This window comes from Aquarana catesbeiana, linkage group LG04, assembly GCF_042186555.1.
Source record: "Aquarana catesbeiana isolate 2022-GZ linkage group LG04, ASM4218655v1, whole genome shotgun sequence".
Lineage (NCBI taxonomy): Eukaryota > Metazoa > Chordata > Amphibia > Anura > Ranidae > Aquarana > Aquarana catesbeiana.
Genome location: NC_133327.1, coordinates 42,839,960 through 42,906,552, shown reverse-complemented (window position 1 = coordinate 42,906,552; position 66,593 = coordinate 42,839,960). Strand labels below are relative to the sequence as shown.

The 66,593-nt window shown below is 41.5% G+C and overlaps 1 protein-coding gene across 1 annotated transcript; it reads left to right on the top strand.

Annotated features, from left to right (window-relative positions):
- Positions 1 to 6,167: 6,167 nt before the first annotated feature.
- On the top strand, positions 6,168 to 43,823 carry LOC141139204 (serotriflin-like). Its single transcript, XM_073625121.1, has 10 exons — positions 6,168 to 6,276; positions 7,616 to 7,679; positions 9,659 to 9,736; positions 15,506 to 15,637; positions 22,569 to 22,688; positions 24,535 to 24,622; positions 30,295 to 30,437; positions 35,564 to 35,658; positions 40,115 to 40,200; positions 43,490 to 43,823. Exons 2-10 carry the CDS (start codon positions 7,623 to 7,625, stop codon positions 43,621 to 43,623), a joined length of 933 nt encoding a protein of 310 aa, XP_073481222.1. The 5' UTR covers positions 6,168 to 6,276; positions 7,616 to 7,622; the 3' UTR covers positions 43,624 to 43,823.
- The last annotated feature ends 22,770 nt before the right edge of the window (positions 43,824 to 66,593 follow it).

Below are 66,593 nucleotides of genomic sequence, written 5' to 3'. Positions count from 1 at the left end.
ACATCTGTAATACATCTTTAATCAAAGCTAAGTAAATCTCTTTTATTACATTCTTTGTTTTGTGTGTTTTAATCATTGCATTTGCTGACCACATATCTAAAAGGGTAAATATATAAATGAATCTATGAATAAATGTAACACAGAATTTAAACCCTTGTTACAATTCTGTGATGAGATGTTGTGATACATTGTGATGATCGATCTTCAGTGACTGTTCTCCAGAGCATCATTACACAGTTCTACCTTTATACTTGTTTGACTCTTTGCCACTGGCAATATAGTCCACACATTCCTGTAAGAGTATTTACTCTCCCCACTGGGTGGCGGATGCACAGTCCCGGGTGACTCCATTAGTGGACAGTGGTCAACTTTTATTCACACTGAGTGGATCTCCACTTCCAGCTTTCCTACCTCGAACTTTTTGCTGTTTACAGTGCTTGTAATGGTTTATGGTTTATGCCTAGTGCTGCACTTTTTAGAATTTATCATACTGATGTAATGCCTTCCATATTTTTGAACTGATGAAGGAGTGATGTATACTCTGAAACACGCTGAAATTGTACCTGGATTTATTACATTTTGTTTAAATTTTGAGTTTTATTAAAGTGGTTGTAAACCTATAGGGTGTACTTGCCTCTATCCAAAGCACCTAGAGTAATTTCTGTCTGCTCTCTTATTCCTCTACTATCTACATGAGTCACTTGTGACAGTCTATGCTAACATCACAGAATCCTAGAAGACAGCCTCAACCCCCCCCTCCAGCACACAGACGTGATTAACAGCCTCAGTGGTGCATGTGTCCACGTGAGACTGTGTAGAGGAGGGTGTGTAAATTCCCTCCACTCAGGTCTCAGATTACACTCTCCACTCAGGTCTCAGCTCTCCTCTCTATACTGTGCAGTGTGACCCTGCCCCCAGACTCTGGAAGCTCAGAAATGCTAAACTGTGCACATTGAATGGCTGTAGATGAGAGATGGCCAATAATAAACAGGTACAACGTATGTATTATTATTTTACAGGATTGATATAGCACCAACAGTTTAGACATTGCTCTACAACATGTGGGCAGACAGTTACAATACAATTCAATAGGTTGGACTTGATGGACTTGTGTCTTTTTTCAACCTCACCTACTATGTAACTATGTAAAACAGGAGGAATCAGAGGGCTCTGCTCATTAGAGCTTACAATCTAAGAGGGAGGTTTAAGTGATACAAAAGGTAATGACTGTGAGGGATGAGCTGATGGAGAAAGTGGAAATACAGTTGTTTGGTGGGATAGGCTTTTCTGAAGAGAAGAGTTTTTGGGGATCACCTAAACATGGACAGAGTAGCAGATAGCCAGACAGATTGGAGTAGGGAGTTTTAAAGTATGGGAGAGGCTCGAGAGAAGTCCTGGAGGCAAGCAAGAGAGGAGGTGACAAGGGAGGAGGATTGGTTTCATCTCTGTGTATTACCTGAGTCTAATCACTTCACTGGGTAAATGTAAGGATTTATAACCTTTAATCAATTTTACCGAGATTGACCTCGTTTGTTCCATGCCCTGAGGATATACTATCAAACATCACTTGTGTCAAGTTTATTTATACCCAGAATTAGGATTGACATAAAAAAATTCTTGTGAATATATTGTGAAGCCTTGACACCCAAGTTTGTTTGCCGGGATATATACTATTTTATTTTCTCTCCCACCTGCAAAAAGGTGAGCATGGTACATTTAATAACTTCTTCATCTGAATCCAGTGATACTTGTAGTAGCACCCCTTTTTTTTCAATATATAATCTCTTGTAAGGATTAAGGGTCAGCTGATTGTGGGTAGGTGCAGCATGGTGCTGAGGTGGAAAACGGTCAGAGTCCAGGTGCAAAGAAACAGGAATTTATTGTAATTGAAGTTCAGAAATACACCACACACCCGGTGGGAAGGCAACCCTACTGGGAGCACTCACAGGGTAATAGTGATGTGTCAGTAGTAGGAGGTCTCAGGTGTGCTGACAGCGCCTGTCTTGAGAAGCGAAATGCAGCCTGGCCGGTCTGTACTCAAGTGGGGAGGCTTCCAGGAAGGATGGTTTGTTCCTGCACTTTCCCTACTCCTCTGGAATTTCTCCAAGACACTTAGCACTGTCCCTGACAGATGAATGACCTGTCCCTACTCTACCCTAGCCACACGCCAACCCGGGAGCCAAGTTGTTAAATAGACTCTGTCTGACCCTAGATGACTGCCAGAGTCACGTGTGCTGTCAGCATCCAATCGGATAGCTGCCCCCTGAAACCTAGGAAACCAAAGAGAATCTAGGTTGCGCTTGACTTCCTCTCCCTCTGTAGTGTCACTGTGGTTAAGCGTCACCTGCAGTGGAGAAATCAGACTGCACCTGTCGACATGCTTGAACAGGAATGAATACATTGAGGACATTTGGTGTTGGATCTCCAGGCTCTCAGTTTGTAAGGGTTATTGGACTTTGGATTCCCTATTTTTGAGTCGCTGACTCGGAACAAGCATGCAAATAAGGAGTCCTGATGACTGGATGCTTACAAGTTCTATTTTTGTGTATTGAACTGTTTGTCTGAAGTTCAGCTTCAAGGATCATCCCAAAATACTAAGCAGAACCACCTACATCTGTAAAATCGATATCAGATCTGAGCTTGAGCAAACTGACTTCTGCAGTTACCAATCAGGCTGGTTTCCTGAAGGCTGGTCTTGGTCTAGGTTCCTGTATCTATTACAGTATGATTAACTTAGATGAACTCTGCCACATTGATTACAGAGTTCATTTACATTTTCACCTTGTCTAACAAGGGAATTAGATGTCATAATCAGCTTTTGTTGCTCTCACTTGGATGGTTTCACCTTTACTTATATCTTCATAGTTATAATAATATCTTCTCACAGAACAAAAAGCACACTTCTTTCCTCTGACACCTGAGACGTAATACATATTGCAGCACTATGATAAGAATGTGAGGAGCAATAGTAATATTTTATTACTCGGTTGACTCATAGTTTACATACAGCACGTTTTGCTTTCAATCATACCATGATGTCACTGAAATTCTAAGAATGATAGATAAAAATGTAAAGGTGGTGCACTACTGTTGGTATCGCCACACGTGTCTGTCAGCTTATGGCCTGTGTTGGGATGGTCATAAATTTTGGTTTAATAATAAGAAACTACAAACTGCTGCACATGCTTAGTTAATATTATGGACACTGATGGAGAGTAGATCTGCAAAAAGAAGCACAGCGACAATACAGATTGCAAGGAAGTTAAGAGGAACAGGATTCCTTTGTGGCTTCCTGAGTCCTTGGGGCAGCAATCCAATTGGATGATGGCTGCCCATGTGACTCTGGTGGCAATCTTAGGTGTAGCAGAGTCTACATAAGGCCCTTCCCCCTGAGTTTGGTGTGCTTTATAACTATAAACTGCTAAGTACCTTTTCTCATCAGCAGTATATAGCAGTCATGTGACTTCTATCAGGGTCTGGTTAAAGCTTGTAGGAGGAGTTTTAATTCTCCCCGATTGTCCTATGAGGCTGCAGGAGCCTCTGACCCTCTGTCTGGACTGTGCTGATTGGCCCTGTGCTGATCACATGCACCCTCCCAAGAAAAAAACACTCTTTAGCAATACACATCAAATTGAGTGTGTGCAGCTTGTCCCCTAGTCTCTGTTCTATCAGGAGATATCAGTAAAGGAATATGGAGACATAACTGGAAATGTGTGGCACCAGATCCAAATAGATACAAGAGAAAAGGGAATAAAATTGGTATAGGACTTTAAAGGTTGCCACTATAATCCCAGGTGGAAAAGAAAGTGCTCATATATGTATAAAATGTAAAGTTTATTGTAACAAATATAAAAAAAATCATAAAAGACATTTTGAAAATTGTGCATTCTACAAAAATATTCCACTCTCCCATGTGTCAAGAATAAGATTGTACAGAGAAACCTATTCAAAGTGGCCCATAAATTGATAACTTATTGGATAAAAAAATGAGTATACAATAGTCTTCCATATGCAGGGCCACAGACGGAATCACTGTACTAACACCAATGGATCATTACGCGTTTCGGCAACAGCTTCTTCAGGGGTCCCATTGATACAGGGTCAGAATAGGAGGCATGGAGTGCTCAATCCACAGCGTGGGAAGGGAGGATAGGAACGTGCAGCCAGCTCTTAAAGGGGTGTATTACAATGCAGCTAAAAAACAAGGGCTCACTCAGGGTCTAACCCAGGGTTAGGCAACCTTGGCACTCCAGCTGTGGTGAAACTACAACTCCCATCATACCTCTGCCTCTAGTAGTCATGCCTGTGATTGTCAGGGTCTTGCAATATCTCATGGGACTTGTAGTTTCAAAACAGCTGGAAGGCCGAGATTGCCTACCCCTGGTCTAACCTATACTTGTAAATATGAATGCCAAATGGGCTTCAAACTTTTTAGTTGGAAAACAGCCAAAGTGTGCCACAAGAATAGGTAATTCCTTGTTTTAATAAAAAAGTAAAAAATTTTCGCTCCCTTGTGAAAAAATAATAGGTAAAAAATTATGTGAAAAGAAAAAAATATGTGTGAACAACAGCAGCACTGACAATATTGTACACAGCAACAAACCAAAATTTAAATAAAAATGTGTTGCGCTGTTATATCTTTATGCATGAATCACTATCAATGACTTATTAAGTGACAACATCAGTAAAAAAAACACAAATGCATAAAACAAATTATTGTCCATAGAGTCCATAGAAAGTGATTCACAATCAACTGCAGATGTCTTCCAGTTCTTAATTGGTGCAATACCCAGTGCTCCCCATAGGAAATAAGGGCAAATATATCCTCTTACCAGATTCTAAGACCTCTCCGGGTCTGTACTCGCATCAGTGAGTTTAAAACGGAAGTAAACCCATCCATAAAACAGTTTAATTTACGGCACGTGCCAGAAATATAACACTCCCATTGGTTGTGCTCTAAACCAAACTGTCAAACTGTCCAATGGCTGGTGTCATTAATGATCACATGTGCAGCATCATGGCAGTTGTAGATTAAACAGAGGCAAAAATGGCAGCTTCCTAGGTTGAAAACGATAGGGGGGTTTACTTGCACTTTCACCTCTCACTTCAGGTTTCTCAGCCGCCTTGTAGATATCGCTGATGGAATTCACCATAGCTATAAATCCTTAGAAAACCTCAGACCAGGAATGCGATATATCAATGAGAAAAGAAAAAAAACTCATTGCGCGGCATCCAAATAATTAAAAAAGGGCGGTTTATTTAAAACTACTTACAAGAGCAATGTTAAAATAGGCATTAGGAAATCGCAAAATCCATCTTACACCCTCCACGGGTGCCACAACGTCACCTCTGCTTCCTTGCCTAGCCTTGTTTCACTTGTCCTCTAAAATGTGGGACCTCTATGATTGAATTCACGCCAATCCTGGCTGCAAAGGACCTCTTCACAAAAAGAAAAAAGATGTCAGCACGGTCTATCAAGAGACATATTGGGGACAGTGGAAGAAGGGGAGGATCAGAGGAGACAGGATCAAACAGCCTTTTTTACACAATGCAGGGGATTAACCCCTTAGGTTCCACAGTGAGTATAAAAAGTATGCTGTACTGCATTTACAGACTGATTTTACTGTTGTGGGTTTAGTAACACTTGAATTCTGCTATAACTATTTAAAATGGGTACTAAACAAAATACAATATATATGCTGGACACAGTGACATTTCTTACAGCCATGTGATCTGTAAACTGTCAGTGGGTCATGGATCCAGGCCATTTTGTACAAGGTGAGTTTTCCAGCCTCACCAAATCGCACAGGAATAAGCTCTCTGCCTTTTTGTATCTATTACATCGTTCTTGGAGAAAAAAAAAAAAAAAAACGTGTACACGTGTGTTCCATGTAGGTGAAAAGTCACAAAGCCTTACCTTGTCACATACTATACCTATTTTACACCCGAAAAGCTGTAATTAGTATTACTTAATCACAACAAGAAAATGTACACAATAAACATTCCACCGAAATTATGTCTACAGGGAGTCATGCATTTTTTGTAACACGACGAGGAAACATACTGTGTTCCAGGTGTTTTATCAGTTTACGTTGTTACATTGTGTCTCGAAGACTAAAAAAAAAAAAAACTAAAAAGCAAACAGGAAGTTGGGAAGGAAGTGTTCCTTGACCTGCCTTATATATACAGGTATACTGGTACAGATAGCCAACATTACTTGGAGGGCTCACTCCTATACAAACCATTGCGGAAACCAGCAACCACCTCTGAAACAAGGTAATATAACAGAAAATAACAAGCTCATTAGTAGGATATGCTCGGTAATCATGTACTGGCAAATGAATATCAATTGCATTTTTGAATGAGAATTAACTTCCTCGGGTGGTTCACTAAATGACAGACAGAAGAGTTAGCATCTTTTCTAAACTGTACTGGAAAAGAAAAAATTGGATAAGCTCCCTTAATCATTTGTCATTTTCTTTTAAAAGCCTACTACTACGAGGGGAGGCCAATAAGTTCTTACCCTCACCATGATCTAGATGTGCTAGGGATCTGAAATTTTGCAGGTTTATAGGTGGATATCTTAGTAATATGCATGCCAAGCTTTGTTTTTGTAGGTTATGGTGAATTATATTTAGAGCCAAGAGAAATGGAGTAGGTGTCATGCCGGACAAAGTTGAATATCGAGCCATGATTAATGGATGAATGTTGCATGGCGGGGGTGGGTGATGAAGCATGTTTCCATGTTTTTCTCATTTCTTTAGTCTCAGGATCATATAGATATACCCAGCTTTCATCCCTGGTCCATACACAGCTGACGTATCTTCATGGATTATTTGGGCCGATTTCCCTTAAGGAACCTAATCACGGCTCGGTATTCAACTTTCTCTGGCATGACCCCTACTCCATTTCTCTTGGCTCGAACCATAATTCACCACGACCTGTAAAGGTTTATAGAGGAATATCTTAGTAATATGCATGTCAATGTTAGTTTTTTTAGGTCGTAGTGAATTATAGTTCGAGCCAAGAGAAATGGAGTAGGTGTCATGCCGGAAAAAGTTGAATACCGAGCTGTGATTAGGTTCCTTAAGGGAAATGTGCCCAAATAATCCATGAAGATATGTCAGCTGTGTATGGACCAGGGATGAAAGCTGGATATATCTATATGATCCTGAGACTAAAGAAATAAGTAAAACATGGAAACATGCTTCATCACCCACCCCCAAAAAGGCTACGGTGCTACATTCATCCTTTAATCATGGCTCGGTATTCAACTTTGTCTGGCATGACACCTACTCCATTTCTCTTGGCTCTAATTATAATTTACAATGACCTACAAAAACAAAAAATAGCATGCATATTACTAAGATATCCACCTATAAACCTGCAAAATTTCAGATCCCTAGCACATCTAGATCATGGTGGCGGTAAGAACTTATTGGCCTCCCCTCGTAGAGCATAGATAATACATTTGCAGGTAGATGAGGTAGGCAGCAAAACTAGATCATTTAGCTGTACTACTGTTTATAACAGCATGTATATGTAATATAATAATAACAGTAATATTGATGATGATGATAACAATTTAACTAACTGATGTCACTTTCTTTTACAGAAAGAAAATGTTGCTGCTTATTTTTATGTGTTTCTTGGAGCTTCTGAATTGCCCAGTAGTACACGTATGTATAAAAAATAAAAATGATGTTCCACTTTAAGACCAGGCCTTTTTTGGAACTTGTTGTTTACAAGTTATTAGTTAGTAATTAGTATTTTTTTGCTAGGAAAATAACTTAGAAACCCCAAACATTATATATTTTTTTAACAGAGACCCTAGAGGATAAAATGGCGATTGTTGCAATATTTTATGTCACACCGCATTTGCGCAGCGTTCTTACAAACAAATTTTTTGGGGGAAAAATTCCCTTTTTTTGAATAATAAAAAAAAAACAATAAAATTAGCCCAATTTTTTTGTATAATGTGAAAGATGATGTTATGCCCAGTAAATAGATACCTAACATGTTATACTTTAAAATTGTGCACACTCGTGGAATGGCCACAAACTATGGTGCTTAAAAATCTCCATAGGCGACGCTTGAAATTTTTTTACAGGTTACGTGTTTAGAGTTACAAAGGGGGTCTAGCGCTAGAATTATTGCACTTGCTGTAATGATCGTGGCGATACCTCACATGTGTGGTTTGAACACCGTTTACATATGTGGGTGCAACTTACGTATGCGTTCACTTCTGAACGCGAGCTTGGAGGGACAGGGCGCCTTAAATTTTTTTTTCCTTATTAATTTTACTTTTTATTTTGTATTTTTACACTGTTCTTTTTAAAAAATGTGATCACTTTTATGAGGTAAAAAAGGACCACTTTTATTAGACCCAGAATCGCCCACAGTACAAGGTATGTGTGTGTGTATATATTTATATTTTTATATATATATATATATATATATATATATATATATATATATATATACTATATTACTAAAAGTATTGGGAGGCCTGCCTTTACACGCACATGAACGTTAATGGCATCCCAGTCTTAGGCTGTAGGGTTGAATATTGAGGTGACCCACCCTTAGCATCTATAAAAGCTTCAACTTTTCTGGGAAGGCTGTCCACAAAGTTTAGGAGTGTGTCTATGAGAATTTTTGACCATTCTTCCAGAGCCCATTTGTGAGATCAGTCACTGATGTGAACGAGAAGGCCTGCCTCCCTTCATATACCAAGCTCTTGAAATGTGTGCAGTCTATTTGCCTTTAGCAAAACAACCCCATTATTTTAGTGCTTAGAATGTAGAAGAGTTAGAACCCATTTTAGGCTACTGGCCTGTCTTTTTTCCTTCTGGGGAAAGCCATCTTCTTTATTTGTCCTGGTGACCACTGTCAGCAAGACTGATAGTACTGGGAAAGCATTATTTTAATAAGATTACAGCTCACTTCCTATAGTGTCTCCAGGACAGGAAGTGAAATGAACATAATAGGAGACAGCAGAAAAAAAAAATAAAACCAGAAAGTGGTTCTTGCAATTGCCTACTCTACCCAAAACTTAAAATAAAAGATTGTGGCTAGAGATACACTTTAGCTTATATTGAGAATATTGAAAAACCACCAAACAACTCAACCTCCACCAAAAGTCCAGAGTTCCTGGTACTAACAAAACTCGTAAATTATTAATCAATCTACCTCTGAAGATGCTGTCAGTAACCAAACAGCCTGTCCATTAGCCTGGGGGTTTGAAATCCCCACTCTTCGCCCGCTTTTCTGTGTGAAAACAAAGAGAAGAAGCATATGTCCTACATACAGGCTTGGTGGAAACTGAAGTCAGGACATCTGCAAAGGAAGACACAATTGAAACCAATCAGCCCCCAGAGATTAGGGTGACTGCTCATTTATGACTGCTAAAGAGCAAAAAAGAACCACTGAGCAAAAAGGTCATCCAAAGTAAAACTGGTCCTAAGATATAATTTGAATATGGAATAAATGTTTCGCTTCAGAGGACGTTCTGCTGTGTTATGGCTATTTTCACTCTGTATTGGACTAGATTGTGAAGGAGTCTTTGCTGTGCTTTGGGGTTCCTGTTCTTGATAGGACAGAGGGGTTAACATGATCATGTTTTGTTGCCCGATTTATTACTATTTTTTATTTCTAGGGTAACCCAAATACAGAGAATCATGGTCAAAATACCAACAAGGTTGTAGGGTCATATTCTGAAAATGCCCCATTTGAGGTAAGTAATTTGTCTTAAAGTGATTGTAAACCCTCACCTTGTAAAACTGAAATTAAAGACAAAACATTTGTGTATAGATATAAAAAAAACATCCCCAGAAAAAAACTGAATATCAAAAGATATTAATTAATAGACATGTGTGATTTGTTTTGTTACAAATCAAAATTCAGACAGAATTTGCATGATTTGGCATTTCGCATGCATCCGAAACTCCGAATCACAATAGTAAAAAATTTCAACGAATACAAAATAAATTATAAAAAAAAACAAATAATTAATTTCATTCGGATGACATGATGCGATAGTTTGGGACTTTTGTTAATGCTTAAAGCATCTGAAATAACATAACAAATTATCTGAATCGATTTGGATCCATTTGCTTTTATTCTAGTGAGTGTAGCATGAAACTTCTAGTAAGATTCTTTTTTTGTTGGGGTTGAACTTGAACTCATTTAATTTAATTTCTATGTGCGTAGCCCAACAAGCAAAGGCAGTTGGAAATAAGGAAATTAATTCAACGTAATAACATAACAAACAAATGCGCATTAATTCAAATTCATTTGTTTTATTCAGATGAGAGCGGCGTGGTAGGCTTTGACTCTTGGATAATCTTTTTGCATTGACATTTTTCATTATTATACATATGAAATAGAAACAAATTGTAATAAATACAGTAAGATACAAAAGTACAAAAGTAAAATAAGATGATTCCTATGTATTGTGTTTGGGTTGGTGGTGGAGCCATCGGAATCTCTGAATCATAACATAATGAATCCAGAATTTATTATGCAACTCCAGTCGATATCATCCAATGAGCTCATTCCATTTCTCTTTGTGGGTGGAAATAATTAAATAACATATTAAAATGAATATAGCTAATCTTCCAAAATACAAATCGATTCGGAACAATGAATATACAGTATACTCTCCTGAAATAACATATCGTTCCAAAAAAGAACCATTCTAACGTAACAATTATGATAAAAACAAAAAGATTTACTTAACGCATGAAATGAAACATATTTTTCTGTTGTGCACATCTCTAATAATTAATATTAAATAAAGTATGTGCAGCGCTAATAAGTGGTATATTTAGTGCCTAAACAAATAAATATGTCCAAACAGTGGAACTGAGCCACCAAATTGTGATCAAAGGTACAACATAAATAGTTATTAGTAAAAAAAAGTCTAAACGGTGAACATAAACAAATAGTCAGTCAGATAACAGCTGGGTTATCCAGTAAATCCAAAGAACTCCTCCAGGGGTAAGTATGGAGTATGAGAACATTAACCAGACATCAACCAAAAAGTATCAGCATTTAAACAGGGGGCAATACACCCAAAGTGTTTTCAGATGCTTCTCCACAGTGATATCCCTCTACCAAAACTATGCACTCACCAGAAGATGAACCAAGATGAGCCTTGTACTGCTGTTAAGTGGTATGGTGAATATGAAGTCCACTGTGTTGGTTCTGCGATCACTTCCAGTGGGTTATAAAGAAGCTCACCAATGGGAGACAGTTCTATGGCCATTTTTATGCATGTGTACATGTACCTTTCTTTTATTCAATAAATACTACACCATATGAGCACTACTTTGGCTCCTGTTGGTGAGCTTCTTTACACAGTGTATATCCCACTAGAAGTGATCGCGGAACCAACACAGCAGACTTCATATTCACCATACGACTTAACAGCAGTACAAGTCTCACCTTGGTTCATCTGCTAGTGAGTGCATAGTTTTGGTAGAGGGATATCGCTGTGGAGAAGCATCTGACAACACTTTGGGTATATTAATAATGCGCTATAAATCAACCTTCTAATAGTGCACGGTGCCTCAAAAAAATATATCCATGTGCAAATAATGATAAACCAACTATTCAACTGATGAAAAATATAAGGATTGATTTATAAAGAATGTGTTTTTTTTTTTTCCCATTCTTTCCTTGAGTACTGCGGGAACAAATACCAGGCTCACGTCCAGTCCAGCACTAATGAACAAGTAGCTGAACTTCTGATTTGACCATCTATCATTATGATCATCTATTGAAGTCTATTGAAGTCTGTTTAATTGTTTGTTTAGCAAAGACTTTGAGCTCATTAATCGGTTTTGTACTGTTTTTTATTGTGGCACATTCTTTATATATCAATCCTTATATTTTTCATCAGTTGAATAGTTGGTTTATCATTATTTGCACATGGATATATTTTTTTGAGGCACTGTGCACTATTAGAAGGTCGATTTATAGCGCATTATTTATATATATAGATATATATATATATTATATATATATATCTATATATATACGGTATATATATATATTTTTTTTTCTTTATCATTATCACTTGTGTTGTCAGCACACGTTTTATTTATTGCAGCTGTATCATTTGGTTATCTTCTAATAATTTATCACATAATTTAAATTTATATATTCACTTCAGCGCTTTAGTATTATATATATACTTAGGGTGTATTGCTCTCTGTTTTCAATGCTGATACTTGGTTGATGTTTGGTGAGTGTTCTGACACTCCATACTTACCCCTGGAGGAGTTCTTTGGATATACTGAATAACCCAGCTGTTATCTGACTGATGATTATTTGTTTATGTTCACCATTTTGGACATTTTTTTACTAATAGCTATTCATGTTGTACCTTTGATCACAATTTGGTGGTATTTGAAGGTTGAATAGTCACCTTTTTCCGTGCCAGCTGCCATACACATTTTTTCATCTAGTGCTTACTGTATTTTGGATTCTTTCTAATAATTAATATGCCAAAGCCCATTCCCCCTAAACCCTGGCCTTCTTCCAATTCCTTTACTGTGGCTGGCACAGAAGGCTGCACCACCACTAAAAATGTATGTAAACCCCAATAATAAGCTTCTCTTATTTGCTCCATTTTGGTTTGGAAATTTTACCATTAAAAACATTTTGTTATATCTGTTTGATATGGGCAAAATATACTTGAAGATCGTGTCAGAAATTCAGAGCTGTCCGGTGTTTTGTGCACATTTCCTGTGTTTTCTCAAGGAGAGCAATTTGCCCTAGGAGCATAATTAAAACTAGGAGAGCAATTAGAACTACGTTTTTTTTTCATATTGGGACAACAGAATAATTAGTGTCTGTATGTCGAAGATAGGAGACCAGGGGCATCATTTTTCATACACTAGGATCCCTTAAGCCCTGATTCACACTGGTGCGACTTTGAAATCGTGCTTCTTCAGTGCGATTTCAAAGTCACACATCAGTGCGATTTGCATTGCCGATTTCATTGCAGCTTGCAACTTCATTTAACAGAAGTCAGAAGTCAGAAGCAATGAAATCGGTAAAAAGAAGTGCAGGTAAAATCGGTAAAAAGAAGTGCAGGATGAAGTGCAGATGAAATCGGTAAAAAGAAGGGCAGGAACCTATTTATTAGGGATGCACTGATATCATTTTAATTACGAGTACGAGTACCGATACCTTTTTATTAGTACTCGCCGATACCAATTGCTGATACCTGCTGCAAGTTTTTTGTTTACGCTGTCAGCGTAAACAGCATTATTTACAAATTAAATAAATGTATTTTTTTTTTCATTTTGTGCTTTTTTCACTGTGAAATGTGTAAATATATGTTAAAGGTGTAAAAATATTAACAAACAAAGCAAACAAAAAAAAAGTTTTAATTATTAATAGTTTATAAAATAGAAGTGAACAAAACAAAATCAGCAGAAAAATAATAATTAAATGGAGAAGGAGAATAAGGAGTTAATAAGGCTGATTAGAGTAAATTAAGGGTTAATAAGGGGTTAAACAGAGGAACAATTTCATAATTTTTTCTTTTTTTTTTACTTGACAGGTTGCTTTAAACTGACTTCATCTGCAGATCAAAGTCAGCCCTTTGATCTGTAAATAAATAAACAGAAGAGTAGATAAAAAGAAACAATGTTTCTTCCTATCTTTCTGTTTCAGCAGCTGAGCAATGTTGTTGATAAACATTGCCAGTTTTTTTTTTTTTTTTCTTGACAGCTCCAATTGCCAGGACTTCATTTACACTTCAGCTACCAGCAGGGGAACCCCACTGACAGCTAAATGAGTCATCCATTGTTAAGAACGCAATGGCCCTATTCCTTAACAACTGATAATTGACAGCTTTTTTTTTTTTTTTTTTTACGTTTTAGCTGTTCGTTGGGGAACAGCTGAAAGAACCCAGCCTGAAAGTATTGGTTGCAGGTATCGAGCAATTGCACAAGTACCGATGCTCATGCAAATACCTATTCCGATACCAGTATCGCTATTGGCACAATCCTACTTTTTATTATTATTATTATTATGATTATTATACAGGATTTATATAGCGGCAATAGTTTACGCAGTGCTTTACAATATAAAGGGAGACAGTACAATTACAATACAGTTCAATGCAGAAGGAGTAGGAGGACCCTGCTCATGAAGCTTACAATCCAAAGGAGGTGGTACGAAAGGTAATAACTGCGGGGGATGATCTGATGGAGGTGACTCGGGTATAGTTCTTAGGTGGAGTTGGGGTAGTCTTCCTTGAATAAGTGAGTTTTCAAGGATCGCCTAAAGGCAGACAGGGTAGGAGCTTACCGGACATACTGGGGCAGGGAGTTCCAGATGATGGGAGAGGTTCTGGAGAAGTCTTGGAGGTGAGCATGGGAAGAGGTAACAAGGGTGCTAGAGAGCAGAAGGTCCTGGGAGGAGAGGAGAGGATGATTTAGGTGATATCTGTAGATGAGGTTGGTGATGTAGCTGGGGGCGATATTGTGGATGGTCTTATATGTTGTGGTTAGTATTTTTCATTTTATTACGGTGCGGTAGGGGAAGCCAGTGACGAGATTGACGGACGTGACATAAGTCATGGCGATGTGAACGGTTCCATTGCCAGAAATGGGTGTGTGAATTGTTATGCAATTTGGAACTGTCAAACCGCATGACAACCAGTGTGAACAGGGGCTTGAAGTGTATCTTATGTCGTGTACACACAACCGGACTTTTCAACAGCAAGTCCGGTCGTACGTCATCACGTTCGAATCAGTCGGACTTTGGTGTGATCGTGTGTAGACAAGTCCGTTGCGTCAGAACTCCTTCGGAACTCCATCGAAAGTCCGTCGAAAGTCCGCTCGTGTGTACACGGCATAACACTATTTTTTCAGTTTTGGATAAAATAGGGAAGCACTGGAGCCTTTTATTGGGTTATAGGTCCCAGATAGGACGATTCACCCTCTCAAATTTATTGGTGACCATTCGAGACTGGAAGTGGGACAAATCCAAAATGCTGGATTGTCACCAGAACAGTAATAAAGGGCACATTCTCCAATTAGGACACTTGTTTGGGTGACAACAGACCAACAGAGGTTTTTCTTTACTTCAGAGATATTTTCCCCACTTCCTATTGTGTCTCTGAGATGGTAAGTAAGGGATATTCTCCCCAGGGGGTCACAGACAGCAATAAAAAAAATAACAAGGGTTTTAACTGTTGTAATAAAAACACTAACACAACAACAAATATTCTATACATATAATTTAACATGATTCAGTACCTAAGCAATATTTTTGCATACACTTTTTACCAGCAAATAATTTTTCAATTGTAATTTACACTTATTATTGACTTTTTAGTCAATAATGGGTGTTAATTACCAGCGAAAATTCATTTTCACAGATACTAAACAGCTTGATATTGTATCAAGGTTTAACAAATCAGGCTTACTGTACGTAATCTCCATGTCATCCATGCATTTATTGTAACCTTGGTTGTTCACAGTTTTCAGACAGCTCTGCGGCATTTTTGCCACCTAGTGAGGAAGAATATAACAATGCAAAACACAATAAAACTGTAAAGAAAAGGTCAGCTGGAAGACAAGTGAATCTGCCTGCAGACATTGTGAAGAAATTGGTAAGTCAATTGTTTAAATGTAAAGGCAAATGTTTCCTATGGGGAGTCTAAAATGAATAGAATGACCTGTGGACATTATTATAGGGACCTAGAGTCATCTGGACACATCTTTAGTTATTGGTTATTATTTGGAGTCAGAAAAGAAAATGTTTTAGTATATGGAGAGTATGGATGAGCCAAAATGCCCTGGGTTCAGTTCAGGGAACTTCAGATACTGAACCCAACCCTATTGAAATCAATGGGAACTTAAATTAATACTAAAGGTATGTTTTTTTTTTTTTAAATAACATTTTTTTTAATAACAAACATGTTACTCTTACCTGCTGGTTTTGCACAGAGCAGCCCCAATCCTCCTCTTCTCAGGTTCCCCGCTGGCATTCCTGGCTCCTCCCCCCCACCAACATTCCTGGCTCCCCCCCCCACTAACATTCCTGGCTCCTCCCCCCTGCTGAGTGCCCCATAGCAATGCAAAATGTGGACAAGGTATGGTGAGAAATACTCCTGCGCTAGTGAGGCCGTTTGTTGTAAGAGAAGGGTAGTTTTTGTAAAAAGTGGGAGGACCGGAGGAGAGGACAGAGCGTGTCCCGCTGCCTAAACTGACCAGGGGTGGTCTGGAAAAGACTGTTTAGTAGGAGGTGGATGGAGGGCGCGTGATCAGACGCTCAGATCAAGGCAGGTTAGGTTTAATCATGTGTATGGAATACAAACATATAAAAATTAAATCATACAATTACTACGTTGCATAAAAACGGGTAACAAAATAAGCACTAAAAAGTTAAAATTGGGGTATGCCCATGTTGAGGCAGGTAATTAAAAAAGGCTGACGCGTTTCGAGGGTAACCTCAGAGCCAGGAGAACAGGATCACAGTCTGTATGGGCCGGTAGGCCGACATGTGTACATGGGAAGGGGTGGCTAGTTGGAGGGTATGTCCTGTAACGGATATTTAGTTATTCTAAGTTCCATGCCAGTCCCCGTCCAGACGTTCTATGAATGTATTAGATATGTATATTTTCCTTTTCGGTGGTGCTTGGCTGTTGGATATGCCTGTCTCCAGTAGGTATGGAGGAGCAGCTGCAGTCTGTATACGTCCTTAGGGGTGGGAAGCCGTTTGATCCTGGAAGTTGGAAGGGGGAGGAGGTGTCCTTTAACCGCTAGCCCACCGCCCACCGTCAAATGACGTCCTGGGCTTTGGGCGGGTATATCTGAATGATGCCTGTAGTTACAGACTTCATTCAGATATTGCCGGTTTCAGCCGGCGAATCTCTACACCATAGGAACGATCATAGCGGCCGTTCCGCCGCTTGATCGTTCCTATGGGAGGCGAGAGGGGACGTCCCCCCCCTCCCGCCGCCCTCCGGTGCTTCTACCGACTCAACTCAGCGATCGGTGAGTCGGATAGCGGATCCGCCGGCGCCGGATGTAGATCATAGAGATTTCCGGCGGACCAGATGGTCCCCGGAGTCTCTATGATCGTCGGAGGCCGGGCGCGATGTTATGACGTCACGCCCGGCCTCTCCATTCAAAAAAACGGCGCCGCTTCGGCCTGGAAGCGGCGATCGTTTTATTTATTTTTTTTATTTCAGGCTTCCCAGCCTAGTGGTGAGATATGGGGTCTTATTGACCCCATATCTCACTATTAAGAGCACCTGACATGTCATATTGCTATTACAAGGGATGTTTACATTCCTTGTAATAGGAATAAAAGTGATCAGTTTTTTTTTTTTTGCAAAAAAGTGTCAAAATAAAAAAAAATAAAATATAATTAACAATAAAAAAAAAAAAAAAAATTTTTAAAGCGCCGCTGTCCCCGTGTGCTCGCACGTAGAAGCGAACGCATACGTAAGTCCCGCCCACATATGAAAACGGTGTTCAAACCATACATGTGAGGTATCGCCACGAACGTTGGAGCGAGAGCAATAATTTTGGCCCTAGACCTCCTCTGTAACTCAAAACATGTAACCAGTAAAAAAATTTAAAGCGTCGCCTATGGGGATTTTTAAGTACCGAACATTGGCGCCATTCCACGAGCGTGTGCAATTTTGAAGCGTGACATGTTAGGTATCTATTTACTCGGCGTAACTTCATCTTTCACAAAATGCAAAAACATTGGGCTAACTTTACTGTTTTGTTTTTTTTTTAAACACAAAACAGTTTTTTTCCCAAAAAAAACGCGTTCGAAAAATTCCTGCGCAAATACTGTGTGAGATAAAAAGTTGCAACAACCGCCATTGTATTCTCTAGGGTCTTTGCTAAAAAAACATATATAATGTTTGGGGGTTCTATGTAATTTTCTAGCAAAAAAATGATGATTTTTACATGTAGGAGCAAAGTGTCAGAATTGGCCTGGTATTGAGGTGGTTAAGGTAGCTGGAGCCGTGGATGCCTGAAAGTGGTGTATCTTTCTGCCTGGGATAGGCAAGTATTTTTATGCAACATAGTAATTGTATGATTTAATTTTTATATGTTTGTATTCCATATACATGATTAAACCTAACCTGTCTTGATGTGAGCGTCTGATCACGCGCCCTCCATCCACCTCCTACTAAACAGTGCCCCATAGCAAGCCACTTGCTATAGGGAACTCATGTGTGCTCACTCCTGAGCCTCATTCTGTTTGTTCATAAAACACAAAGGGGTTGATTTACTAAAACTGGAGCACACAGAATCTGGGACAGCTCTGTATAGAAACCAATCAGCTTCCAGGGTTTATTGTCAAAGTTTAATTGAACAAGCTGAAGTTAGAAGCTGATTGGCTCCCATGCACAGCTGCACAAGATACTGTGTGCCCTACTTTTAGTTAATGTCCCCCAAAGAGCGGGGCTCGGCCCCAACTCCGCTCCTTCCTCACTGGCTGTGAGTGACAGCAGTGGGACCCATTGGTCAAAGACACTTCTGCTGTCTTTGAGCCAATGAGGATGTAGAGCTGAATCGAGAGCGGGCTCAGGTAAGTACAGTGGAACCTCGGATTACGAGCATGATCCGTTCCAGGAAAATGCTCGGAATCCAAAGTACTCGCATATCAAAGCGAGTTTCCCCACTGAAGTCAATGGAAACTAAAATAATTTGTTCTGCATTGACTTCAATGGCATGCAATACTGCATGCGGCCAGAGGTGGGGGGGCGCCGGAGAGCCTCGGAAACGGCCGGAAAGGCACACCTCGGCTGACCTTGGCAAACCTCGGAAAGACTCCTTTCCCGAGGTTTGTTGAGGTCAGCCGAGCTGTCCTCGGGCCTTTCTGTGCGTTTCCGAACGGCGCTTGGTACCTGCGCCCCCCACCTCAGGCCAAACGCGGTACTGCACACGCTTTGGCCTGAATCGTGCTTGTTTTATAAGACAACACTCGCAAAAGGAGTTACGATTTTTAAAAATACAGTGCTCATATTGCGAAACGCTCGTATTGCGAAACGCTCGTTAACCACGTTACTCGCAATCCGAGGTTCCACTGTATTAGAAGGGGAGCTACACCCTGAAAGGTTTTTTTATAACTTAATGCATAGAATGAAGGTAAAAAATATTCAGTCTTTAGAATCACCTTAATCTGTCAAATAAAAGATACCCATTTTCTGGGCTAATAGGCAGGGGGTTGTCAAAAAAATAGCACAGATGGGGGAGTGGGCACTTCCCTGGGCAACAATGGGCACCAATGCAAAAAATAATTATAAAAAAAAATTAAAATAATTATTCCAAAAGCTGGTGCAGCCAAGGAGCTCCCCTGCACCTTCCCCTGCCTTCTCCCATCCCCGCCAGACAGCCGGGCCCTTCTGCCTCACTCAAGTATAAGCCGAGGGGGGCTTTTTCAGCATAACAAAAAAACTCGGCTTATACACAAGTATATACACAAATATATACGGTATCTATAATCAACTGCCTGTGACCTGCTTTCTGTGTACTTTTACAGAGTGGTAGCATGCTAACTTATAAAACAACCCATTAGTTTTAAATAGAAATGAAAGGCAAAACATTTTTGTATAGATATAAAAAAAAACATTGTACATACCTTTTCCCCCCCTTTTTTTATAAATAATTACATTCCCTCGGTTCTCAGCTGCATAAGAGCTAGGGAGGAGAAACAGCAGCACACTGATCTTCCCAGTGAATGAGGGCATATCAGAACAAGCTAGAGAACTGACCATGGTGTTTTCTCCTGCTTAGTGTGGTCAGTTTTTAATAGGAAAGAAGAGGAGCTGGCAGGAACACCTGGGATTTCACATAAAGGAAGTAATACAAAGAGAACAGGATACTTTCTCATACAAGTACATGATACAGCATGCACATATCAGGAATTAAGTGTTGGGGTAACAAATGCTTTAAGTTTCACAGGTGTGAGTAACCTTCAAACTTTAACCAGGTGGGGACCAAGCAGTTTGAGGAGTCATGGCAGAGAACAGAGGACCCATCAATACCAAGCGGCTCCTTCGGGGGTAGTGCTACATAACGTTTCAATTTTAAAGCATCATTAAACCCAGACTATAAAAAACGCTCATTACATGCTATACAGAGTGTTCATACTCACAGAGCCACTAAGGCATTTGTTTTGTGTAAAGGAAAATATACCTGATTGATCCTGCCTTCAGCTGTCCCTCGCATCTTCTCTGTGTCCCCAGATTGAGATTGTGTAGACCAGCTGGTGTCTTCTACAGAGCATGCTCCAGTTTCAGTTCCCTTCTAAGCTGTTCATTTTCTCCTTTTTCCTATCTGTGCAGCCCATGTGACTATATATTAGTCACACAAGTGGATGTATACACAGTGGTATATGAAACTCTCCTCCCTCCTCCACCTATTGCTAAACAATCTGAGAGGGGATATAGTATGCTGATTGATTGCATGCATTAAGAAACTCACAAAAACACTATGCTTTAAAAATATTTAATGTAATTGCTAATACCTGTAAAGTAAAAAAAAATTAACTTTGGATGCAGATACCGTCTGAAGAAAATGAAAGCTAGTGTCAGTCAACTCTCAGACACTGCCTTCACCATATTAACCACTTGCCGACTGAGCTCTTGAACACCCCTCCTGCCCAGGCCAATTTTCAGCTTTCTGTGCTGTCGCACTTTGAATGACAATTGCGCTGTAATGTAACACTGTACCTAAATTAAATTTTTATCATTTTTTTCACAAAAATAGAGCTGTCTTTCGGTGATATTTATTCACTGCTGGGTTTTTTATTTTTTGCTAGAAAAACGAAAAAGGACTGAAAATTTTGAAGAAAAAAAAAAAAAAAGTTTCATAGTTTGTTATAAAATTTTGAAAACAGGTAATTTTTCTCCTTCATTAATGTGCGCTGATGAGGCAGCACTGATGGGCACTGATAGGCAGCACTGATAAGGCGGCACTGATGAGTACTGATAGGTAGCACTGAAGGGCACTGACAGGCGGCACTGATGGGTGGCACTGATGGGCACTGTTAGGTGACACTGATAGGCAGCACTGATCGGTGGCACTGATGATGAGGCACTGATGGGCATTGATTTGCAGCACTGGTGGGCATTGATAGGTGGCACTGGTGGGCAAAGGTAGGTGTCACTTTGGGCACTGGTAGGTGGCACTGGTGGGTACTGATAGGTGGCACTGGTGGAAACTGGCAGGTGGCACTGGTGGGCACAGACAAGGCAGCTGCAACTCTCTGTGTGAGGGACCGATGTCCCTCTGACAGAACCCGGTGATCGGCTTTTTTCCCCCTCACACTGTCAGCTTGATCGGGGAAAAAAAATTATTATCGATCTTCTGTTTACATCACGTGATCAGCTATCATTGGCTGACAGCTGATCACATGGTAAGGGGCCGGGATCGCGGCGTGTTCTGTGATCAACCGAGTCGCATTGACTTGGTGATCACAGAGCGTGCTGCACGCACCCCGCAGGGATGTGCTGACAGCGCATGCTCAGGAGGACGTCTATTGATAGCCTCCCGGCAATTAAGGCCCATGCTGTAGCCGCCATTCGGCTATAGTGCGGCCGGGAGGTGGTTAATGCCCAAAAAATACACATTTGATGTTCAATTAAGATTTTATTGGTTGAACTAGATGGACTAGTGTCTTTTTTTCAGCCATACTAACCATGTAAAGATTTATTGGGAGCTAAAACAGTTATTTGATATTTAAAATCGAATTTGATATCCTCTTCTGAAACAGTTTTTTTTGTTTTTTTTAGTCACGTGACTGGCACAGCACTAATCAGAGCTGGCTAGACACAGACTCATACCATAGAGAGCATACACCAGCAGACGTATGCCCTGTACACACGGTCGGACATTGATCGAACATTCCGACAACAAAATCCTAGGATTTTTTCTGACGGATGTTGGCTCAAACTTGTCTTGCATACACACGGTCACACAAAGTTGTCGGAAAATCCGATCATTCTGAACGAGGTGACGTAAAACACGTACGTCGGGACTATAAACGGGGCAGTAGCCAATAGCTTTCACCTCTTTATTTATTCTGAGCATGCGTGGCACTTTGTGCGTCGGATTTGTGTACGCACGATCGGAATTTCCGACAACAGATTTTGTTGTCGGAAAATTTTATAGCCTGCTCTCAAACTTTGTGTGTCGGAAAATCCGATGGAAAATGTGTGATGGAGCCTACACACTGTCGGAATTTCCGACAACAAGGTCCTATCACACATTTTCCGTCGGAAAATCCGACCGTGTGTACGGGGCATAATAGAAGCCCCTCCCAAAGATCTTTCCCTGCAGATTCCATAGAACAGGAAAAGATCATGTGACCAGACAACAGCGATGCAGGAATAGTATACTTAGAGGGTATAAAAAAACAATAAAATACAAAATCCATTGCCATGATATATATGTATTATGTGAATGAATTATGGCAATTAACACTTCTCTGTTTAGTATCATTTGAACTCGGCATTCTGTTCTACTGAATCGGACATACTTGTTTGATTAGTTTTACCCTTATCTCTACAGATAGATAAGCCAATATCGGACTTTTATTGCTCCATTGAGGCCAATCGAAAAATCATTCTTGATAGCCATAATAATTATAGATGTAATCCCAATCCAACTGCATCCAATATGGTTAAACTGGTAAGTAAGATTCAAGTAACCACATTTAATATATAATAAAGTGTACACAGGAAATGAGGAATGTTGGGTCCAACCAAACAAAGGAGTCCCCAAAATATCTAGCAGGACTGCAGGATAAACAAAAATGGTCTAAATACAAGAGGCATGTGTATTCTTACTTGAATGTCGGCAGGGGCATTGCTAGGTCTACAAAAGATCTGGGGCTAGAGCCCATAGCAGCGTAGTAAAGAAAGTCATACACTTGGGCGGGCATACACATGTATATACAGTAATATGTGTGTGTGTGTATATCCCCAGAGAGCCCCCCCCTTACATCAGGGTCCCCAGAGAGCCCCCCCTTACATCAGGGTCCCCAGAGAGCCCCCCCCTTACATCAGGGTCCCCAGAGAGCCTCCCTTACATCGGGGTCCCTAGAAAGCCCACACTTACATCAGGGTCTCCAGAGAGCACCCCCTTACATCAGGGTCCCCAGACACCCCCCTTAAATCAGGGTCCCCAGAGAACCTCCCCTTAAAACCAGGGTCCCCAAAGAGCCCCTCCTTGCATCAGGGTCCCCAGAGAGCCCCCCACTTCAGGGTCCCCAAAAAGCCTCCCCTCCCCTTGGGAACCCCTGCAGAGACTCTGGGCTGTGGGCCCCAGATTTGGGGCTGTGGCCCCAAAAGCCACCCCCTAGTGACGCCACTGAATCTCGGTATGCTTTGGGAATGTTTTCCACAGCTGGGCAGCAATCTAGTGTGAAACTTTGTATTTGTGCAGGAGCTTCCTGTATTAAAGACCGCTCACTGCTGCTTTCTCTTCTTGTGAAGTGTGGCTGGTCTTGTTTCCGCCCCCTCCTGCCTGTAGTGGGTGGAGCTGCTAAGCCCTTCCCAGAACTCTGCTCAGGCTATTTGCAGCACAGTGACGATGTAACAACTACTCTGAAACATAGTAATAGTTCCTTTCTTCCCGGTGACGTCATTGCGTAGAGACGGCACGCATGCTCTGAAACATGTAGTTTCTTTCTTCCCGGTGACGTCATTGCGTAGACGCTGCAAACCACGCTGCACTCTAGCGCCATTTTGGTACCACCCTTGACAGCTTCCCTGTGTCTCCATCCCTGTGGCTGTGAACCCTGGCGGCTCAACAGCCAAAGATCGGCCCAGATATCCCAGTGACTTTGTTCTATTTTGAGCCTGTTATTCACCTACAAAATGGGAATGGCCATTTGTGGCTTGCTATTTTCTTTGAAATTTTTTTTTGCTACAGTCTGCACTTAGAGGCACTCTTTTTTCTTCTTTTCTGCTATGCACGTTTCTGTACTACTATTCAAAAGTCATCATGGCTAATATCAAACTAAGGAAAACATGCGCTGCAGTTATAAATCCCAGTACTGATTTTCAAAAGTTATCTCTGCATTAGGTCTTTTCACAGTTTGCAGCAGGTCTGTAAAAGTAAAAGCAATTCATTGTAACATTTTCCAGCATGCTGATAGTATTGTATCTTTACTCCCCCAATTCCTAAAGTGAAATGGTTTTATGAAAAAATGAATTACAGGATCACTAAGTAGTGGATCTGTATGGATGATTTATGGAGACTAAGGATATTGCTTAGTGTCACTTTAATGCCCATTTGCATTATAATTCCTATGGCATCTGCTAAATGGGAAGGTGAGTGTCCATCTGCTAACAGGTTGGCTTTCTTTAAAATATGCTTCCCCTTTTAATGAGATCACATGTTTTTCCCATTCAGACTAAAAGGTTGCATTATCTGCTGTTACTGTAAAGAAGCCCTTATCAAAGAACTACTGGTGATGGTAACTTAACTATTAATTATTAAAAATATTGCAAATTAACATCTGCCTTTTTAGACATGGAATGATGATGCTGCAAAAAGTGCACTCGCTTGGGCCCAGAAATGCATACAAGGACACAGCCCTACCCCTAGGAATATACCAAGTAAGCAAATTTATATTTTATATAGAATGCCTTATAATATTATGCTCATATGAAAATTTGCATGTATACACACATAAAAGTAGCTTGACATTTAAAATGCCCCTCTAGATTTATGCTATCTATAGACAGACAGATATTATTAAAAAAATTATGAGCTGCATCTTGTGTAACACCAGTCCCCACCACTAACCTCTGCAGAGAGACCACTGCTTCCACACAAAGAAGCAGTGGTGCAGCAGGCTGGCAAGGGACATGCATTTCTACTCTGTGGCTGTGGTCAGTTTAGCTGATTTCTGGACTGCTTTAAACTGTATAACTTCAGTAAAGCTGCAGTGAGGCCTAGATGCAGGTAAAGCTCTGCTTTCGGGGTGACATGAATGGGACAATGAATGTAAGGCACTGAAGGGTTAAGATGGTGTAATGCGGCAACAAAAAGCAACGTCTAAAAATGCACCTATATAAACTCATTCATGATGTCCATACCATAGAGTACCCTACAGCAAGAGTCTCCAAATTTTCTAAACAAATGGCCAGTTTACTGTCCCCCCCCCCCCTTTCTTTCCCATCCCATAATCCCACCCTCCCTGTACCTCATTGCATGATATCCCATGATCTGCAACTTGTTCTGGTCCTACAGGAGCACCATAAAGACATTAAACACTTACCATCTCAAGACAACTTTTGCTCTCCTGTAACCTGTGTCAACTGATAGTGGGCTATTGCCCACTAGCACCCGATGGGGGGGAGCTGCTCCAGGCTAGGGAAGGATCCCGACAACATTGCCAGGATACACCCGGCTGCTTATTTGACAGCTGGCCTCTCTATGGATGGTTTAAAGCCGGAGCCAGCTACTCCCACACCCTCCCCAGCCTGGAGCTCCAGCGAGAGCAGAGACCAGTGACTGACAGTCTCTGCTCCCAGCAAACCAAGATCTGGGCAATCAGTGGTCATGTGATTGCTCAGTTCTCAGTCTCAGAGCCCACATGTGACAGCTTTAGCATTGAAGTGGGTATGTAGGTTTATTTTTTTCATAAACTCATACTTCTCCTTTAATTTTGCCATGTGAAGAGACTGGGAATAGTTGTAACCCCCTCCTTTCTTATTTACAGGGTAAACAAGGGAATGTTCCATAGTATCTGGCTGCGATGATGGGGGTTGCAGTGGCTAGTTGAAAAAATGTAGATCCCATAGCAGGGGGGGGTTAGGGGATATTGGTGCTCCTAGCCTAATGGAGGAAACATTTTTTGAAGTATTGTATAATAATTTGTACAAATTTTTGCACTTTTTATATTGTATTTTCTAAATATGTAATCATGTGCTATGGTTTCATAAAGGGATATAGTGTCTTTATTGAACCTTACTAACGATGTACTATGTACTATAAAATAAAAGGAATCTTAAATAAAAAGAAAAAAAAATCTATAAAAGAGAAGTGTTGTGCAAGGAAAAGACTCAACAATTTGCTGATGTCGGTCAGGTTGAGGTTGGAGATGAAAAGTGGTTTGAGTAGGTTGGTAGGACCATTCATCTTGAGAGGTGTGGGGGCAGGAAGTAGTTGTGACCCCCTCCCTTCCTATATATAGGGTAAAAGAGGGGTGATTTTCCATGGCAGCTGGCTGTATGGGGAAATGGGGATTGCAATGACTAGTTGCAAAAATGTCGATCCCGTCGCAGATGGGTTCGGGGATCCCTATAGTGGTGCCCTAGGCTAACAGAGATTGGTAGCATGCATTAAGGTTATGAACCTTCAAGCCAGAGGGGAGGGCTCCTATTGGTTATGGTAAACTGACATCCTCAAAAGACCACCTACAGGAGATTGGGACAACTTTTTTATAGGCATTGTTTTATTTGTTACTTAAGGTATGTTGCTTATTTGTAATTTGTTGAAATAGGTGGATTTTTCAAAAATGGGGCTGCTGTGCCCATCTAAAGTATAATTAAAGGCAAAACTTTTTTTTTAGCTTTGGATAGAGGGGAGATGGATTAGAAGGCCTGTCGGTTTTTATTGCTGTCTGTGTCGCCGTTTGGGAGATTGTCCTGTTTACCATTATTATTGAAAGTGAAAGTAAAAGACATTTTGGGTTGTTCCTAGAAAAGTAATAGAGGTGAAATCTTCCAATGGGGACACTAGTTCTGGTGGCCTGGGGGACCCCACGGAATTTCCTCAATTTGCAGGAATTTCCTCTAGCTTCCTGTTTGGCTATGGGACACGAAGTGAAGGGAAATCTCCCCAACTGGGACACAGATGGCAAAAATAAACAGGGGTTATAATCCTCCCTTCCTCTATCCAAAATGAAGAAAAAAAGCTTTATCTATAGTTCTACTTTAGAATCCAGTCAACCAGGCATTGGGAGGTGAAGCAAAAGGCTAAGTATTCTGACTCCAACTGTTGTAAAAGTGACCTATTCCTTGCTGGGACCTCTATGCTTGGCCTGCATAAGCCAATATATACTCACCGCGGACAATCTTTATCAAATATCTGAACTCACCAAACACCATCTTCATCAGCATGGATCTTTATTGAAAGCAGCACAAGGTATAGCAGACAACAAGATGTGGCAGATGAATGAAAAGACAGTATTTGCAGGTCAAAACACGGTAATGTGTTCCCAGATGTGCAAATCCACTTTGCACTACAAGTGCACTTGGAAGTGCAGTCACTGTGGATCTGAGGGGAAGATCTGAAATGAGAGGAAGCTCTGCTGATTTTATCATCCAATCATGTGCAAGCTAAAATGCTGTTTTTTATTTTCCTTGCATGTTCCCCTCAGATCTACAGTGACTGCACTTCCAAGTGCACTTCCAAGTGCACTTTCAGTGCACTTGTAGTGCAAAGTGGATTTGCCTTTAGTAAATATACCTCTTGCATGTTAGACCTAGACAAGTGGCTGTCTCTTATCCCATATGCACAATGAAGCAGGGATGTGCAGTCAGGGGAGGCGGGTGAGGCAGGGCCTCACCTACCATGAACCTAAAAAAAAGAGCTTTGAGGGTCGTAGCTCGGCGACCTGGGGTCACAGAGACCTCAAATTTGGGGGGTATGTAGCCTAAGTCCTACCCCACCACTGGTAAATTTGGGGCTCCTGCGACCTATGGTTCCAGAGATACGAGGCTCCTTGCGCAGACTGTCAGAAGCTACATGGGTAGCCAGTTTAAATACAAGCTGGCACACTCTGCAGCAGACTGAGAGGATGAGTTCACAGTGCCTCTCCTTACTTCTTATCAGAGGCACTGAGCTCAAAGGACAGCTTGGAGCCTTGGACCAATGGTACAGTACCATTGGCCCAAGCTGTCCAATAAAAATGCTGCAGTGGAGGCACGCCTCTCACCGCAGTGTCATAGAAGGGGCATGTGTCTAAAAGACAAATACTTCCTTCTAGCCCAGCCCTCTTATCTGCAAGGAAAAACATGGGTTTATGGGTATGAGATTTACCCACAATCCCATGTTTTTCCTCACACAGTTAAGAGGGAGAAACTGATTCTGTTGAAAAGGTGCTGTTATAGTCAAGCTAAATCATATATTTATATGCTATATGTTATAACATATTAATGTATTATTTATCTATTTACTGTGAAATTACTGGTTGGAAGTTATAACTTCAGACTTCCGTAATTTGTCCGTTAAGCCACCTGCTTGAGTACAGATTTATATAATATAATATATAATAATTATTTGTATATTACTTACTTATGGTAATTAACCCTTTGACACTTCTCTCCTACATGTAAAAATCATAATTTTTTTGCAATAAAATTACTCAGAACCCCCAAACATTATATATATATTTTTAGCAGACACCCTAGGGAATAAAATGTTGGTCATTGCAGCTTTTTATTTCACACGGTATTTGCACAGCAAGTTTTTTAAATGCGTTGGTTTTTCAGAAAAAAACAGTTTCATGAATAATAAAAAAAAACCCACTACACTATACTAGCCCGATTTTTTTGTATAATGTGAAAGATGATATTACGCTGAATAAATAGATACCTAACATGTCAGACTTTAAAATTGCGCACACTTGTGGAATAGAGCAAAACTTCAGTACTTATAAATCTCCATAGGTGAAGCTTTAAACATAGCTCCCAACTGTCCCTGATTTCGAGGGACTGTGCCTGATTTGGAGCAATGTCCCTCTGTCCCTCATTCCTCCTTATTTGTCCCTCATTTTGAGCTGATCTATAAAGGTGTATATAAAATGCACTTTTTATCTATCAAAAAGTGTTTTTCCAGCACTAAACCTTTCATCTAATTCCTAAATTGCTGCATTTGTAAATTCCAAAAGCCAATAAAAAGGAATAGTAGTGGTAAAAAAAGCATTTGTGGGTTTAACCAATCTTGTTTTTTTGTACAATGGAGGAGTGACAGGGGTTGTGTCCTATGCCTGTATACTTTTGCTGATAGGTGTCCCACATTCCCATCTCAAAAAGTTGGGAGATATGTTTTAAATTTTTTTACAGGTTACATGTTTAGAGTTACAGAGGAGGTCTAGTGCTAGAATTATTGTTCTCGCTCTAACGATTGTGGCGTATGTAACCTGTGTATATCTGGCTCTGATACTAGCCAGTGCCTCACCAGCCACTGACCATACCGCACGTCCCTGCAATGAAGCAGGAACACACAAAGAAAGTATACATCATAAAGTTGTCGGAACACAGAAAGCAACACAGAAAAAGATGGTGCAATGACCATATCAACCACAAGATAGCAGTATAATAACCAACTATACAGAGATCAAATAAACACTAGCTTAAGAAAATGACCTATATAAATTCTCACATGTGTAACAGCACACTAAGATTAATGGACAAATCCACTAGTCTGTTTTAGATGTTCAGTTTTCCATGTATATGTTTATTACCAATTGTCCATTACTACAATCCAATGTTTTTTATTTGTTAACTCTTTAGTAACTAAGGGGTTAAGCCTGAATTGCTTTGAATTTGTGGCCAAGCTCATAAAAGTGACCCTCAAATAGGCTAAAGCCAAATGACTGGCTAATCAGCTAATTGGGCCCAACATGATAACGACCCCAAACACACCTCCAAGACGACCACTGCCTTGCTAAAGAAGCTGAGGGTAAAGGTGATGGACTGGCCAAGCATGTCTCCAGATCTAAACCCTATTGAGCATCTGTGGGGCATCCTCAAACGGAAGGTGGAGGAGCGCAAGGTCTCTAACATCCACCAACTCCATGATGTTGTCATGAATGAGTGGAAGAGGACTCCAGTGACAACCTGTGAAGCTCTGGTGAACTCCATGCCCAATAGGGATAAGACACTGCTGGAAAATAATGGTGGCCACACAAAATATTGACACTTTGGGCACAATTTGGACATTTTCACTTAGGGGTGTACTCACTTTTGTTGACAGTGGTTTAGACATTAATGGCTGTGTGTTGAATTATTTTGAGGGGACAGCAAATCTACACTGTTATACAAGCTGTACACTCACTACTTTACGTTGTAGCAAAGTGTCATCTCTTCAATGTTGTCACATGAAAAGATATAATAAAATATTTACAAAAATGTGAGGGGTGTACTCACTTTTGTGAGATACTGTAAGTGATATTTTTCAAAAGAGGATGTCAGCAAAAGCAACCTCTCCATACTTCTTGAGAACAAACTTTCTTCAAAACCTTTTCACCAGAATTGTTTTCATTGTCTGTTATCAGAAATGAGGTGTGGCGAAAATATATTACTGGCACCGTACAAACTACCCTGGGACATTGTGACTGACAGCTGGTTCAGTGAAGTCGCGGACTTTAGTTTTGGAATTGGATCAGTAAATGGACAAGAGGTCGGACACTACACTCAGGTAGGGTTAAAATAATGTAATGTAGTGGTCTGCTACTCAACTGTATGGACACTGATCTTCCTATAGCTGAACTCCAGCCAACAATTTAAAGTGGAAGTAAACCCTCCTATTGTTTTCAGCCACGGAAGCTGCCATTTTGGCCTCTTATACTTTAACTGCCATGATGCTGCACATGTGATCAGTTCTGACACCAGTCATTGGATGGTTTGACAGTTTGGTTGAGAGCACAACCAATGTGACAGTTACATTCCCAACACGTGCCGACAATGTAACTGTTTTTTGAGACTGTTAAACTATGGATTTACTTTTTCTTTAATAGACTAGAAATATACTTACAGTTTATAAACTGTTTGTATATAGTTCTGTGCAGCCACTTTTGTGGTTCATACTGTACACCTGTGCCAAAGTGCACAGCTAGCAGGGTGACAATCCCATATTAAAATTAGAAACTTAGTGTTGTTACCCCCCTGGTTCTGGAAGAAGTTAATTTCTTTAACTCATAGTGACACTTACACTTTAATTGCAATTTTTCACCAACGCGCAAACTTTACGGATCATATAACCACTTCAGCCCCAGAAGGATTTACCCCCTTCCTGACCAGAGCACTTTTTGCGATTCGGCACTGCGTCGCTTTAAAGCGGAGCGCCACCGAAAACATTTTTTTTAAAAGTCAGCAGCTACAAATACTGCAGCTGCTGACTTTTAAAACATGGACACTTACCTGTCCAGGGCGCCCGCGATGTCGGCACCCGAGGCCGAAGCGTCTCTCCGTCCTCGGGTGCTGCCGCCTCCATCTTCGGTAAGGGAATCAGGAAGTGAAGCCGTGCGGCTTCACTTCCCGGTTCCCTACTGCGCATGCGCGAGTCGCGCAGCGCAATCCGGATGGTCCCTGCTGCCTCTGGGACCCGTGTGTTTCCCAGCAGGCAGCGGGGAGGGAGCAGGAAGTGGCGTAAATACCCGCAGATTCTGCGGGTATCTATGCCGGAAGTGGGTACAGATACCTGTAATATACAGGTATCTGTACCCCCCTCCCCCCTGAAAGGTGCCAACTGTGTCACCGGAGGGGGGGAGGAATCTGATGAGTGGAAGTTCCACTTTTGGGTGGAACTCCACTTTAACTGACAATTGCACAGTCGTACAGCGTTGCACCCAAACAAAATTGACATCCTTTTTTCCCCACAAATAGATCTTTCTTTTGGTGGTATTTGATCACCTCTGCGGTTTTTATTTTTTGCGCTATAAATGAAAAAATGGGAACAATTTTGAAAAAAAAGCAATATTTTTTGCTTTTTGCTATAATAAATATCCTCCAAAAATATATAAATAAAAATGTTTTTTTCCTCAGTTTAGGCCGATATGTATTATTCTACATATTTTTGTTAAAAAAAAATCGGAATAAGCAAATATTGATTGGTTTTACGCAAAAGTGATAGCGTCTACAAAATAGGGGATAGTTTTAGGCATTTTTATTATTAATTATTTTTTTATTAGTAATGGCGGCGATCTGCGATTTTTATTGTGACTTCGACATTATGGCGGACACATCGGACACTTTTGACACTATTTTGAGACCATTGTCATTTATACAGCAATCAGTGCTATAAAAATGCCCTGATTACTGTGTAAATGACACTGACAGGGAAGGGGTTAAACACTAGGGAGCAATGAAGGGGTTAAGTGTGTCCTAGGGAGTGATTCTAACTGTGAGAGTGATGGGCTACTACTCACATGACAGCGATCACTGCTCCCGATAACAGGGAGCAGTGATCTCTGTCATATCACAAGGCAGAACGGGGAAATGCCTTGTTTACAAAGGCACCCCCCCCCCCCCCCCCGTTCTTCCACTTTGTGACACCTGGCGGACATCGAGTTCCTGGGATCTGCGGTCCTGGAGCACGCAGTGGCGCGCACAATGCCGCTTCTTAAAGGGGACATACCTGTACGCCCATTTGCCCAGCCATGCCATTGTGCCGGCGTATATCGTTGTGCACTGGTCGGCAAGGGGATAAAAGACTGTGAAAATTAAAAGTGTGATGAGAAATGCATCACACACACACAGGGGGAGAGTTCCTAAAACTGGAGAACTCTGAATCTGGTGCAGCTATGTATGATAGCCAATCAGCTCTTAACTTCAGCTTGTTCAATTAAACTTTGACAATAAAACCTGGAAGCTGCTTGGTTTCTATGCACAGCTGCACCAGATTTTGCACGCTCCAGTTTTAATAAATCCCTCATTGTGTACTTCTATCACAACTGACCATGTGAGGCAAAGCAATTGTTTCACTGAAAGTTGAAATCCAGGCAGATATAAAACAAATTAGCCTTGGTTCACGCCGGCGCGGCTTTGAATTTGTGCTACTTCAGCGCAATTTCAAAGCTGCGCATCAGTGCGATTTGCACTGTGTCTTGTGACTTAATTTAACAGAAATCTTTGCAGGAAACATTTTCATAACCGTGGCGATATGAACAGCAATGGTGTGCGACTTGTCAATCATGCAATTTGGAAAAGTCAAATTGCAAGACAAATCGCACCACTGTTTATTATTACATTTTTAAAGCGGAACTTTACCCAAAAGAGTAAGTTCCGCTTGTTTGCATTCTCACTCCTTCCGCTGCAACATTTGGCACTTTTTGGGGGCGAGGGGGAAACGGGTACCTGGTTTTTACAGGTACCCGCTCCCACTTCTGGTCTGAGTGGACATTTGCCCCCCCCTCCTTCCCCCCCTACAGAATTCTGGTACACATGACAGGTCCCAGAAGACCAAGGGACCATTTAGAAAGTGCAGCGCAGGTCGGGCATGCACAGCAGGAGACTGAGAGGCCACAAGGCTTCACTGCCGGTTTCCCTTGGTTAACTGTTCACTCGAGTGAGGACAGTGCTGAATCCCTGGACAGGTAAGTGTCCTTATATTAAAAGGTAGCTGCTACAGTATTTTTTTGGGGGGGACTGGAGCTCCTCTTTAAAGTGGATCTACACCATTTGTAGGTACTTCCCCCCTCATCACCTCTCCTCCCATCTTGTACGTGATTAGTTACCTTTCTTTGTGATAAATAGGTGCAGCCGGACCCCCCAATGCACATCATTCGCTTAGGCGAATGACGTGCACAGTGCTTCCTATGCCTCCTGGGATAGCGCTTCCAATATCCCAGTAGGCATAGCCCTTCCTTCACAAAAGTGGAGGAGGGGCATTATCGGGAGGAATGCCAACTGTACCCAGAAAACCCGGCAGGCCTGTTGATGACGTCATAACCAACATGGCGGAGCTGGACCAAATGGTGGTGGAAAGATCTCAGCAGGACAACGCTGGATCCTCTGGGTGAGCGAGTACCTCAAATGTACTCAACACACCACCTGGTAAGAAAGGGAATACAAAAAAATGAGGGGGGGGGGGGCTGGTAAAGATCCTTAAATGTATTTTTAGTTTTTAGTTTTATTACCTAAATTTTAATTGTCATTAGTCTCTTTCAGTCCCCTTTATAGTAGAGTTCAGACTGGGAAGAAGCAGTATAAGGAGTCAATCCGTTAGGGATAAGCTCTTCAATCTGCTGCTTCTCCTTTTGCTGTCTAATTACAACCTAGGGGAGGGAGACCTGTAAGTGTGATTAACCGCAGCAGAGAAAAATCAGGTTTTCTTCCCTGGCAGACAGGAATGTGTTGTGTAAATCTCAGAACTGGGTTAACAGAAATACAAATTCTTTGGCAGGTAAAGCAGTGGGCATAACTTTTTTAATTAACTTACATAGGTTGTTTAAATTTCATATGTTGGTAGAGTAACTCTTCTTCTTCTTTTTTCATTGCAGATAAATAATAGATTCCAAGCAGAAGCAATGTGCTGTTAATGAGTTCTTGATGAAGAAGGGGTGCAGGCTGTCGGACATCCACAAAAGGCTACAGATTGTTTACAGAGATGACACCATTGATAAGAGCAATGTCTTGTCACTGGTGGATCTTGTTAATGGTGTCATCACCATAAACATTCTGTAGCCTTCTTTGGTGTTGGGCAGCCTGCTTCATCAAGAACTCAATGATGGCACATTGCTTCTGCTTGGAATACATTTTTTACCTGCAATGAAAAAGAAGATGAGTTACTATAGACTGGAAGAGTTACTCTACTAACTTGTGAAATCTGAATGACCTATGTAAGTAAAAAAAAAGGTATGACCACTTTTGAATTACTTTCAGTAGAGCCCTCTTATTTACAGGCATTTACAAACACAGACAGTAGAGGGCAGCAGATCCCTACACAACCCCCTTCCCCCCTCCCCTGGTGAAATCTTTACATGTCCCGTCAAAGCCAAGACAACATGCATAGTACACATCGATTTAAGAGAACAGCATTGTCCTCTCCCCATTACTCTACCAACAAGTGAAATTTGAATGATCTATGAAAAATAATAAAAAAAGTTGTGCCCACTTTTTTGCAGTACTTTTTGTACAGCCCTCATATATAGTTTAACTGTATACTATGTTTGCCTGGAATACTTTTATAACTTACCTCCCTCATAAGTAGCACATACTTACCTTTCTTTTGATCCCCCACCACTCTGACCACAAGCTATGAAGAGAGGAAACCCTGTGTGAACTCCAACTCATGACCTGGCAGGCCTAAGGACTCTCTCCCCACCCTAATGTAACAGTGAAGAGCCAATCAGCAAACACCCAGCTGTGGAGAGAAGCGGAAGAAGTCCATATTTCCTCATACTTGGAAGTTTCAGGTATTTTTTCCGCTCTCGGCTGCTGAACGGAGTGGCAAGAAGGCAAACGAAGGTGAGTATGTGCTGCTAGAGGGGGGAGAGGTTATGTCAATTTGTTTCTCTGCCCTAGTCCTACATGGGAAAAGCACAAGTTTATACTAAACTGAGGTCTCCATTTAGAAACTCAGGGTCCCAATCCTAACCAAGATTTATCATTTATTACATAAGGCTTTTTTTCATAATAATTTTATTTTGTTCTGTTGTACTTAGTGAGTTTATTCACATTCTAGTATTTCTAAGTGTAAAGTTTAGGACTTAATATAGATGAAGAAATTATTACTTTTTATAGGATGCACCACTGAAAACTTAGAAGTGTGAAGTGTCTGAGTGTATTCATTTTTATAATTTTTTTTTTTGTATTTTTTCCTAGTTGATGTGGGGCCCTTCTGCTATAATGGGATGTGGTGTTGCTGAATGTCCAAATCTGGTCAACAAGTATAACTATGTGTGCCAATACTGCCCAGCGTAAGTATTAAAAAACAGCACTCATGAAATGGAGTTTATTGGTGTTGGTTTTTTAATTTTTTTCTGTGGTGTAGTGAAACACTCTCACAAAAACGTAACAAAAAAAAAAAAAAAGTGTGCACACAAAAGTGAGAACACAAAAAAAGTACACAGGGTGTACACATGGTCCTCCTCCGAACAGAAAGGACCCTGTCCCTGATCCCGTGGGGTGGAAAGGACTTGACAGGGACTGATGTACTCACTGGTCCACCTGGCTGAAACCAGGTGGACCCCTTTCTTTGGGAGGCCTGCCGAAACAGGCCAATCTCAAGTACTAGGTGGGGCTCCCCCGAAGGGAGCCCCCATGGGAGGGGGAGAACCTGTCCAGAAGGCCACTTTCAGGGCAGGCCAAGGACCTACACCCTACTAATCGGAGAGTGAGAAAGTACATACAGTGCTGTGAAAAAAGTGCAGTGACAAACACACATAAAAAAAGGGAAAGGGGAAGTGGATAAGTGCTGTGTCATAATAAAATACCATGGCATGTCCTTCGGCCAGGAATAAAAAAATTCCTCTGGTCCCAGCCAAAACGCTTGGCCCTAGAGGCAGGTGCGAATAAAGTGTGGTTACCTTTCGAGTAAGTGACCCAGAGAAAGTAAAATGCTCCTTCCCCTCCTAGCTGAGAAAAGCCGTGCTTATTGTCCATAGTTTGGTCAGGGCAGCAAAGGGTGCGTATGGTGACAATTGCCCCAAAGATTTCCGCGTTCTTGCCATTTACGGCATAATAGGGGTGTTGAAACATGGTTAAACCAATGTGATCTAATCATGAAGACCATAGTAAATTAGGGTCAGGCTTTCACTGACATTATAATGATAACCAAAATTTGTTCTTCCATCTGTGAACTAAAGTGGCTTAGAATGCCTAAAGTAGCAAAATACAGTGCTGTGAAAAAAGTATTTGCCTCTTCCTGATTTTTATTTTTATTTTTTGCATATTTCTCACACTTAAATTATTCAGATCATCAAACAAATTTTAATATTACACAAAGATAACCCAAGTAAATCTAAGATGCAGTTTTTAAAATATTATTTCATTTGTTTCAAGCTGTTCAAACCTGCCTGGCCCTGTGAAAAATAATAGCGCCTCCCATGCTGAATCATGAATGAACTGTGAATAACCACAATTTTTTGGAAATCTGAGTTAAATTTCACTTGCCACATCCAGGCCTGATTACTGCCAGACCTGTTGAGTCAAGAAATCACATAAACAGAAGTTGTCTGACAAAGTGAAGCATGCTAACAGATGACAAATGCCACACATCATGCCACAATCTAAAAAAAATCAATAACAGATTAGAAACAAAGTAATGTACGTGTATTGGTCTAGGAAGGGTTTTAAAGCCATTTCTAAGGCTTTGGAACTCCAGTGAACCATGGGGAGAGCCATTATCCACAAATGGAGGTAACTTGGAACAGTGTTGAATCTTCCCAGGAGTGGCTGGCCTACAAAAATGACTCCAAGAGCATGACGAAGACTTATCCAGGAGGTCATAAAATAAGCCAGAACAACATCTAAAGAACTGCAGGCCTCACTTGCCTTAGGTTAGAGCCCTTGCACACTGGGGCGGGGGGGCGGCGTCGGCGGTAAAACGCCGCTATTATTAGCGGCGTTTTACTGTCGGTATGCGGCCGCTAGCGGGGCGGTTTTACCCCCCGCTAGCGGCCGAGAAATGGTTAAATACCACCGCAAAGCGCCTCTGCAGAGGCGCTTTGCCGGCGGTATAGCCGCGCCATCCCATTGATTTCAATGGGCAGGAGCGGTAAAGGAGCGGTATACACACCGCTCCTTCACCGCTCCGAAGATGCTGCTGGCAGGACTTTTTTTACCGTCCTGCCAGCGCATCGCTCCAGTGTGCAAGCCCTCGGGGCTTGCACACTGGAATGAAAGCAGCGGCACTTTCGGGGCGGTTTGCAGGCGCTATTATTAGCGCAATAGCGCCTGCAAACCGCCCCAGTGTGCAAGGGCTCTAAGGTCAGTGTTCATGATTCAACACTAAGAAAGAGACTGGGCAAAAATGGCATCCATGGGAGAATTCGAAGGCCAAAGCCACTGCTGACCAAAAAGAACACAAAGGCTCATCTGACATTTACCAAAAAAACATATTTGTTTAGGCAAATATTCTGTGGACTGATGAGACAAAAATGTAACTTTTTGGAAGGTGTGCATCCCGTTACATCTGGCAAAAAACGAATACAGCATTTCATAACAAGAACATCATACTAACAGTCAGACATGGTGGTGGTAGCGTGATGGTCTGGGGCTGCTTTGCAGCTTCAGGACCTGGACAACTTACCATAATTGATGGAACCATGAATTCTAAGCTCTACCAGAAAATCCTAAAGGAGAATGTCTGGCCATCGGTTCGTGACCACAAGCTCAAGTGCACTTGGGTTATGCAGCAGGACAATGATCTGAAACACAACAGCAAGTCCACCTCCAAATGGTTCAAACAAAGCAAAATTTAGGTTTGGAGTGGCCAAGTCAAAGCCTGGACTTAAATCCAATTGAGATGCTGTATCATGACCATACACAGGCCATTCATGCTGGAAAACCCTCCAATGTGGCTAAATTAAAACAATTCTGCAAAGAAGAGTGGGCCAAAATTGCTCCACAGCAATGTGAAAGACTCCTTGCCAGTTATCACAAACACTTGATTGCAGTTGTTGCTGCCAAGGGTGGCACAACCAGTTCTTATGTTTAGGGGGCAATTACTTTTTCACATAAAGCCTGGCAGTTTGGATAGCTTATTTGCCCTAATAAATGAAACCATCATTTAAAAACTGCATTTTTTAGTTACTTGGGTTATCTTTGTGTAATAATAAAATTAGTTTGATGATCTGAGTCATTTAAGTGTGACAAATATGCAAAAAAATAAAAACTCAGAAAGGGGGCAAATACTTTTTCACAGCATTGTATATTCTTTCGTTTGTCCCTTTGATGCATCTAGTAGAAAGCATGATGACTTTATTTACAGCTATTTCTTCCTGCCCAGGCAAATTTTCAGATTTCAGTGCTGTCACACTTGGAATGACAATTACTCAGTCATGCAACACTGTTACCAAATGAATGTGATATCTTTTTTTTGAGACAGATAGAGCTTTTTGCTGTTTTTCAATTCGGTGAAGGAGGTAGACAGAAAAGAGCTCTAAAAAACAAAAAAGATGAAATATTAGAAAATACAGCACAGATAAGAGATCCTTATTTCTCTCTCTTTGCAAAAGTCTAACACCCCCTCTACTATTGAAAAAAGAAATTTTTTTGTAATTTTTATTTTATTTACTGTATTTTTCTCTTTTTTGTTTGCCCCTGTCCTCCATTTTTGCCTAGGTGATGTTTCAGTCTCCTCCTGACGTTGCCTCCTGGGATACTGACGTCACATACACTGTATTACCAAAAGTATTGGGACGCCTGCCTTTACACGAACATGAACTTTAATGGCATCCCAGTCTTCGTCCGTCAATATTGAGTTGGCCCACCCTTTGCAGCTATAACAGCTTCAGCTCCTCTGGGAAGGATGTCCACAAGGTTTAGGAATGTGTCTATGGGAATGTTTGACTATTCTTCCAGAAGCGCATTTGTGAGGTCAGGCACTGATGTTGGACGAGAAGGCCTGGCTTGCAGTCTGTGCTGTAATTCATCCCAAATGTTCTATCCTGTTGAGGTCAGGACCAGTCAAGTTCCTCTACCCCAAACTCGCTCATCCAGGTCTTTATGGACCTTGCTTTGTGCACTAGTGCGCAGTCATGTTGGAACAGGAAGGGGCCATCACCAAACTGTTCCCACAAAGTTAGGAGCATGAAATTGTCCAAAATGTCTTGGTATGCTGGCGCCTTAAAGTGATTGTAAGGGTTCGATTTTTTTTTTTTTAATACCAAACATATCATACTTACCTCCACTTTGCAGCTCGTTTTGCACAGAGTGGCCCCGAACCTCATCTTCTGGGGTCCTCCAGCGGCTCTCGCGGCTTCTCCCCACATCAGATAACCCCCTAGGGGAAGCGCTCTCCCTGGTGGTTACCTTGCGGGCGCACTCACGAGTCCATCATTCGGTGTCCATAGCCGCCGAATGTATGACTCGGCCCTGCCCCCCGGTGCCCGCGTCATTGGATTTGATTGACATTAGTGGGATCCAATGGCTGCGCTGCTAACAATCTATCCAATCAGGACACGAGATACTGGCCGGAGCTGGTGTGCTCATTCCAGTCGCGCAAATTTCGGGGCTCAGGTAAGTATAACGGGGGGCTCGGGGGCTCTGCTGCATTAAAAAAATGTTTTTCACCTTAATGCACAGAATGCATTAAGGTGAAAAACGGCGAGGGTTTACAACCCCTTTAAGAGTTCCTTTCACTGAAGATCTTTTCTCTAATATGTTATTTAGATATCTGCATTGGTTTTTTTTGCTTTTTTTTTTTTACAGAGGGAACCGAAAACCTACAGAATACCCATACAAAAGAGGAAAACCTTGTGCAGATTGTCTTAACTCTTGTGAAAATAACCTTTGCAGTAAGTTTTCATGCCATTTTATCCATTTATAGGTGTTTATTAATCACTTGCCTAGTGGGCACATTTACCCCCTTCCTGCCCAGGCCAATTTTCAGCTTTTAGCGCTGTCACACTTTGAATCACAATTCCGTGGTCATACAACACTGTACCCAAACTAAATTTTTATCATTTTTTCACACAAATAGAGCTTTCTTTTGGTGGTATTTAATCACCACTGGGTTTTTTTTTTTTTGCTAAATAAACAAAGACCGAACATTTTGAAAAAACCTTTTTCGTAGTTTTCTCCTTTACTGATGTGTACTGATGAAACTGCACTGATGGGCACTGATTAGGTGGCACTTATGGGCATTGGTGGGCACTGATAGGCTGCTCTGAGGGGCACTGATGAGGCATCACTGGTGGGCACTGATGAGGCTGCACTGATAAGCAACACAGATAGGTGGCACTGATAGGTGACACTGATAGGCACTGGTAGGCGGCACTGATAGGTGACACTGAGGAGGCACTGATGGGCACTGATTGGCAGCACTGGTGGGCACTGTGGGGACTGCACTGATAGTCAGGACACTGATAATCATTGCCCTTTTATAGAAGTTGGTTATCGGCTCTCTTCTCCCTTCCTCATGCTGTCAGCATGGGCAATGGAGTGCTGGTAACCGGCTTCTGTTTACAATCATGATCAGCTGTGATTGGACACAGCTGATCAGGAGGTAAAGAGCTGCTGATTGGCTCTTTACCTCAATCTCAGGAGGACACTATGATCACAAAGCGCACCGCCCACGTCCCACAGCGGGCATGATCACAGGAGGCCATCAGAACTAGCCAGCTATGCTGAATCCATCATTCGGCTGTAATGCGGTCGGCAAGTGGTTAAAGTGTAACTAAAAGCAAAACTTTTTAAAATTATTTTGGATAGGGTAGGGAATAGTCAAAACTGCTATGGTATTTTGTTGCACCTGTATCCCAAGGGGGAGATTTTTCTTCATCAGTGAAGAAAAGGTCTAGACAATTGTCACTGAAATGAGTCTTACCATTGGAATATTTCCCTTTATTCCTGTTCTGGTGAAAGCTCAAAACCTTGCATTTTGTAACCTGGGCAAGTTCTAACCTTTCACTACAAAAGCAACAAGTTTTAGATTTAGATACACTTTTCATGTACTCAACAGTAAACCTATCTCTAAATTCTCCATTAAAGCATAACTAAACCTGTAATTTTAAAAATTGTGGGCAAGCAGCTCTTTATAGCAGAAGAAACATACCATGTCTCTCCTGCAATAAGACACACTTATCTGCTCGTAGTCTTCCACTGAATGTAAAACTGGCTATGCTGGAATGACTGACTCCCATGTGCATGTGAGGGATCATGTCATCCCCTGCTGGCCAATAAAGTGGCTAAAACCCAGCACCTGGAGGTAGTCCAGGGAGAAGATGACAGCAACTGGCAAGGTTTGTAATCATCACATCACTGGAAGGTGCAGGCGAGTATTTTGTGGAGTTTACTTTGGCTTTAATGTGAGCTTGTCACGCCTACCAAAGTGCATTAACCAACATTATTTGTAATCTGGAATCTCTTTTGGCATCTGCCAGGACCTGCGCTTAATTTCAGATACTTTTCTTTCTGGTTGGGGAGAACTCAGAGTCTTAATGCCACACCGTACAGAATGCTTCGACAACAATTGCTTAAATTAAAATCCGACTTTCTGTTTGAAAATCTGACAGGTGGCAACCCTGAGTTGTCCACCTGCATTTATTGCTGTTTTTTTGTTTTTGTTTTGTGCTTTGTGTTTAGCTCTGTCGGATTTTAACCAGTCCTGGATTACCAAATAGGCAAAGTAGGGACCAGCCTATGGGTCTTGAGCTGTTTAACCCCTTCCCACCGACCGCACACATATATGAGGCCTCAAGGAAGTGGGCTTTTTTCTTTATATTTTTCCATATATGCGTATCTCCCTTTGTGCTAGGAGGGCCTCACAAGGCGCGTTCCCAGCACAGAGACCAGGCTCTCACCAGTCTTGTACTAACAATCGGGACCCGGGACTCATAGTTCTGGACCACCTGATCGCTGTGTCAGCCTCTGATTGGCCAATCAATCTCCGGTCAATCCCTTAAGAGGCATGCCCAGTAGGTGGAGGGAGAGCCCATAAGTGGTCTGAGGCCTGGCAGGCAAGATGCAGAGTTCCAGGGTCCAACTTTCTAGAGGAGACCCCTACTGAGGGCTCTGGCCCTGGGGCAGAAAGAAAGAGGAGAAGCCTGAGGAGACCTTTTTGAAGACATCAAGGTCCCAGTTAGGCTTAGCTGGGGGGCTTACCAAAGAGAGGGACAAACCAGAGAGAGAGAGCTTGGGTCAGAGCCTGGATAGAGCCAGGAGAACAGGAATGAGTAAGCTCCATTATTCTGAGACTGAGTGAGTACTAAACCCTGCAAAACAGTGCACAAGTGACTGTGGGGTGCTTTCCCTTACAAGCCAGTGCAGTGCACCCCGGACCTGTACAATACAGCCAGGAGTTGTGCAAGTCATCAAAGAAACAGTACAGTGCTGCCTAAGGTTGTGCAATACAGCCTGCATTATGTACAGAGCAGCCAGAAGCCTATCAGTCTTCAAGTTCTACAGTTTAGGGTATCCCATGCTTCCCATTCCTATCAATGTTCCCGTTGAAAATAAAAACCCTCAAAAGAAACCCCTAGACTGACTCTTGAGCCAAAAGAAGAATGCCGAAAATGCTGTAAAGGAAATTTGTAAATTCTATACATAATTATATCCTATTTTGTATGTACTGCACACTGCACTCACTGTGCACACGGCACTAATAATGTTTTCATTACACGTTTGCATTCTTTCGAGTCCTGATTAGAATTATCCTGCCTACTGTATGTTACGCCCCTTGTTACCATAAAAATATAATTGTAATATTTACTGACATATAATCACACACATAGGTTAGACTTGATGAACTTGTGTCTTTTTTCAACCTCCCCTACTATGTGATACATACATAATAATGTGTATAATAAATGCCTTCAATTACATCATAACAAAGCAGAACAGTTATTTGGAAAGATATGGAGTATATCTTTTGTGTCTGTTCCATACTGAGGATAGGATTTGCCTATCTATAAAATTTCCAGTACAATGCCATGTGCCTGGCTGTCCATGCTGTGAGTGGGGGAAATAGGCTCAAAAGACCTCCTGCGGGGGGAGGGGGGGGGGAGGGGACGTTAACCATTTTTATGAAATAAAACCTCTACTTTTAAGATATATTTATAATATGTATTTTTGATTTTTCACCAGCCAACCCTTGCCTATTTTCGGATAAATATACAAACTGCAAAGATTTTATGACAGGAAGCACCTGCGGAAGTGACCAAAGCCTTATAACTGACTGTGGTGCCATGTGTGAGTGCACTAAGGGAGAAATAAAATAAGTGCCACTTTCTATCTTGTATAGCAGCGCTTGTGACATCACTGCCGATCTACTGAGTGAAATGAGCATTTTCTGATTGTCGCTACATAACTGGAAGTTATTCATTTTCTTATTGATATTACCAAAACATAATTTATAAATGGCAAAACTATAGTAATGCTAAATGTTTTATCGCTTATTTAATAAAAGCTTGTTGAAGAAGTGTTGGCTAAGCTCAGTCGTTTTCTATTTTGAAGCACACTACAAATTAAGAAAATAAGGTTTGGGAATACTTTTAAAAGATTAAAAGATTAATAAATGAAAAGATTTCTAACTGATTTTGGGCCCTTTTTTTTTAGAAAGGTAACCGCTTCAGCTCCAGAAGGTTTACCCCCCTTCATGACCAGGCTATTTTTTTGGGATACGGCACTGCATTGTTTTAACTGACAATTGGGTGGTCATGCGGCACTGTATGCAAATAAAATTGATGTCTTTTTTTTCCCAACAAATAGAGCTTTCTTTTGGTGGTATTTGATCACCTCTTCTGGTTTTTATTTTTTGCGCTATAGACAAAAAAGAGGCAGACAGTTTTGAAAAAAAAAGTATTTTTTTACTTTCTGCTATAAAACATATCCAATTAAAAAAATGTAAAAAATCAAATTTCTTCATCAATTTAGGCCAATATGTATTCTGCCACATATTTTTGGCAAAAAAATTCTCCATATATTGAACCATATATTGATTGGTTTGCGCAAAAGTTATAGCGTCTACAAACGATGGGATATATTTATGAAATTTTTATTTATTTTTATTATTTACTAGTAATGGCGACGATCAGTGACTTATAGCGGGACTGCGATATTGCAGCGGATAAATCGGACACCTAACTGACACTTTTGACACTTTTTGGGGGCCAGTGACACTAATACAGTGATCAGTGATACAAAAAATGCACTTTCACTGTATTAATAACACTAGCAGGGAAGGGGTTAACATCAGGGGTGATCAAAGAGTTAAATGTGTTCCTAGGCAGTGCTTGGTTACTGTGTGGGGGATGCATTTACTATGGGATGACAGAGGTCCATGTTTCTACTAGTCACAGAACGGCGATCTGCCTTGTTTGCATAGGTACAGATCGCCATCCTGCCTATCCCTCGAATGATCAGCGGACATCGCGTGCACGCCCCAGACCCAGGAGTGCAGAATCACGTACCTGTGCGTGATTCTGCGCACAGGAGCCGCTGCCCCGCAGTAAATGTATGTGGGGCAGTCAGCAAGAGGTTAAAGGAGTTCCCCGAGTTTCCCTTTTTAAAAGGCCTTGGATACCTTGTCCTGCAAATGCTTACATTGCTTGGTGGAATGAAATCTAACCTGGGAAATACAGTAAATTTAATTCAGAATTATTGTACTTAAAGCACTTTGTCATAAAAAAGTAGTGATATGTTAACATTTCAAGCTGTAATAGGGTACCTGGACATATTTGCAGCAGCCCTGGCATTACCCGTGGATCCTGTTTTGTGATGGGCAAATTTATCCTCCCACCTCCCACACATTTCTATTGGCCCATCACCGTGATGGGCTTACTACCTGGCCAGTAGGAATCTGCCTGAGACAGGAAGGGTCAGGCAAGCTTCTACATTGCCAAAAGCGCATTCCCAATCAAATGGCCTAGCATTCAAGTGTAATGGTGGGGATTCAGAGAACGTTGCTCTTTCATATTAGAAGTCCTTTAAAGATGAACTGCAATGACCCTCACCAACCCTCATATTTCCCTGCCATCCCTGCCCACTCTCCTATCCCAGTTTAGCCCCCTATCAATACCTCTAAAACAGAAGCCTAGCCTGTACATATCCCACTGGAAGACCTAGCATCTCTACAAAACTCATATCCCTACCGCTGTTGTACTTCATCTCTCAAATACCTAGGTGTACGAATTACCCCTAGATATTCTTCTCTATATTCGGCCAATTACTCCCCTTTGCTTAAGGATATCAGTGCCATGTCGACTCGCTGGAATCCACTTCCAATATCTTGGATAGGCAGAATCAATGTGTTGAAAATGTCGGTCATACCTAACTGCTATTTGTTTTCGAAACTTTGCCAATCCCTATCCCCATGCCTCAACTAAAACTGATCAAACGATGGTTCCTAAATTTTATCTGGAGAGATAAGGCACATAGAGTAGCAAGCTCAGTGATCTTCTCTCCCAGAAATCGGTCTAGGGGCCCCAGCTATTTACAAATATTATTTGGCCTCACACCCCTGCTCCCTTGTCTGGTCACCTGCCTTGCATCAGAATCCCAAACTCCATAGTTTGTGTCTAGGTCCCATGTTGTTTTCACAAGATATGGCGTACATGCCACAAGGTTCTCTCTCTCTTCACCATGCCCCCCTCTCCAACATACTCTATAATCCTTTAATCCCAGAAAGCCTATCACACACTCAAATGATGCCCTGGGCACAGGTGGGCCTGTTCCAGCTCTGCCAATTTGCTCACCAATCAGCCGTAAGTTCCGAACCTTTTCGGACTTTCAGTCCAAGCACCAGATACCAATAAATCTGTACTTCCAAGTAAGCCACTATTTATCAACCCTCTCTCCATCCCTTATTCTACCCAAACCAACGGCCTTTGAACTCCTCTGTTCCCAAGGTCCCCACCAACAATGACTAATATCTGCCAATTATCAATGCTCCAGGAGTCTTCTCCACTTTCTGAAGACCTACACACCTACATGCGAAAATGGGCTCATAACATTCAACATCCAATCTCCCTCCCTCAATGGGATAAGATTTGGACTGCAACATCCAAAGTATCCAGGTGCGTGGCGCAGAGAGAGATAGCATTTAAAGTACTACTTTGCTGGTACAGGACTCCTGAAATATTGCATTGTTATGATTCCTCCCTTTCCCCTCGTTGTTGGAGATGTGGTAAAACTAGAGGCACTCAATAGCACATTTTCTGGCAATGCAAGTTAATTGTACCTTTCTGGTCCATGGTGACGTCTCTGCTCCAGCGGATATTTGAGCATCCCCTCCCACTGGATCCGTTACATCTCCTTCTGGGCCTCCCCTTTCCTGGTTTGGGGAAAGCTTTGAATAAATTAGCCTCCTATATCTTACTGGCCCCCAAGTTATTCCTATTTGTTGGTTGTCTTCTATTCCCCCTTCTCAAGATCAATTTCTACCGGTTAATGCGGAAATACGTAGAATGGAACACATGACAGCCCAAGTAGAAAATGCTGTGGACAGGTTTGACAGTTTGATTAGGATTATGACTAGTGATTATGACTAAGCAAATTCCAATTCGTGAAATGCGTTAATCTCTGCCAGGTCTGCGTTGATGTCAGGATGTCTACGATGTTGTCTGATGATTTTTATCTTCAATAAAATCTTCACTTTTGCTTTAAACCTGTGAGTGCGGTCAAACCTTTTCCTGTTCCGTTGACCGAGTTTGAGACTTGTGGGATAATTTTGAGTTTGCCCCCCCCAAACCCCGCCTGGACCCCACATGCCTATCCAGCATCATAATCCCTTGTTTTCAATATCCAACTGTTTACTGGTTATAGCCCTTAGACTGTTCTCTTATGTGTTGTTCTCTATTATGATATTCATTTGTACCAGACCAGCTTGATGTTACTGCATCTATGTTTGATTCTTTTTAATATTACTGTACCAGTTGTGCTTTCTTTATACCCTACAAAAATTCAATAAAAATACAATTAAAAGAAAAAAGCTGAACTGAAGGCACAGAGGAGAGCCCATTTGCTCGCCATGCTCAGATGCAGGCTCAACTTCCTCCCAGATAGCAAAAATAACCTGCCATAATATTTGTGGCAATGTTGAATGCCCCGTACACACGGTCGGATTTTCCGATGGAAAATGTTCGATGGGAGCCTGTTGTTGGAAATTCCGACCGCGTGTAGGCTCCAGCGGACATTTTCCATCGGAATTTTCGTCGCACAAAATTTGGGATCTGGTTCTCAAATTTTCCGACCGCAAAATCCGTTCACGTAAATTCCAATTGTGTGTACACAATTCCGACGTCCAAAGTGCCACACATGCTCAGAATGAATTACGAGATGGAAGCGCTCGGTCTGGTAAAACAACCGTTCGTAATGGAGATAGCACATTCGTCACACTGCAATTTTTCAATAGTTTAATGCAGCACATTCTCTTCTTCTTTATAATGCTAGAATAATGAAGTTGTTTTGCTGCTGATATTCTCACAAACTGATTTATTTATTATGAATAATATTAATTTTGTTTTTCGTCAGATCTCCATAATAATGTTTCTATTTTTTTTTTTTTTTTATCAAGATAATAATTTTTTTTCTAGTGCTCTCCATAATATTATTTCTCGTTTTGTGTGTAAAGTTACCACAACACCATTATTATCTTGTATTTTTTAATCTCAAGGAGGTTGTTTGGTGTTGGTGTCCCTTGTTAATTTGACCTTGTATTTTGGAAATGTACCTGCCTACTCACAAACAAACTGTCCTTTTTGAAGTACAACACATAGGCAAGTATTTGTGAAAAAGAAATAGCCATTTATTCTGGGTCATAACAAAATGAAGAGGAAAGCAACGCTGGAGAAACTGGTGAAATTTGCGAAGCCTTTGTACCCCAGGGCACACATCAATTATTTTACAGTCAAAGTTGGTGGCCTGATGAGTCCTTATAATAAGGAGCACAAATCGGTCCAGGATTACAAGAGATCAGGAACAGCAGCAGATGACATATACGTCCCCAGGCTGTGGTCATGTAACAGCCTGCATCTTTTGTCAGACTAGACTGAACCCAGGCCATTACGCTCTGGTCTTCCTTACACGCTTCCTTCCAGGCTGTGGCTCTGGTGTTGGAGTTGTGGCAGGAGGTGGAGGAGGAGGAGGAGGACCATGGTTCAACTCACAAACATGGCTTTGGCTTGTGAGTTCACCCATCAACCCCTTATTTAGGGCTTGTAAGATCACTTCCTCACATAAGAGGCGTTGGCCCTCTTCCATTTCAAGCATTTTGCAGGCTGCCATGAAGGCATAGTCTTCTTGAAGACTGGGGGGATTCTGAGGGATGCAGTATCCCTCAGTATGGTCTCTTCAAAAATAGACCAAGTGCTGCCTCCTCCAGGTTACTCCTATTCCTGGGACTTTTTTTTGGAAGGCGGAGGGGAGGGACCAGGGATTCGGCAGGCTACTGGGCCCGGCCACCTCCTGGCTGCCACTTACCGCTGCCACCTCTTGGCTGCCACTTTCCAAGGCCTCCTCCTGGCTGAGACTTTCCTGTGTATGAAAAAAGGACATAGTTTTAGTTTTTTGGTTCATCAATCACACGCAATTTTCAATGACTGTTGCAAATTGAATGTTAAGAAATAGAAAAGACTATCATTCTGACCCCAGCATTTTTCATTCTTATCCCAATCATTTGTGGCCACTACTGTCTATTGATATGTAAAACACTTTGTGAAATCAGAAATTAGTTATCAAAACTAACATCTATTTAACATCATTAATTTGACAACCAGAAATATTTTTAAGAATGCTATACTTGACTCAAGCTGGGCTCTTCCACATGTTGCTGCCTGGAAGGCCCAGGTTGGTCGTTGGAAGCCTCAGCTGGGGGGGAAGGAAGCCTTGAAGGATGTCTGGAGAGTGCTGGCCTGGGTTCAGTCTGGCCTGCCAGAAAATGCAGTCTGTCATAGTACCACAGCCTGGGTACATAAATGTCATCTGCTGCAGCTCCTGATCTCAGGGAATCCTGGACCTCCTTGCGCTCCCTATTATAAGTGCTCCTCAAGCCACCAATTTTGGACATTAAATACTTGATGTCTGCCGTGGGGATCATTCAAGCAGTTTCTCCAGCACTGCCTTCCTCTTTGTTTGATTATTATAAAGCGGGTGGTTCACCTGCCACAGACAGGGCAGCTCCTTGAACATATCAATGAAGATTCCTAGAAATTCCCTATCATTGAAGAGATCCATTTTCTCTGCAAGACACAACACAAGACAAACCCTAATGTCAGGTGAAACTCACCTAATCTTGACCCAATATAGGCCTCAATCTATAAGCAGTATAGGCCACTGATGCACCAAGTTAAATTTGTACCTTCGTTATAACGATCGTCGCTTCCGTTACTTCATCCTCCACTCACAGATCATACGTACAACGCATGCGTGTTCCGCTTTATATACACTGCGCATGCGTGAAACTCCACCCGCCCCTGACGTTTTTTCTAGTATATTCCCCTCCCCTTCTCTTTCAGCGCAGTAGGTAGAGAACATGGCGGAGAGACAACAGGTGCATGCAGAGGAGAGCAGCAACAATGAAAGGCCGGAGCCACGAACACCCCGATCCCGGAGGATATTGAAGGCCTCAATTATGTCCTTTGTAGAGATGGTGGAGATGGTGGACATCTTCAAGAGGGCCGACTATGATGGGAAGTATGGACCGTACCCAAACCCAAATGTGATAAAGGCCAAGATCATGGCTAAAGTTGTGAAGAGTCTGCACGGGAATTTTTGGGATACGGCGATCCAAAGATCAATTGAGGAAATGCTGGTCAGACCTCAAATTGAGGGAGCAGGATCAGTACAGAAGGATCAGGAAACTGCTTCTAAAAAGTAAGTATTTGTCCTGTGTTTCTATTATTATTATTACTTGCATGCTGCTCCATGTGCTTTTCTTTACTGTTGTACAGTTTAAAATGGCAACTTTCATGTTCATGGGCACAGTAATCGGTCGTAGGAAACATCACTCGTTCTCCCACTTATAAGATGTTTTTGGCAGATACAGGTTAACTACATTTGTTCAGGCCTATTTGTATTAAAAGAAGTTTGTTGTCTAGATGGGTTTGTAACTAGAATGAAATGCAAACTTGATTCAGTGTAAGGAGAGGACACTCAGCAGCTGTTTACACATCTGGACACAGGAGCACTAGTGTGGGACACCAGAACAACCTTTTTAGGGTGTCCCACACAGGTGCTCCAGTGGATACTAGGGGTGTCTCCATGTGTGATACTTTACCAAAAAAGGGAAGTATTCCAGCTTTAGAAAGGAAGTAAAATGTTCTTCAGCTTGGAACTCTGCCAAAACAGACAATTGTACGACACTTCCAAGCAATGTTTCATATTCCTATTTCTGCCATCAAATACCTGTGTGCTAAGTATACCTATTTTTTATTCACATAGGGGAGAAAGACTCGGGACATCAGAGGTCACCAGGGAAGGGGAAATCCCAAAACCACAAGCAGAGGATGAGGAGGGAGAGGTTTATGAAGTGGGTGAAATAGTGACCACAACAGATAAGTGTCTGAGACCACAGCTTAAAGAGGAGGGCCCATTAAAAAAAAAAAAATTAAAAGTCAGCAGCTACAAATACTGCAGCTGCTGACTTTTAATTGGACACTTACCTGTCCCAGGGTCCAGCGATGCAGGGGATCGAAGCCCCGCTCATCTCCCCCTCCGTTCGGCGGCGCCGGCATTGCAAATTTTATTTTAAAAGCCAAATTTTGCACACGGTGTGTCAACATGTGCTATCTGCCATCATGGGGGATCAATGTACGTGTTTGGTGTGTGCAACCCCTTCCTTAGGTGAGAGGAAGGGGTTGCACCCCCAAAACACGTCCATTGATCCCCCATGATGGGAGCTAGCACATGTAGACATTAGGCATGGGATCAGGAGGGAAATTCCCAGTTTGAATCCCAATTTGTGTGCATCTGATGAAGGCAATATCAACACAGTTTGGACATACTAATGACTGATATTGCCTTCATTTTATCAAAGTTGAACTTTGGAAGTTCCTGAGTTGTGTATGTTATGGTTTGAAACATGCCTGTTTAGCCAAAAAAGGATATTTACAATGTGAAAAAAGAAGTTATACACCGAAAATGTTGGTTTGTTCAAAAACCCACATGTGAATAGTAGAAGTAGTAGAAAGTGTTTTTCTACTCAGCAATGTGTGGCTTCTTCTTTCAATGCTCAATAGCAATTTTAGTAGTAAGTTGGTTTTTACAGTGACAATGGGGGTTAGTTACTAAAGGCAAATCCACTTTGCACTACAAGTGCACTTTCAGTGCAGTTTCAAGTGCACTTTTGCAGTGCACTTGGAGTGTAAAGTGGAATTTCCTTTAGTAAATAACTCCCACAGTGCTTTATAATTTGCCACAATCACGCCATTTTTATGACTCCCCAAAATTCATTCATGGTGCTGAAAATGATAAATATTTTTCTCAGTAAAGCATTACATACATTAACAACACAACATAATAATAGCTCGCTGAAGAAGAGATTGTCTCCTCATGTATCAAATAAATTACATTTGCACTATTGAAGAAAATGGCCAAAAAGAAAAGCCCATTGGAGAACCTAGGAGACACCTAAAAGAAGTAAATCAAAGGAAATCTTCTTTCAGTTTAAGTTAAAAAATTTAGGATAAAATGTTTCTTAAATATTTTCTGGCATATCAATGGCCCCCTACCCGCAAAGTACTCAACATACTTCTGTCTTACTTTGCGGGTGCTTTGGGGGGCAAGCCAGGATGGCCAGCTTCAAGCGCCGTCAGGGTTTCTTCTTGAAGTCCGGCCTCAGGCCCAACTGAGGCCACATAGTTAATTGAATTTCTCCTTAAAAAGTTGTGTAGAATGCAGCATGCAAGAATTATATGGTTAAGTTTATATTCCACCATGTTGATTGGCATAAGGAATAGGTGGAACCGGCTGGCCATTATCCACTGCGTTCTCCACCACTCTTCTGGCTCTGGCTAGACGGTAGTTATAAACCCTCTGGTCCGGGGTGAGGGTCCTCATGGCTTAAAAACGGTCGGCTGGTCAGAACGAACTAACAGAAATGGCATTAGTCTGTTAATTTGCCGCACATTTTCACTGGTAAGTTGTACACTTGCAGAGCACTTGAAACACAAGTTCTAGTTGACACTTGTCCAATTTGTAGCGAACTTGCATGGCAAGTCTCTAGCAAGGGCAAAGTTGCAGTGGTGAGTCTACAGCAAAAGCTCTGCAAGTCTACAGCATGAAAATTCAGCCATAGTGACCCCTGTGGTGGGTTGACTATTGTGCAATATAACTGAACCAGAACTTGCAGCAGACTTGCAGAATGTTTGCAAAGAACGTTGCTCTGGAGTCATGCAATGCGGACTTGCTGCAATTGTGCAACAGACTTGTGAAGCCTGGCAAGTCTTGCGATAGCTTAGCAAGTCCTTTTCAAACTTGCACTTGCTTGCTATCTGGGCTGGGTTCCTGACCATGCCAGGGGAAGAATAGTTTTTCTTCTTTTCTCCCTCAGCAGCTCAGAGGGGTCACACCTGATGAAGCAGAAGTACAGTAGTTGGGCAAATGATCTGTAGCCAAGACAGAGGGCCTACACTGTCAGAAGCGGTGTGTGGGCAGCTAGGCCAGAGCAGCTTCTCCAAAAGACCTAGCTTCTGTGGGGGCTCTCCTCAATTGCTACCAGAGTACACTAGTTCAAGTGGGGTGCAACTTCAATCTTGGGCTTTGGTTCCCTCCAGCTGTTTACCTATGTTACCAGATCTACACTAAACTATACTGCGAGGGATGCTGCCTATTAGAATAATCGCAAATAGCTGTGTGTAGAGACTTACAGAGATGCTATGAAGCCACGTTACCCTTATTGAGTGACATAGACATTGCTGTGATGAGTCCATGTTTGTGCAGCTTTCATTATTCTACAATGTTTGATCCTGTTTTGCATTTTTGCTTCTAACTTTGCACCTATTTGGTAAACAGGAGGTTACAGTTACTCTCAGACTAATCATTCGGCACACTACCAAACAACCAAAGCTCAATATAAAGTAAAAACTCACATATTGGAGCCAGTTTACCTTTTTTTGGCCTGCCTAGCCAGTCTTAGAATTTACACAGCCTCGATAAGCAGCACAGACAGATTGTTATGAATAGTAGACTTAAAAAAAAAAAATCTTCAGAGGTAAAACATGCACCACTATAGGAGAAAAAATGCCCTAGTCAAGCTCTGCCCTCTAAGTTCCACCCTACATGGCCTGTAAGTTATATAGTGCTGTAAAAGAAGTTGGGTGTGTGGTAGTGGCTGCATTATTTTACCTCATGAGACCTGACTCAAATACACATCAAACGCAAAGGCAATATATATATGTTACAACAAATCTTAACATCTTGAATGTAATTTACCATGGTGGCTCCAGGTCTGCTTTCAATAATATGAACAAATTATTTCTAGGGTAACAATGCCATTTAAAAGAAGACTTTTAATATGGGATACACACCTAACTCTCCAGCGTGGCATGTTTGTGCAGTACAGGTCTTAACTTACTGTAATAACCTGACATGCTACAAATTTTTGTCTTTCCTGACGCTCCATTTTAATTGTACAACTCTTACCTAAAAGTGAAACTAGATCAAATACACGTAATCAACAACTCTCACATTCAAGAAGTTTGAAAAAAATTACAGCACACTTTATGGAGTATGTGACTTTGTGCCATCAACTGATAAGCACCCAGTTTTGTTTCTTATCTTACACATCCAGGCCTATTAAGTGATGTTTTCACTAATGTATTCAGATAGCAAGCTACTGCTGATCTGCATGCCTTATCTCCCTCTATTCCCTGCTTGCTACCTTACTTCCTTTCTCCCTTCTCTGCACTTCATTCTTTTCTTCAAACCATCTTTTCTTTACACCTTTTTCCATTCTTTCTTCCTTCCTTACAACTTTTCTACCATCTGTTTTTTACACTTTTATTTTTTCCTTTGTCTCTTCTTTATTTCCTTCCTTCTGTACCACCTAGTTAATGCAGGTTTATAGGCAAATTCAGTATTGGCTCCTCTGTAATCACTGGAGCAGGGGTTGATTGTTCTGGCCTGTTCAGTGTCTCCTAAGCTGCTGCTCTGATTACTTTCCTCTGTATTCTAGAAGATTCTAGAACCATAGTGGTAGGAAGAACAGAGTGGTTAGATCATAAGCTTGGTAGATCATAAGCTTAATAATAGCATGCAATGCCAAGCTGCGGTTTCCAAAGTGAGCAAAATCCTTTCTTGTATTAAGAGAGGTATGGACTCCAGAGAGAGAGATATAATTTTGCCCCTGTACAAATCATTAGTAAGACCTCATCTGGAATATGCAGTTCAGTTTTGGACACCAGTTCACAAAAAAGGATATCGAGGATCTGGAGAAAGTGTAGAGAAGGGCAACCAAATTGATAAGAGGCATGGAGGAGCTCAGCTATGAGGAAAAATTAGAGGAACTGAATGTATTCCCTCTTAAAAAGAAGAGATTAAGGGGGGGGGATATGATCAACAGGTTTGACTACATAAGTGGTCCATATAGTGAACTTAGTGTTGAGTTATTTACTTTAAGGTCATCACAGAGGATAAGGGGCAGGGCAGAGGAGGGGTCTCCAAATGATGGCTCTCTAGTTGTTCAGGAACTACAGTTCCCATCATGCATAGTCTTGTCTGTGAATGTCAGAGTTTTACAATGCTTCATAGGTTGTGTAGTTCTGCAACAGCTGGAGGGCTGTAGTTTGGAGATCCCTGGTCTAGAGGAAAAGAGATTTAATCTCCAAATATGGAAAGGTTTCTTCACAGTAAGAACTGTGAACAGATGGAATAGATTCCCTCAAGGGCTGGTTCTGGCCAACTCAGTAGATTGCTTTTGACCACTTGCTTACTGGGCACTTAAATGCCCCTCCTTCCCAGGCCAGTTTTCAGCTTTCAGCGCTCTTACACTTTGAATGACAGATGCACGGTCATGCTACACTGTACCCAAATGAAATTTTTATCATTCTTTTCACACAAATAGAGCTTTCTTTTGGTGGTATTTAATAACAGCTGGGGTTTTATTTTTTGCTAAACAAACCAAAAAAGACAGAAAATTTTGAAAAAAAAAAAAAACGTTTCATAGTTTGTTTTAAAACTTTGCAAACAGGTAATTTTTCTCCTTCATTGATATGCACTGATGAGGCTGCATTGATGGGCACTGATAGGCTGCACTGGTGGGCACTGACAGGCTGCACTGATGGACACTGATAGGCACAGATAAGGCAGCACTGATGGGCACTGATAGGTGTCACTGATAGGTACCACTGATAGATGGCACTGATAGGTGCCACTGATGGGCACTGGTAGGTGAGACTGATGGGCAGCACTGTTGATGGGGCACTGATTGGTGACATTGATAGGTGGCACTGTGGGCACTGATAGATGGCACTGTGGGCACAGATGGGTGGCACTGTGGGCACTGGTAGGTGGCGCTGGTGGGCACAGGTAGGCGGCACTGTTAGTTGGCACTGGCAGGTGGAAAAGGTGGGCACAGATGAGGCAGAGGCTGCTCTCTATGATCGGGAACGATGTCCCTCTGACACCCGCCGGTGATTAGCTTTTTTTTCTCCTCACGCTATCAGCCTTCTTTATTTCCCTTCTTTCACTTTTTTTCTCCATTCTCTCCTTTATTTGTTTCTTTCTCCATCCCTTTACACGTACATGAGTATTTGAAATTATTTTACAAAATATCTATATCTATATATATATATATATATATATATATATACAGTATCTCACAAAAGTGAGTACACCCCTCACAGTTTTGTAAATATTTTATTATATCTTTTCATGTGACAACACTGAAGAAATGATACTTAGCTACAATGTAAAGTAGTGAGTGTACAGCTTACAGTGTAAATGTGCTGTCCCCTCAAAATAACTCAACACGCAGCCATTAATGTCTAAACTGCTGGCAACAAAAGTGAGTACACCCCTAAGTGAAAATGTCCAAATTGGGCCCAATTAGCCATTTTTCCTCCTTGGCGTCATGTGGTACTCATTAGTGTTACAAGGTCTCAGGTGTGAATGGGAAGCAGGTGCGTTAAATTTGGTCTTATCGCTCTCACACTGGTCACAGGAAGTTCAACATGGTACCTCATGGCAAAGAACTCTCTGAGGATCTGTATTAATAAAATTAACTTTTTGACTATCTATAGTCTTTTTCATTGGCTGCTTTAAAGCCCCGTTAGGGGGTTCCTCATAGTATTTTTTATGGATCTGAAAAAAAGAATTGTTGCTCTATATAAAGATGGCCTAGGCTATAAGCAGATTGCCAAGACCCTGAAACTTAGCTGCAGCACGGTGACCTAGACCATACAGCGGTTTAACAGGACAGGTCCACTCAAAACAGGCCTCACCATGGTCGACCGGAGAAGTTGAGTGCACGTACTCAGCGTCATATCCAGAGGTTGTCTTTGGGAAATAGACGTATGAGTGCTGCCAGCATTGCTGCAGAGGTTGAAGGGGTGGGGGGTCAGCCTATCAGTGCTCAGACCATACGCCGCACACTGCATCAAATTGGTCTGCATGGCTGTCATCCAAGCAGGAAGCCTCTTTTAAAGATGATGCACAAGAAAGCCCGCAAACAGTTTGCTGAAGACAAGCAGACTAAGGACATGGATTACTGGAACCATGTTCTGTGGTCTGATGAGACCAAACTTATTTAGTTCAGATGGTGTCAAGCGTGTGGGGCGGTAACCAAGTGAGGAGTACAAAGACAAGTGTGTCTTGTCTACAGTCAAGCATGGTGGTGGGAGTGTCATGGTCTGGGGCTGCATGAGTGCTGCTGGCATTGGGGACCTACAGCTCTTTGAGGGCATCATGAATGCCAACATGTACTGTGACATACTGCAGCAGAGCATGATCCCCTCCCTTCAGAGACTGGGCCACAGGGCAGTATTCCAACATGATAACAACCCCAAACACACCTCCAAGATGACCACTGCCTTGCTAAAGAAGTTGAGTGTAAAGGTGATGGACTGGCCAAGCATGTCTCCAGGCCTAAACCCCATTGAGCATCTGTGGGGCATCCTCAAACGGAAGGTGGAGGAGCACAAGGTCTCTAACATCCACCAGCTACATGATGTCGTTATGGGGGAGTGGAAGAGGACTCCAGTGGCAACCTGTGAAGCTCTGGTGAACTCCATGCCCAAGAGGGTTAAGGCAGTGCTGGAAAATAATGGTGGCCACACAAAATATTGACACTTTGGGCCCAATTTGGACATTTTCACTTAGGGGTGTACTCCCTTTTGTTGCCAGTGGTTTAGACATTAATGGCTGTGTGTTGAGTTATTTTGAGTGGACAGCAAATGTACACTGTTATACAAGCTGTACACTCACTACTTTACATTGTAGCAAAGTGTCATTTCTTCAGTGTTGTCACATGAAAAATATAATAAAATATTTACAAAACTGTGAGGGGTTTACTCACTTTTGTGAGATACTATATATATATATATATATATATATATATATATATAGGGGGTCCCTGGGTTACAAACAAGTTAGGGACTGTAGGTTTGTTCTTAAGTTGAATCTGTTTGTAAGTCGGAACAGGTACATTTTTTTAAGTGTAGCTCCAGCCAAAAAAAACTATTTTTAAGCTTTTTGGATAGCATAGGGAAGGGTTAACACCCCTGTAACATTTGTTTGGCTGTGTGTGCCCCTGTTCAGAAGATTTCACCTCATTTTCTGTCCCAATGACAATTGGATTTTGAAAATTTTGGGTTGTTGTGGAAACAAGCATCAGTGGAGGTACCTTTTCCCCATAATAGCTCTTACAGGAGTGAATTTCCCTTCCTAGGGGTAGATTTCCTCTCACTTCCTGTTGTCTCCCTCCGTTTGTAAGTAGGAGTCGTTTGTAAGTCGGATGTTTGTAACTAGGGGACCCCTTGTATATATATATATATATATATATATATATATATATATATATATATATATATATACACAGTGGGGCAAAAAACTATTTAGTCAGCCACCAATTGTGCAAGTTCTCCCACTTAAAAAGATGAGAATGGCCTGTAATTGTCATCAATGGTATACCTCAACTATGAGAGACAAAATGTGGAAACAAATCCAGACAATCACATTGTCTGATTTTTGAAAGAATTTATTTGCAAATTATGGTGGAAAATAAGTATTTGGTCACCTACAAACAAGCAAGATTTCTGTCTCTCACAGACCTGTATCTTCTTCTTTAAGAGACTCCTCTGTCCTCCACTCATTACCTGTATTAATGGCACCTGTTTGAACTTGTTATTAGTATAAAAGACACCTGTCCACAACCTCAAACAGTCACACTCCAAACTCCATTATGGTGAAGACCAAAGAGCTGTTGAAGGACACCAGAAACAAAATTGTAGCCCTGCACCAGGCTGGGAAGACTGAATCTGCAATAGGCAAGCAGCTTGATGTGAAGAAATCAACTGTGGGAGCAATAATTAGAAAATGGAAGACATACAAGACCACTGATAATCTCCCTCGATCTGGGGCTCCACGCAAGATCTCACCCCGTGGGGTTAAAATGATCGCAAGAACGGTGAGCAAAAATCCCAGAACCAAACGGGGGAACCTAGTGAATGACCTGCAGAGAGCTGGGACCAGCGTAACAAATGCTACCATCAGTAACACACTACACCGCCAGGGACTCAGATCCTGCAGTGCCAGACGTGACCCCTGCTTAAGCCAGTACATGCTCCGGCCTGTATGAGGTTTGCTAGAGAGCATTTGGATGATCCAGAAGAGGATTGAGAGAATGTCATATGGTCAGATGAAACCAAAGTAGAACTGTTTGGTAGAAACACAACTCGTCATGTTTGGAGGAGAGAGAGTGCTGAGTTGCAACCAAAGAACACCATACCTACTGTGAAGCATGGGGGTGGCAACATCATGCTTTGGGGCTGTTTCTCTGCAAAGGAAACAGGATGATTGATCCATGTACATGAAAGAATGAATGGGGCCATGTATCGTGAGATTTTGAGTGCAAACCTCCTCCTGTCAGCAAGGGAATTGAAGATGAAATGTGGCTGGGTCTTTCAGCATGACAATGATCCCAAACACACCACCAGAGCAACAAAGGAGTGGCTTGGTAAGAAGGATTTCAAGGTCCTGGAGTGGCCTAGCCAGTCTCCAGATCTCAACCCCATAGAAAACCTTTGGAGGGAGTTGAAAGTCTGTGTTTCCCAGCGACAGCCCCAAAACATCACTGCTCTAGAGGAGATCTGCATGGAGGAATGGGCCAACATACCAGCAACAGTGTGTGACAACCTTGTGAAGACTTACAGAAAACGTTTGACCTCTGTCATTTCCAACAAAGGATATATAACAAAATATTGAGATAAACTTTTGATATTGACCAAATACTTATTTTCCACCATAATTTGCAAATAAATTCTTTAAAAAAATCAGACAATGTGATTGGATTTGTTTCCACATTTTGTCTCTCATAGTTGAGGTATACCTAGGATGACAATTACAGGCCTCTCTCATCTTCTCAGTGGGAGAACTTGCACAATTGGTGGCTGACTAAATACTTTTTGCCCCACTGTATATATATATATATATATATATTTATATATATTTATATTGCATAGAATAACTGCAATGTGTATTCAAGTGAGCTCATTGTCTGAGCAGAAAACTTGAAAAGGAATGATGTTTCTAAGGGCATTCTATACATCAAAGAAAACACGTTATCAAATCAAATACACAATACTCCATGGGTTGCCATAGATCACTGAAACAAACAGTTGAGTTGTCTTTTACTTCATACCCAAGTCAACCTGTTAAAAAGTCCCTATGGTTGCCTTGCCCATAAGCTATTTGTCTGCAGGAACTAGAGTCTTCCTAAGCAGGAAGACCCTAGTTTTCATCTACACCCATCTCAAATAATACATCATAATGTACACAATGTTATTATGTGATTATGTACATCACTGGACTACCAATTCTAATTATTTGTACAACTTACCTATCCCCTGCAGTATGAAGCAATTTTTGTGAGCACAGCAGTGCATAGAATGACTACAACAAGGATGAATCTCTTCTCACTCAGGAATAAAGTGGATCTCCTCAGACAGGAATCAAGGGGAACTCTTCAACAGGTATGAGCTTGGGTTCTTTGCAAATCCACAAGCTAGCTGATTTTCTGATCCAATGAGCTAACCCCGCAGCTGCACATATATTAAAGACTCATTACATCATTGACCTAACATGTCCACAGGGCCACATTCAGACAAATTGCATTTACAATGATGTCACGAGCCTCACCGCCCCTTTGTTACATGCAACTCTGGTGTGGGGAATCTCCACACAGCTCATTGGGCCAGCAGGGAAGCAATCATGTGACAGTTTCCCATGGGTTTAGGTGAACTCAGTTTGGACCAAGTTCAGATTGGAACTCGGCTTATCCCTATTCTCCAACGGCAACAAAACAGAAAAAAAAAGTTTTTTAGGCATGGTAGGGAAAGGATAGAACTCTTGTAAGATCTGTATTGCTATTCCTAGGCTATTAAGTTATGGCCTAATGCAGCTGCTGGACTTCCCCCTATTTAGTGTTTAAAGTGTCTGTCATTTTCAATTCACAGCTTTTTTTTTCAGCTTTGTGAGCTATCTTGCAGGTGTATAGTGTCTTGAAAAAGTATTTATACCCCTTGAAATTTTCCACAATTTGTCATGTTACAATCAAAAATGTAAATGTATTTTATTGGGATTTTATGTGATAGACCAACACAAAGTGGCACATATTTGTGAAGTGAAAGAAAAATGAAAAATGGTTTTCAAATTTTTTCCAAACAAATATGTGAAAAGTGTGGCGTGCATTTGTATTCAGCTCCCCTTTAATCTGATACCCCTAACTAAAATCTAGTGGATCCAATTGCCTTCAGAAGTCATCTAATTAGTAAATAGAGTCCACTTGTGTAATTTAATCTCAGTATAAGTACAGCTGTTCTGTGAAGTCCTCAGAGGTTTATTAGAGAACCTTTGTGAACAAACAGCATCATGAAGGCCAAGGAACACACCAGACAGGTCAAGGATAAAGTTGTGGAGAAGTTTAAAGCAGGGTTAGGTTATAAATAAATATCCAAAGCTTTGCACATCTCACAGAGCACTGTTCAATCCATCATCCAAAATTGGAAAGAGTATGGCACAACTGCAAACCTACCAAGACATGGCCGTCCACCTAAACTGACAGGCCGGGCAAGGAGAGCATTAATAAGAGAAGCAGCCAAGAGGCCCATAACTCTGGAGGAGCTGCAGAGATCCACAGCTCAGGTGGGAGTGGGATAATCTGTCCACAGGCCACAAATCTGGCCTTTTTGGAACAGTCGCAAGAAGAAAGCCATCGTTGAAAGAATGCCATAAGAAGTCCATTTGCAGTTTACAAGAAGCCATGTGGGGGATACAGCATACATGTGGAAGAAGGTGCTCTGGTCAGATGAGACCAAAATTGAACTTTTTGGTCTAAAAGCAAAACGCTATGTGTGGCGGGAAACTAACACTGCACATCACCCTGAACACACCATCTCCACCGTGAAACATGGTGGTGGCAGCATCATGTGATGGGGATGGACCTGAATATTATTTTAGAGGTTCCTTCAGGATAGAAAAGTTAAAGTGGTTATAACCCCCCCCCCAAAAAAAAAGGGATCCTGTTCCCTTATAGCAGGTTAAACAGTACAGTGCTTGTGCTGTCCAACCTGTCCCTCTCTAAGCTGTAAATAACCTGGTTTATCCTGTCTGTTCCTGTGTCCCCTTGGTGTACTGACCACAGTAATCAGGGCTTCTGAGCCCTGATTACCGGGGTCAGTTTACGTGCCTCCATCATCCGCTGGACTCCTCTTTCCCCTCCCTTCCTGCCTGTCAGCTCCTGTGTGTGTGTGTGTGTATGTGTGAGTGTGAGCCGACTCCCCTCCCCCTCCTGCCGCTATTAGTAGCAAAGTACACTGTAAATAATTTCACTGCCAGCCCCTCTCTTTTTATCAAACCATAACACACTGTGTAATGGTTTGTTGAAAACGAAGCCTCTAAATACCTTTTTTCAGATCTCTTCAGGGAGGTCACATGACACCCGGCCGCTCTCCTACCCCATCTAAGGGCTACAGTGGAAGGGGCTGAGCCACCAGAACAGTGGTAAAGTGACCTCCCCGGATGACATCTAAGGGAGCTCTCGGCCCCTCCCGCCTTAGCCTGTAGATCGGAGTAGGAAAGCGGCCAGGAGTCACGTGACTGGCCAGAAGAGATCTGAAAAAAGGTATTTAGAGGCTTCGTTTTCAACAAACACTCACACAGTGTGTTATGGCTGGATAAAAGAAAGGAGCTGGCAGTGAATTTTTTTAAGGTTACAAGCACTTTAGGAAAGACCGTTTTAAGTTATCTTGTTTCCAAGTTAGCTTGGCATGACTAAGCAATGAGTCTGTCTTCAGGAAACTTACTGGGTTAAAAACGTGGGTTTGGCTGGTAATAATAAGGGGCATGTTGTATTTTAATTACCTTCTTTGCATAAATGGTAAACATGGATGAATATATCCTTGAAATGTAAGCAATCTAATAGGGCGTACACACGGTCGGACTTTGTTCGGACATTCCGACAACAAAATCCATGGATTTTTTCCGACGGATGTTGGCTCAAACTTGTCTTGCATACACACGGTCACACAAAGTTGTCGGAAAATCCGATCGTTCTGAACGCGGTGAGGTAAAACACGTACGTCGGGACTATAAATGGGGCAGTAGCCAATAGCTTTCAGCTCTTTATTTATTCTGAGCATGCATGGCACTTTGTCCGTCGGATTTGTGTACACACGATCGGAATTTCCGACAACGGATTTTGTTGTCGGAAAATTTTATCTCCTGCTCTCCAACTTTGTGTGTCGGAAAATCCGATGGAAAATGTCTGATGGAGCCCACACACGGTCGGAATTTCCGACAACACGCTCCGATCGGACATTTTCCATTGGAAAATCCGACCGTGTGTACGGGCCATAACACTTTATTTTTGCCATTAAAGTTGGATTATATTTGCACCGCATACAACAGTGATTTAGGTTCCACTACAACACAGGTCCAAGGTCTCGGGGGTCAATGCACAAATTTGGCAGCAGAACATGTTACCAGAAAGAAAAGAAAAAAATCTCTTCAACAGGGATTTCCTCTTTTGTAAGTCGGGCTGTCACCAAAAAGCTAGTTCCTGTGCCTTTAAATATTATTTCAGAACAGCTCTCTCTTCAGCATTTTCCTTCAGACAAGAATCAAGGAACTTCTCCCACCCCCTCCCCTCCCTTATTTTTTCCTTTCTTCTTTAAATTCTTTATTTATATATGAATAAACATCATTGCTATTTCGCCAAAGAGTTGCTAAAGAGCACAAATGTATGCAGACAGCAATACACCACCTTGTTCAAAAATAAAGAAGAATGTACATATATTGTAAATGTAAGTCAAGCTTACATCAATGTTAAAATTTGAGACATACGGTATACAACTCTACTATGCAGCATACAGTCTTATGCCCCGTACACACGTTCGGACTTTGTTCGGACATTCCGACAACAAAATCCTAGGATTTTTTCCGACGGATGTTGGCTCAAACTTGCCTTGCATACACACGGTCACACAAAGTTGTCGGAAAATCCGATCGTTCTGAACACGGTGACGTAAAACACGTACGTCGGGACTATAAACGGGGCAGTGGCCAATAGCTTTCATCTCTTTATTTATTCTGAGCATGCGTGGCACTTTGTCCGTCGGATTTGTGTACACACGATCGGAATTTCCGACAACGGATTTTGTTGTCGGAAAATTTTATATCCTGCTCTCAAACTTTGTGTGTTGGAAAATCCGATGGAAAATGTGTGATGGAGCCTACACACGGTCAGAATTTCCGAAAACAAGGTCCTATCACACATTTTCCGTTGGAAAATCCGACCGTGTGTACGGGGCATAACTGTTAATTTCGACAAATGTTTTACCCCAAATTATTTCAACACTGCCAGGATAGAAGTACAAGCTTCTTTGTTGGTTGTTTTCTTAAAAAAAGTAACAAAGAGAAGGAGAAAAGAAAGAAAGCAAAGAAGAAAAAAAAAAAAAGAAAAAAGGAACGCCAAAACCCCCTCTCACCTCATCCATCCCAGGTCTTTGCGAGCCGCACATAGGATCGTAGAAGTTAACCCTGTAGCACTAGAGGAGACTGGTCTTCATACAAAAAATATGGAGTCCATATTCTCCAAAATTTCTCACTCTGTTCTGTCATAGACATTTGAATTTCTGTAATTCTAGCCAGCCAGTAAGATTTAATCAGGGTGGCTTGACTCTTCCAAAGTGCTGGTATACATGCTTTTGCAGCCGTTAAGAGGTCTTTCAACAATGAGTTTTTATAACTTTTACTAGATAAAAGTGTACCATGGAGCAAATATGCTACTGGCTTCCTCTCAAGAGACACACCAGTTAGCGCTTTAACCGTTTGTTCAACCATATCCCAGAAATCGTTCAGCTTTGGGCATTCACCAAAAAATGTGAAATAGGGTACCTTCCAATTCCTAACAGCGACAACAGATATTGAAGGTCTGAGGAAACATACGATTTAGCACTGAGGGGGTTTGGTACCACCCTGTGAGGAGTTTGTATCCTCCTTCTTGATATCAGCTCCCCACTGAGGACTTATGAGCAAATAGTAAGATTCTATCTTTTTTTAGTTTGCGAGAAGGCGATTTGTAGATCTCTTTCCCATTATTGGAGGAAAGAAAGATTCTGTGGAGCATTGGCCATTATCAATGAAGAGTACAAGTGAGACGAGTGTCTGACTGGTTTCCCTTATTTTTTTTTCTGTCTGAACCAAACTATATGTGCGGACTGTCACTCACCGTATGAGTGGACGGGTATTTTATGGTCTTTACCTTTACAGGTATTGGGGCTTGGGCCTAAATGGCTGAGACCTAGCTCTTATTTTTATTTATTATTATGTGAAGTTTATGCCATCAGTTATGCAATAAACTTCAAAAGGTTATTTTAAAGAAATTCATCCTACTTTAATGGTTAAGTGTTATTTTATTTTTTATTAAACCTCAAGTGGACTGAGCAGCCTAAATAAAAGCCATTCTCCTTTTTGATTATGTGGTGTAGTTATTTATTTTAGTTTATTTATTATAGGGGCATGTGCAATTGAATTCCATTGACCTCTTCCTGCTGTGCAATCAAAGCTATCCCTTTTAAAGGATAGCCTGGGCTGATATATGCCCCTGCCTCTCCATCTCTACCATGGCCGGTCAAGACCTTTAAAGGTGTTTTTTACAATGAGCAGGGTGTGTACTTCTTCTATTTCTATGGCAAGTCAAACTTACAAAACATTTTTTCTTTTAACAACTTATGTAGGAAGGTCCTCCTGGATTCTTAATGAAATGATAACCCAGCAGTCTCCACAAAGAAAGCAAAAATAGATTACAAGTCTCAGAACCCTAAGTGATCTTCCTGTTTATCTACCTCGGATTAAGATCTAATGGATAATTTGAAATGAATTAGCAGATAACTGAGTGTGTCGCCGATGAGGGATGTTCCTTGCTTGATTACAATCCTCTACTTCCCTTTTACAAGTGCAATTAGTTATATCAAATGGCACACATAGACAACAAAAACATTTTCAGATTAAAGTAAGGAAATTCTTTTCTTCTTCCTTCCCATGCATTGTTGAATTTGTATAAAGCAGTGAATGTGAACACTACTGCTATAAAGACAGAAAAAAAAAAAAAAAATAGAAGGCGCGCACACCTAGTGCATTACCAAAAAATATTTAATCAAAAAATGAAATTGATAAAAATGAATACACACAAGATGCAAATAGACATAAGCCATAAAAACACAATGCTGAACAGGATGGACACAAATGTGCCATATTCACAACACGGGGTGTACAGCTGACGTGTTTCGGGGGCACACCCCCTTCCTCAGAACTAAGCTACTCTGAACACCTAAGGACAAGCGCTTTAAATAGAAATAACCTTCATACAGGAAGCCCACCCCCAAAAGAAAACACCCCCAAAAAAAGGCAAGTGAAAGGGAAAAAATATGTATTGTTGTTAATTATTGCTATTAGTCATCATAGGTTAATTTAAATTGAATTGAAAAGCTTAAATTAGGAAAACTTCACTTTTATCTTATTATCTTGCATCACAATG

What these genes read in the sequence shown, in the direction of transcription:
- LOC141139204 (XM_073625121.1), top strand. Translation starts at nt 7,623, where the DNA reads ATGTTGCTGCTTATTTTTATGTGTTTCTTGGAGCTTCTGAATTGCCCA. An exon ending in TGAATTGCCCAGTAGTACAC is followed by an intron (nt 7,680 to 9,658) that starts GTATGTATAAAA and finishes TTTTATTTCTAG; the next exon opens with GGTAACCCAAATACAGAGAA. An exon ending in GTGTGCCAATACTGCCCAGC is followed by an intron (nt 35,659 to 40,114) that starts GTAAGTATTAAA and finishes TTTTTTTTACAG; the next exon opens with AGGGAACCGAAAACCTACAG.